Source organism: Calliphora vicina, chromosome 3, assembly GCF_958450345.1.
Source record: "Calliphora vicina chromosome 3, idCalVici1.1, whole genome shotgun sequence".
Taxonomy (NCBI): Eukaryota; Metazoa; Arthropoda; class Insecta; order Diptera; family Calliphoridae; genus Calliphora; species Calliphora vicina.
The window spans coordinates 54620928-54693016 of NC_088782.1; the positions used below are offsets into that span (position 1 = coordinate 54620928).

At 29.6% G+C, this 72089-nt stretch overlaps 2 protein-coding genes across 2 annotated transcripts; both read left to right on the top strand.

The window, feature by feature from the left end:
• Positions 1 to 4773: 4773 nt before the first annotated feature.
• Positions 4774 to 39229, top strand: ect (ectodermal). The gene is made up of 7 exons (XM_065505198.1): positions 4774 to 5001; positions 9873 to 10031; positions 12152 to 12391; positions 12896 to 12997; positions 33112 to 33376; positions 33660 to 34470; positions 38529 to 39229. Exons 1-7 carry the CDS (start codon positions 4776 to 4778, stop codon positions 38676 to 38678), a joined length of 1953 nt encoding a protein of 650 aa, XP_065361270.1. The 5' UTR covers positions 4774 to 4775; the 3' UTR covers positions 38679 to 39229.
• Positions 39230 to 45395: 6166 nt separating this feature from the next.
• Positions 45396 to 46868, top strand: LOC135955468 (uncharacterized). Its single transcript, XM_065505819.1, has one exon. It carries the CDS (start codon positions 45396 to 45398, stop codon positions 46866 to 46868), a length of 1473 nt encoding a protein of 490 aa, XP_065361891.1.
• Positions 46869 to 72089: the final 25221 nt, after the last annotated feature.

Below are 72089 nucleotides of genomic sequence, written 5' to 3' on the forward strand. Positions count from 1 at the left end.
TACGCTTTGAGTTATCGTAATGGATCCATTTTTCATCACAAGTAATGATTCGGTGCAAAAATTATTTCCTTTTATAAAGTTCAAGCATCATTTCATACATGCAAAATCGACTCTCCTCTTCAATTCTTGTGGTACCCAATTTTCCTGCTCTTGGATGACCTGCTGCACAAAAACATTTTTAAATTGATGCTTGAATAACTCCCAATGATTTTGTAAACTCTTGTGGAGTAATGCCTCCAATTCTTGGTCTTCAAACTTGTTTGGTTGGCCTGGGCTATCATTGTCTTGTCAAAATCACCACTTCTGAACCAAGCAAACGATATCTCGCTCGTTGAAACCGATTAACAACATTCACCATAATATTCGGTGAGCAATCGGTGTACTTCAGCATTACTTTTTTCAAATTAAAGAAGTAAAGCAAAACTTCCCGCATATGGCGCTTTGTTGGTACATTTTCGAAGCAAAACAAACTTTGTTGTTTACACTAACAGGTTCAATAACTAAGTGAGAGTAAATGACAGATATGTACCCTTTAAAGAGAGTTCCAAAGATACGCCATCTATTGTAAATCCAGAATTTTATTATTATTTCACCCAATAAATAAAAGTCTTACAATGAAGCCAAAGAGTTAGCCAAGGGCTGCATGAAATGAATGGCTGACATTTTTGTATTCCGAATTAAGCTTGCAATGAATTAAGCTCAAATTTTATTAATTAATTCGTAGTTTTGCCTCGAGTTCTCACTATTTAATCATGCTAATTGGAAGTTAATGACTGTATTTTCCGATTATTTTATAAAGAAACCTTATAAATAATCTCAGAAATCTTGCGTCTTCCACTTCACAAACTCGATTGCATCTCTAATGCTGACTACAATCAACGTAATCCTGTCTTTTGGCTCCATTAACTGGACTCACTGATCAACATCTCTGATAACAATCTATTCATGCCACTCTCAGCCAATATCAAACCCAACACCTTCACCTAACAGCAAACGTCTCAACGGACCTCCTGTACTCCATCGACCTATGGATAATCTGAAATGAAATAAGCAAAATTATCATGAATATAAAAGAGCAATACTGTCCCCTGAAATATTAAGAAATTAATTTATTTCGACAAATCCAAGAAACAGTTGAATTTAAAATATCTTAAAGTAAAACTGCTACTGGCAATAATACCCAATAAGAATTTTTACTGGAATGCAAGTTGAAAGCAATTGTAATTCAAGCCTTGAATTATAGTTAAGTAATTGAATTACAATTGTATTACACTTTATTTCAATAGCAATCTCCAGTAAACGGGAAACACTAATTCAAACCATATGTTATTTGTTTGAAACAATTAAATTTTATCAAATATTATTCAAGTTTAAAATATTCAAGTCAAATTCAAACAAAATGTTCAAGTGCTTGAATTTTTGGGGATCTGGTTCTTATTGGATAGGCTTAACAATGCCAGCAAATATATAAGTTTAAACTTAAATGGAGAATCAATTGACATCAAACCCTTTCAGAAGCGTATGATATTTGGCAATGACTTGAGAATTATAGCATTCTCAACTGTTGGGCATATTTTTCTCAAATAAACTTTTTTGAAGATTTGTAACAGCAAACATTCATATTTTGAATTTCTGAAGAGTTTACAAGGCTTATTTTCAACTCCAAATTTTATTTCATAAACCTTTGATAAATTTTAAATTTTATTAGAAATGATGCTATAAATGTTTCACTAAATGTTCTAAGAATTTTTTTACCAAACATTTTTCCCCTTGTGGTTTGTGGTTTATACCATCAATCTAACACACATACAATGGGTTCAATATCCCTAAAATTTTAAATAAATTTAACAAATAAAATCCTCCTTTAATAATTGAAACTGAATGCTTCACAAAACACCATCATAAACCTTTAAACAAATTTTCGTAATTAATCCAATAACGTTATTTAAAACATAAAACCAAACTGTAAATGGTTATTTTATTTATTTAACATGTACTTTTATTGCATTAAAAAAAAATTTACCATGTGCAAATTTAAAACGAAAACATACACATACAATCTACATAAAAAACATATTGATCAATTTCTTTTTCTTGTTATTTTACTGATTTTTTGTTAAATAGTTGGAAAAAAAACAAGAACAAATAAAAGTTGACATGTTTTTGTAATTTCCACGTACCCAACCATCTACTACCCACTATTACACCACCACTCTCTACTTTACTTACACAATATGCATCAATTTTACCTGTCAATACGTAATGTTACCGTAGAAAAACAAAAACAAACATATAAACCAAAAAAAAAAATCGGTGTAAAAATGAACAAAAATATATGTATGTATGGATGTAGGGAAAAAAAGTACCAAAACAAAAAACATAAATAAAAGCAAATAATACTGGAAAAATATTTATATTGACAACAACATTTTGGGGGTACAATGAAATACAGTGTCTACATCGTTTCGGTATTGATGTCAAATAATGATATTTTTTGTTTCTCGATTTTGGTGCTTTTGTGCCAATGTTACCAAGAATTTGATATGTAAATAACGGGGGGAATAAAGTTGGTAAAATATATGGAAAAAAAACAAAGCACTTTATTTTCAAAACGAACAATTTTAGTTCATGTGTTTTATTTTATATGTTTGTAGTATGTAAATGTTATTTGATGCTGTAAACGTGAGCTTATTGTTATATAAAGTTATCAATAGTGTTTGTTTGTTTATATCTAATTTTAATTTTTTTGCTATAAACAGATATTAAATTCAGTGATTAAATGAATCAGTTTGCTTGGTAATCAAAGCAATTAAAATTATGATTTTGGATCAAATATCTTTAACTAGAAGTCCTGCATTAGTGCTGTCAGGAAGCAATAATAAAATAATAATAGTTCAGGTACGCCATAAATTGTGTTAAAAATAAAGCTTTTTAAGTATTACTGTATCTGAAAAAAAGCTTAACTTGCTAATATTATTTCTGAGCTTTCCGGGACAAAGGAAGCTTCTCCATAATCAACATATTTTCGTAGTTGTATAACTCAGCTTTAATTAAAATTCAGCTTTATTTTAAGCTTACTAACATTTTACTGAAACGCAATTCATTCTGTTAAAAATAGAACTTTTTAAGTATTACTTAAATTTTCGAAAAGATAACTTGCTAATATTATTACTGTGCTTTCCGGTACAAAGGAAGCTATTCCCTAATCATAATATATTGATACTTGTATAACTCAGCTTCAATGGAAATTAAGCTTTCACAAATATAATGCTAAATGAAACTAGATTTTAAGTTTACTGACCTAGAGAATTTTAACCTTTCACAAACATAAGCTTAATAAAATTTATTTTGAGCTTTTACATCTACATTCCATCTTTTTGTGAAATTTGCTTTTACAAATATAATGCTTTATAAAAGCTCACCAAGTTATTGATTGAATAGTCATAAACGTTTTACTTTTGGGCTTCCATTAGTTGTGTGAAAATAAGCTTTCCCGGATATAAAGCTAAATAAAAGCTCTACATGTATTTGTATTCAAAAATCATGAATTTTAGTTTGAGCTTTTATTTATTTATTTATTTATTTATTTAATTTTATGTCTGGTTTATTGCCCCGAAGCTTTCATAAGTAATATATTTAATGAAAGTTAAGCTTTTTATCTAAGCTTTCAATTTTGATATTTGATTAGTTTAACTCATCTTTAAGCTTTCACAAATATAATGCATTTTTAAATACAATTATTACAATTATTTATAAATCATGACTTTAGTTTGAGCTTTTACTAAATTAACTACAATTTCTTTTGAAATAAAGTATTTAACAGAAGCTCGACTTTTATTTATTAAAAAAATCCTGAAATTCTGACATAATTGTTTTATAGTTTACTCAGATTTTAGTGAATCTAAGCTTTCCGAAATATAAATATTAATAAAAGCTCTTGAATTTCGTTAAAACTTAGTTTAAAAAAGCAAAGCTTTAAATTTTTTGAAACTGTTTTCATACATTTTGAAGACTAGTTCAGAGCTTTCATTAACAGCACTAAACTTATAATGGAACTAAGCTTAAGTTAATTGTTTTCATACATTTTGAAGTCTCATTTAGAGCTTTCATTAATATCACTAAACTTGTAATGGAACTAACCTTTCAGAAACTTTTTTCATACATCGTTTAAGGCTTTCTTTAATATCACTAAACTTTCAGTTTAAGTTTTTAGTTTAATTAAGCTTTAGATTGTATTATTTTATATAAAGCTTTTACTGTATTCATTAAAAGTTTAGTGAAACTGAGCTTTCGCAAACTTAACTAAGTTTTAAGAGAAACTAAATTTGCACAAAAGCTTAGCATATACTTGCATGGTAAATAGTTAGTTTATAGGGTAACTAGCAATTCTGCAAGTGCTAACTAATAAATTGATTTATGCTTTTTTAAGTTAAAACCAAAATAATACTCGTACCTACAAATTTTACCACAGAATTTGTATTTATTAACATTCATAGGGGAATACGAAAAAATATGCACTCAATATATAAATTTACACTGGTATAAATGTGGTTACATGCAGAAAACTAAAAAAAAATATATAAATATTTTCATTAGAGCTTTAAAGATTAAGCCTTTAATAGGTGTATTGCAATACAATTTCTTTTAAAGAAATTACAGACATGATACAATGAATTTAATTCTATAACATTCTATTAAACTAAATTTAATTGAAATATGAAGTTATAAAATAATTTATTTTTATTTTTTTTTTCATTCTTCAATTTTAGATCACAATGAAATTTGTTATTTTACTGTGTGTACTTAGTGTACTATTACTGCAACAAGCTCAAGCTTCACCCGTAAAACTAGTCGAACGTCAGGAACGTGCTTTGGCGCGCCAACAGGCTACCGGTGTCAATGAAATTGCTCCTGCCGCACAGGCCGCCGACGAAGATGATGATGATGAGGATGATGATGACGATGAACCTGATCTAGGAGATCTAATTGACGATGATGATGGTGAGGTTTTCTTTTCAATTATAAGTTTCAAGTTCTTTTTTACTTCCTACCTTTAAATGTTTTCTTTAGACATTTGAACAAAAAAAATAAGGTTTCTGGTAACATGGAAAATGAAAAAAAAACAATGATAATAATCTATCTCATTACTTTTTTGTAGCATAGTTTCACATAATGTGTATTCTTTAATTCTGTGCCTTAATAGCAACACACACAAAAAAAAAACTATCTTTTCTTTAAAAGTAGATAAAAAGCAACAGATAATATAAGTATAAAATGGACAGAGAGAAAAGTTTTGTTGAGTCTAACGAATTTGTAAGCAATCAATGAATATTTTGAAGGTGGCTACAATATTTTTTTCATACCGACAAAATTTGGATAACCCACAACAAGTTTTAAGCCATTTTTAAATTATTCGTTTGTTTACAAATTTAATTGATATAATGAAATAATTTTCTCTGTGTAGAACTTTAAACACATGCACTAGTATTACCTTTTATTTAATTAACTGTTCACACACGCAATGAAAAACTAAATTTTCATTAACTCATTAGAAGTAACTAATTAAGAATAATACAATTTTATCATCTCAATACTAAGCAGATGAAAATAACATTAAAAATACACACGAGCGGCCCTATATTCCTCATAAGTAAAAGCAACAGAAACATCATCATTCGTTGTAATTTATACCCGTTACACAATTATTTATTGAAACCAAACCCTTATTAAACAAATCCTTATTCCCATATAAATATTAAATGGATTTTCATTTAAAAACTTCCTTAAGTATCAAACACACACTAATTTGAAATATTCTGTGTACTCGATCTTAATATAACTCCAATTTCATTGGTATTTGTAAGCACTCTCTAACGCAATTTTAAATATCCTTCTTACATTACTTGTATTATTTTTGTGTGTAGAAAGAGAGGTATGCTTAATACTTATATGTATGTTTATGTATAAGTGTAATAATCTAAGGATAATGACACCATATTTGCAACAAAAAAAATTCCTTTTTCCCTTTTGGTTATGTGTGTCTAGTATCAACCAAAATCCGTTATATACATTCATTTGTAATTTTCTCATACACTTTACTCTGTACACCATTTCCTACAGGAATTATTAATAGTCAATAACAATCGGGGTAGAAAATTCAATTGCCATCAATTTTGAATTTTTTTTTAAGCAAAAGAAAATAATAAATAAAGCTTTTGCATTCAGTTCTAAATTAATACGAGGGTTAATAGTTACTTATATCCGGAGAAAAAGAAATAACCCAAAATAAAAATCATAGAAGATGACTTTAGTGTGTTTCAAAATACTCTTCATTTTGAACAACAATTTTTTTCTTTTTCAAAAAATTTTTTTCCTACTCTAATAAAGAAGCTTAATAGACGATTGCTTTTCTTAAAAAATATACGTAGATTAAAATAACATATTTCTTTCTCTGTTTTAATCTCATCAGTTAATGATTGTGATTATTGCCTCTTATTTGACAATTTCTATGAATTTCATTGTTTTCAAGATATTATCCGATCTTGTTCATCCCCCGGTGGCTCTGAGTGTGGATCACTGATCTAAATGCTTCAAAGAGCCTAGTGCAGCAACATGTTTTGTCTGATTCAGCTCCTTTTCTCAATTTTATCGATATTTATGATTTAAGATTTATTAATAATTGACAAAAGTCAATTGCTCTTGTTAAAAATAAAATGATCATGCCATCACAATTTGACCATAAAGCTTATATCGATATTCCCTAAAATTTCGCGAATTGCTTTAAAATATGATCAATAATCTGTTTCGGACTCATGGTGGCTATGAGTGCCGATCATTGTTCTAAATGTTTTCAAGTGCTTGTGCGAGAACATGTTTTGATGGCACTACGATCTCCTTAGAACAAAATACACAAGCACTTTTTGAGCGATTCTCGATTGCAATTAATGCTGCAATATTTTGTATTACAAGAACAAGTTTTCGGCATTAAAATTTGTACGCAATATTTAATGTATAAAATCAATTAGCATCATTCGAAAATTCCTCAATAAATCATATAATGATCTCTCATTATAATTTTCCGAATATGATATACGTTTCCCTCTTAACGATTTATTTCGGTGCATCTGTTTCGTTGTTTCGCTCAGAAGATAACAGGTTTTGTTGGATTTTGCATATCCCATTTGTGGTGCATTATTATTGCAAAAAATTTTTGTCTGCATATACACCCATAGTCTGTGGCGGGAATCGAACCCACAACCCCCAGATTTATAGTCCAGCATAATGTCTAATCTATTGGGGCACTCAAATATTAACATTTTACCGATATCTTTTGATCACTGTGATTTTGGACCTTTTACACAATACTTTTTGAGCGACTGACGATTGTAACCCATAGCAATAGTTTTGACAACCAAAAGTGTATGCATTTGTTGATCAATTATAACTTTCCGAATATCAACAAGTTTTCTCTACTAACAATACAAATCGGATGACTTTTTACTGCGAAATACAAGAGAACATGTTCTGTTGGATTCGGCACGTTTCGTTTCGAGAGCATTATGTCATATAACTACCCTGCATTATAATTCTCCGAATATCAACAAGTTTTCTCTCATAAAAATATGCTTTGGAGGTTGTACAACTATTTCTGCTGGATTTGGATAGCAGTATTACAGGGATCCATAATTCTTCTCTCGTTATCGCTTTACCAATGTCTTTCGATAATGGCTTTTATTCTCTTGCTCTCACGCCTTCGTAGGATATCGTATTAAAGAAAACCATATGTTTTGACAATCAAAAGTCTTCTAAATATTTAATAGACTTTTTTTACAAAAGCCCAATAGCTTTTCATAGGCTGAAGTTCCGAACAGTTGGCCAAATCGGAAAAGAAATATGAAGGCACTCTGTTTTAAGAAAGGTAAAAGCCGTTTTTGTAGACACTCCATAATATATATTTCTGTGTTTATCGTCCCTGATGTCACAATTATTGGCTTTTTATGCCACAACTGCAAGGAGCTTGCCACACAAGCAACTTATTAAAGAATTTTGTTCGTTTTTCTGTCCACTGAACCTTACCTCGTCCATCGCCACATAAAAATCTTGACCCGGAAGTTGTGAAAATAAGTTCCATCACACAACAGCTATATTTTTTATATTTTTGGATTTTTCCTCTAGTTCTTTTGCTACTAAGTTCTTTACCGTATTGCGATCTGGAACTCTTTGAACTTTATACGATTTCAAACCAGCATTATCTTTGGCTTTGCACAAAAAGGGCATTTAACGTTTTAAGCTGTTTTCTGATAAAAATGTTTGGTGCTATATGTACTGGTCACTATACTAGTGATTAACTTTCCGACTGAATTTTATATTGGAAAAATCAGAATAATCATTCCCAGATAAATGACAATTTGAAATGGTGTTTCTGATAAAAATGTTCGGTGCTTTATGTACTGGTTACTATACTAGTGATTAACTTTCCGACTGAATTTTATATTGGAAAAATCAGAATAATCATTCCCAGATAAATGACAATTTGAAATGGTGTAGAATAAGCAAAGTGTGTAACCGCAACCATAAAGTGGAAAACAAACAACGAGTACTTCAACAATGAGCTTGTATGCGTGTGTGAATATATATGAGTGCATTAGATCTGCCCTTAAAAAATGAATTTCGGCTTGGTCTTATTTTGTTCTTATTTGATTAACTAAAACTAGCTGACCGATTGAATATTGTAAAATTGCATTTTCTTAAATATTGTCCTTTTAAAACATTTTTTTTTAAACATTTGAAATACATCTTATCTCCCACAGGAATTTATTTTTCCAACAATGCATAAAACATTCAACTCAAAGCAAAAAAAAAATATCTAAATTATTAGCATTTTCCCGCGCATTTTTTGCATTGCATGCAAAAATTGTGTAAATATCAATTTCTTACACAGAAATGTGGGTAAAATTTAGCTTGAGTTAGTAGTTTTTGCATAACTTTGGTATTTTTCATTTGAAATTAATGTTTTATACCTTGTTAGAAAGACAAATTTCTCTAGAAAATAATATTTATTTGAGACTTTTAAAATCATATTATTTAAATAACAAAAAAAGACTATGGTTTACACAATTTCACAACTATCAAGCGATTGGTCGGCATGGGTTGTAGTTATTCAATCCTCCTCAAATTTTGCAGCAGTTAGTTTTAGATACTAAATAATAAAGATTGGCTAAACAAAGCAAATCATTTTTTTAAGGGCAGCTCTAGTGTACTTGGATTTGTAAGGAATCTTGGGTAGACCATTTACGCACTTCGTTCTTTTATGTATGTATATGTAATTTCTTTCTTTTTTCCACCTCTTTAGTAGTAGTATTGTATAACATAACTACGTAATGAAACGAGCGAAACCACAACTTTACAACGTAAAAAAAACTAGAAAAAAATCTGGCAGTAATATTCACTTATTGCCAACACAACCAGCACCTCTATAACGTATCTATGTATTCTACGCATCTCAGCATTTAAATCACAATTGATGTTAAGAGAGTTTTCTGCCAAATACACCATCTAACTAGATTTCTAAAACTATTTTTGTTGATTTGGTGTCTATACGTATGTATGTTTTGTATATCCGACTGACTGTCCCTCCATAAATACCTTCATATGTACATATGTATGTTTGTATTTCTGTTTTCGTCACACTTAGTCCTTCAGTCAGTTAGTTGGATAAACATAAATTGGTGTCTGTATAACTGAGAAAGTGTCTCTTGTCTGTGTGTTTTTTTCTGTGTGGCCCATAATATTTTTTTTTGCATTCTTTTTTCTTTTTCATGTGTTACTTCTATGCATGAATAACACAGTTCTCTTTATTTCGGGGCTTTCAGATGACGAGGATGACGATGATGATGAGGATGATGACGATGAGGAGGAAGAAGATAGACCACAAGGTCAAGCTGCCCCCAATTCGGGAGCCGATGATGATGATGAAGAAGATGATGATGATGATGATTACTTGGATAGATTATTCGATGATATCTTAGGTGGTAAGTTGTTGTATACATAAATATGTGAAATTGACAATTTTTATTTGGTATTGTTAGAATGAGAAAGAAACGTTTGTATGTAGACACAATTCCTGTTTAGATATTAGTTAGGCAACATTAATCGAAAATTGTAGGGGAATGTAGTGACGTTTTAATTGTTACTGGTCACTCAAATTTCAAGTTATAATTAAATACAATATTATATTAAGATAGTTGCAGCACTTGGCAATTTGTCTAGTAGTAATTAATTTAATTTCATGCCTAAGTAATTATATATATGTATATTTAATATCCCAGCAGTTTCAGAAGACTGTCCCCAACTATTGACTTTACCTATCATTTGGGGTGACAAATAGTTACATAACTAGCTATTCGACCAGTTAGTTTAAATCGTGCATGTCCTAAGAAGAGGGTCAATTGAACCTTTTCTATTACTATGAGAAGAGGGTCAATTGAACCTTTTGGATTACTATGAGAAGAGGGTCAATTGAACCTTTTGGATTACTATGAGACTGTCTGTTAGCTGCTCCAAAGTAGTCAACGCATTGAATTCACATACTGGTTAGATAGCGTCAGTTTCCTTACTAGCTACTTACTTGATTAGCTACATTACTAGTTATTTTAACATGTTTGGGTGCTAAATTACCTCAAACAGACAGTTAAAAAGACATCTCATAGGCAGTCCAATAACCGATTGTTTTTATTCAAACCTTCCTCCGACAACTCTCCAGTAGATTACTACTGATTAGTAAAATAACTACTTTCTAAATTGCAGCACAAAACTAATTTGACTAACAAAAGTGACTACACTCTAGATTACAATGAGACATTCAGATAGCTGGTCCGAAGTAGTCAACGCATTGTATTCACATACCGGTTTCATAGAGTCAGTTAAATTACCAGCTACTAAACTAGTTACTTAACCAGCTCCATAACTAGTTATTATAACATGTTTGGATGCTAAATGACCTCAAACAGACAGTAGAAAGACATCTCATGGACAGTCCAATAACCGATTGTTTTTAGAAAAACATTCCTCCGACAACTCTCCAATAGATTACTACTGATTGGTAAAATAACTACTTCCTAAAGTGCAGCACAAAACAAATGTTTAAAGTGACTACACTCTAGATTACTTAGAGACACTTAAGTGATAAACAACCTTCCTCTGACAACTCTCCAATAGATTAATACTGGTTGGTAAAATAACGACTTTTTAAAGTGCAGTACAAAATAAACGTTTAAAGTGACTACACTCTAGATTACTTAGATACACTTTAGTGACAATTGACTTCACGCTAGGTAACATGGGATGTCAGTATACTTGCTAAAAGAAAATGAACTGTATGAGAATTATATCAACACAAATTGTATAAAACCAATGTGTACAAATTAGAACCAAAAAATTGCAGCACAAATAGTGACAATTAACTTCACGCTAGACTGCCTGGGATGTATTAAGTAACCGATTGACTTCTCTCTGTACTACAAAAAGAACATAAGTGTCAAATGACCCGAATTTGGGTCAGCCAAGTGACCAGATATTAGTGACAATTTCTCTCTATAAGGGATACATTAACTACTTGCTTAACAGATTATCCAAAATATACACCCAGCAGTTAAACAAGTCAATTTATCCCTTATAGACAGTAATTGACACTAATGTCTTATCACTTGGCTGACTACAATATATATTTTGGGTCATTTGACACGTATGTGATCTTTGTAGTGCAGAGAGAAGACAATTGGTTACTTTATACATCCCAGGTAATCTAGCGTGAAAACAATTGTCACTCAAGTGTCTCTAAGTAATCTAGAGTGTAGTCACTTTAAACGCTTTTGAGTAATTCGTACAAACTGGTTTTATACAACATGTGTTGATCTAATTCTATTGCTACAGCACAATTAGATCCCTACTCAGATAGTCTAGATAATACCGTATCAGTATGAGGGTTGTGGGTTAGATTCCCGCCAAAGACTTTGGTTATTTCAGCAGACAAACCAAATATCTTCGCAGTTTCTGTTAGGTTTTTTAAACAAAGAAATATATAAAACAACATTCTTTTAACCCCAATAACTTCTAAAATTGTAATAAAAACATTTCTTTTTTCCCCTTGCAGATGAAGATGATGATGAAGACGATGATGACGAAGAACCCGCTGCCAGTGTACAAAATACTGTAGCCGCTGCTCCCGCCGCACCAATTGAAGAGCTTGCTCCAGCTGGTCAAGCCGCTTCCGCCGGTATTTCCGATGGTGTCGATTTACCCGCCGAAAGTGGCAATGCCAATGAACCCTTAGCCCAGGGTAATACAGCCGACAATGAAGTGGCACCCTCTAGCAGCAGCAACAACAACGAAGGTGAACAAAATGTTTTTTATGATGAAGATGCTAGCAATAGCATTGTAGATGGTATCAGTGGTAGTAGTAGTAGTATAATTAGTAGTGGTAGCGATATTATTAATGATAATAATGATAACAGTCACATCAGTGGTAGTAGTAGTAGTTCAGATGGTAGCATTATTAGTACAGATCAAACTCATACACAACAACAAAAAAAACATGAACAACAACAAAATGTACAACAACAGATCATAACAAACAATCAACCAGACACTGTGAAACTTACACCAAATGTCATTCAAACATCCAGTAGTAATACTAATAAAAACAATAATTTAAATCAGACTCCCAGTTTAACTCAAAGTCCAGCAACAGTATTAGCGACTGCTACAGCTGCGGTAACAGATACCAAGAAGGCAGCAGCTGTTGCTAATAAGGTGAAGGATAATGAGGAGGACGAGGATGATGATGATGATGAAGAAGATGATGATGATATTGATGATGGAGTCGATGATATTACAGGTGCCCTAACAGGCGAAGATGACGATGATGCTGACGACGATGAAGATGACGACGATGATGATATTATTGGTGACGATGTGATTGAAGCTAGACGTGAAGCACGTGAGTCTAAAACATCTAAGAAACATACAACTGCTTTAAAAACCAGCAGCAAAAAATCAACAAGTGCTTTGAAGAGTAAAAAATCGTTGAAACATTAAAGCCCCTCTACAGCAAATTCCGAAACACAAACGACCTCAAAAGGACTTTTCAAAACTCAAACTCTTTCGCTCTCTCTCTGTTACAAATTCTTACCCATTTAAAGTTAACTTAGATAATTAATAATATTTATTTGAATTCACAAGGACCTAATGATGCTTCCTGTTAAACTTTTAACGTAAAGGACTAAAAAAAGACTTTTGATTTTTTGACAAGTTTGACTTTGTTTTTTGTGATCTTTTTTTTATTTTTTGGTTTTAAATGTATAAAGAAAAGAAAGTTTATTGTAATAGTTTTTCGGGTTAAACTGAAAATAAACAAAAACTATTGTTTTCCTTTTAAAGTAGTTAACTGATTATGATAACGAGTTTGGTGCTAGTCAAACTATAAAAGAAAACTAACTTCAAACAAAAATCTGCACATTAGCAAACAAAAAAAAAAATAAAAACAAAAAATATTACTTTTTCCACCTTTTTTTTGTTTTTGTATGTAAAACACACGGACGACTATTGTCATTTGCACAAACTTGTTGAAAATTTGCAACAATACAAATTGTTGGAAAATTGTAAAAAAAAAGAAAAAATACTTGTTGTATTCGTATTTGTAAAAAGAAAGTCACGGTTAAAACAAACCAACAAACTATTCATTCACTAGTTTTTTTACTTTTAAAAGCACAAATTGTTGAAAGTATGTAACTAAATTTATATATACTATATATTTATGACTTTATTTATATATGTATTTAATTATCTATCTATCATAAAATGCCTTTATTATTACAACGGTCTTAGAACTTTGCTTAACTGTAAATTTATCTTACGGTTCAGCAATGTTAGTTGGTATCGTTAGTAAAGGCCTATTTATTGTAAAGATTTTGTAAAAAGATCTAAACAAGAAAAATCTTAAGAAAACAAAAACACATTTTTGAAAATTTCAAACAAACAATGGCTTAATTTATAGTTTAATTTATTTGTATTTATTTAATTTATTTATTTATTGATATTTATAATTTATTTATTTTTTATTTTATTTTTCACCAAAAAAAGAAAACAACATACACTTTATTCCACCTACAAAATTTTACACTCACATTTAACTATAACACTCATATACATTTATAAATTTATTGTTTTGTAAAATGTAGTTCGATTTTAAAATACAGCTAAAAACTTTGAAAAAAACATCTGTCTGTCTATCTATGTATTTCTCAATATCTATCTCTATCTGTCTTTCCAACTATCTGTCTAAATATCTATCTAACTGTCTGTCTATCAGTTAACTATTAAAAGAAAAAAAATACGAAAATAAATTTAACATGTCTATAATTCTGTTGGGTGCAAGGGATGCCATGATAAACGCTTGAAAAATTCGTGTGTAATAGCTACAGAAATGGTATCCTTATAATCTGCCCTATTCCAAAAAAGTGTACTTTTTTAATAAAAATTTAGGTATTTGTTTTTGGTCGTTTTAACTGAGAAACAGGAGTGGCATTATGCAAATGAATCCGAAAATTCAGACTGTTTTTCAATCATTAAATCCAAAGCTTAATCACAGTAGTAATTTTAGCTTGATCCTCTAATCATTTAAAATAATTAAATTTATTTTTTGCAACTTTATCTGGGACAGGGCTGTTCCATATGTTGTTGTTCTGCCCTATTCCAAACAAAGTTTACTTTTGTATTCAAAATTTTAGATTTAAATTTAAATATTTAATTAAGATCCTAATAACTAACGATTAGTAGCGGAATTTTGCAAATGAGTCCAATATAAGACCCTTTTAAAATCATTAAATTAAAATCTTAATCACAGTGACGATTTTTATTTGAACCTCTAATAGTGTTTGTATAAATATTTTAATGTCTTTACTCATTTAAATGAATAAAATTTCTTTATAAAGCTTTTGCTGGAATAGGGCTGATTATATGATGTTCAGCCTTATTCCAAACAAAGTATATTTTCATAATTTACTTTTTAGTTAAATATTTGTCTAAGATCTTTATAATGCTCGAAAAGACTCATTTCAAATAATAAAATCAAAACCTTATTCAAAGTAAAAATTTTTCCTTGATCCTTTAATAGTGTTTGTACATTTGTCTCTATTCATTTGAAATAATCAAGTTTTTCTTTCAAAAAAATAAAACGCTTTTGCTGGAATAGGCCTGATTATATATGATGTTTATGAATTTTTCTTTTGTAAACACTTTTACAAATACCCGCCGGAATTTGTTTGTTATTTTTGCATTCAAAAACAAAATTTTACACATATATCTGCACCATCCCTTCGCCATTTAAAATCAAACACAACAAAAACAACAACCACACAAACTACAACAACAAAAACAACAAAACATTTTTCAGACATTGTTTTTTTTTCACTGTATTTCCTGTAAAGCACCTTAAAACAAAACACACACAAAAAAACAAACAAACAAATAAAAGAAAAATTGTAATTGTCCTTATAAGTTTATTTTGTTGTAAATTTAAAAATGGAAAAAATCCGTTGAATATTATTCTATATATTTTTTTTTTTTTGGAAAAAATACAAAACAAACATTTGAAGAATTAAAAAAGAAAATGAAATGAATATTATAAAATGATGTGTTTTATTTATATTAATTTAAATGGAATAACAAACAAAAAAAAGTAAAGAACTGAACTGAAAAAGAAGGCGTGGTTTAGTAAAGAAACAAAGGAAGAAAATCCTTAATTGGCTGCGTGTATTTTTCAAGCGTTTGTTTGTAAAAAAAAAATTAAAACCTCATTTATTTTCCATTTTCCGTCTTTACATCTATCATCTATCATTTGTAGCTAATTCTTGTAGTTTTCATTTGTTGTTTATTTTTAAATCACTTTGTAATTGTCACTTTTACGCCTCTTTCTTTATTTTCATTTCTAAACTACGCCTATTTTCTTTCTCAAATCTTTTCCCTAAAAGTAAGTATTTATTTGGTTTATGGTAAATGGTTAAATGTTTGCTATTTGTTACAGCTTTAATTGTTTAAGTTATTTTTCTTGGGAGTCTTTTTATTTATGCTAGACTATTATTCAATTAGTTTTTTAGAAAATATTTAATTATTTTTTAAAAGCAAAAATAAATAGAAACATATTAACTAGGAATTTTTATACCCTCCACCACCATAAGTGGTGAATGAGGGTATATATAAGTTTGTCATTCCGTGTGTAACATTGAGAAATATTCATCTGAGACCCAACAAAGTATATATAATATTGATCCTTATGAAATTCTAGTCAGAGTTATGAACCAAAATGTGAGACAACCTAAAAAAAACATTATAATTTTAAAATTGTTTTTGTTATATGTGCAAATATATAGCATATAATACCATCAAATATTACACACGTTATTTTTATATTAAAAGACTAACTCTGGTAAAAGTTATAGGAATCGGTCAATGATTTCTCCTATATTTAGAAATCATACTACGGGATTTTGTGAATATCGGTCCATATTTGACCATCGGTCAAGCCCGACCATATAATACCCTACACTAAGTAAAAGAGCAAAAACATTTTTCTTTTAAAATTTCAATAATTTATATTTTTGAGTGCTTTTCGGAAGTGGGCCTTATATGGGGGCTATGACCAATTATGGACCAATCACCATGAAATTAGGTCATGTGATTTATGTCTATATTAAAGTTAAGTATGTTGAATTTTGTGTGTATACCAACATTTTTAAGCGATTTATGCACGTTAAAGTGATTTTCGGAAGCGGGTCTATATGGGAGCTATCACTAATTATGGACCGATCGTAACAAAATTTGGTGACATGAATTTTGTGTATATAAAACTTATTTGGAGCGGAATTTGTGGAGATACATATATAAATTAAACATTTATGACCGATAAAGTCCAATTTCGGGAGGACATTTGTATGGGGGCTAGGTGAAATAGTGGACCGATTTCAGGCAGTTTCAATAGGCTTGATCCTATTGAACCGAAAAAATAATATGTACCAAATTTCATCGAAATATCTTCAAAATTGCGACCTGTACTCTGCGCACAAGGTTTACATGAACAGCCAGCCAGCCAGCCGACCAGACGGACGGACGGGCGGACATCGTTTAATCGACTCAGAAAGTGATTCTAAGTCGATCGGTATACTTTAAGGTGGGTGTTAGACTAATATTTTTGGGCGTTACAAACATCTGCACAAACGCATTATACCCTCCCCACTATGGTGGTGTAGGGTATAATGAAATTACGCACAGATCAGTAATTTGTATCCAGCAATCATACTACTGTGAATATCGGTCCATATTTAACCATAGCTCCCATATAAGGTCCACTACCGAAAATCACTAAACTCCTCATAAATTTCTTACAAATATATTTATCAATTTGAAATTCGAAACAAATTTGTTTAATATATACAAAAATCGATGTACCAAATGTTACGATGATAGCCCCATAATTGGTCATAGCCTCCATATAAGAACCACTTCCGGAAAACACATTAACCTTCACAAATATCCAAAATAATCTGTACTGAACCAAAATTTTACACCGATCAGTAATTTGTATCCAAGAATCGTACTACACGATTTTTTAAATATTGGTCCATAATTCGGCATAGCTCCCATATAAGGTCCACTCTTGTTAATGGCGTTGTTTATATTAAATTGTACTTAAATAGCACTCAAATACTTAGGCCCATAATAGGTCATAGGTTCCATATATTGAACCAAAATAGTACACAGATCAGTAATTTTTAAAATCATACTACTGAATTTTGTGAATATCGGTCCATATTTGGCAACAGCTCCCATATAAATAGATTAAAAATAACTTTAAAATATTTTATGACAATCGACTCATAATAGGTCATATCTCCCATATAAGTCCCACAATTCAATATCTTGAAATTTGTCTAAATATATTTGTATACCCTTTTTTATAATCTCTTTCTTCAGTAAATAATCTTCGCTTGAGGTTAAAAAGGAAAAATGTTAATCCAAACGTATTAACTTATTATTAAGTATATAAATTGTTAAATTTCATACGTTCTAATAGGAATTTCAATTATAAATTGCTGAATTATTTCTGCGTAAACTAGTCTTACTAACAATTGTTATATTATTTCAGTTGTTATACCGTCATATTTAGGTGGAGAGTATTTAAGATTCGGCACGGCCGGATATAGTACTCTTACTTGTTTGTAATAGTTTGTGTGCATCATTATTAAGGAGTTCACTCAAAGGCTTTTAGGGCCATTGTGATAACCCTAAATTCCTTTGTAAAAAACTCAAGCTTTTTTTTCATATTTGCTGAAATTTGCATAAGTATGCATATTTCCCACTTCGTCTATAATTTCTTTAAAGACAATCTTAGTTTTGAGTTTTGTATCAAACACGATACATCGAATGTTGGTTGCAGATCCCATAACTTATATATATGTATGTATGTATATTTTGATTCCTTATGAAACTCAAAAACGATCGCCGTCGGTTTGTCTATCTTTTGAAGGCAAAAATACTTTTCGCCATGACACTAAATATTTGTATGAAATTCTTTTAATTTTCTCAAAACAAAATATTGTTCTTTTAAATTTTAAGTAACAAATAAAGATAATTTAATTTTGAAATCTGGAAACCCAAACGGAAGGAGAGAGAAATGTCAATGAAAGTCATAAAAAAATGCCTTTTTTCACAATAACAAAATGCATTGCAATAAATTCTCATGAATTAAGTTTTTGACAACAGCCTTAGGTTTATGCTCTCAGTTACCTATCTAGTTGTCATCTGTGATTGTAATCATGGTACAATGATGCTACAGAATAGCAGCACTAGGGAGATTTGTCAATTGTATGTCAAACAGAAATATCAAAACCAAAAATTGAATAATACGTATAAAAACCGTGAAGAAAAAATATGATTTTATCTCGTTTACAACCGACCACGTTTTGATTTTTAATGCGTAAAATGTAGCATGTTAAATCAAGAAATGTTTTTTGAGTTGGACACAACAATTAGCACTTCATTCGTTTATTCTTTAAATATTTTAAACAATTAATTATTTCAGTATCGAATTTTATCTCTTTCATTAAAAAAATATTTCATGTTTCTAAATTCAAAATTCATGTTTTGCTTTATTTTTTAAACATCTGATTTTCTGAACATCTTCTAGAACATTGATTAGTTCATGGTCTGTTTCTATGTTAATAGATAACTCCCATGATACAAAATCCTTTGCACTACGTGCCCAGGTACCATCAGGTTATCTTATCGGACTTTGACCCTCTTTCGGTTGCTTAATGTTATTAGTTGCTTTCCAAAGGTAGAAGTTTTTGTGCTTGGTACTGGTTAAACTTTCAATATAGTTTAGATTTCTACGATCCTCTTCCGAATGAAGGGCTCCTTTTAGTATCTTACTTGCAGATCTCTTCTACATCTCCTCTTTTCGGGGAGGAGTCTATAGAATGTTGATATCAACAATTGTATTAGAGACTTCAAGTCTCTAATCTTTTGGACCTTGGACCACTCTAAGTGTCAAACGCCTCCTAAACATAAAATGTACTATAGTTTTAATACAGAAATTAATAGGCGCCTCACACTCTATATTAAAGTTAGTGTGGATATGGCTGCTTATGTATTTTTTATATTTCAACCAATCAGTCTTAAACAGTGAAACTTTTATATGAGACGATGGATATTGACCGTAATAGTTTAGTATAACGGAAGAATGATCAGAAGATAGTACGTATGATATGTCTGCAGCAATAGAATTTCAATTTAAATTCCTTGATATGGGAAAATCTATTAGATCAGAATTTATTCTTGGATCAGAAGGCCAATAAGTAGGTTGACCAGGTGATATAAAATCTAAGACATTTTTCGATCAACTAGAGTCCTGTACAATTGTCTGCCTTTGGAATTGGACCCCTAATACTTAGCCAGAAAACGATGCCGTAGTGTGTTAAAAAATTCTTCAAAATGTTCCTGATTCTCAGAAAATCTTTGGGGCAATATATTGACCTTGGAGTCAAATCTCCAACTCCGAATTCAAAGCGAATGGATGTTGCTTGCAAATAGTCTTTGGATAATTCTTCTAGGGTATAATGTTTAATCCTATTCCTAATTAAAATGCCAGTACCACCATGTGCCCTATCAGCAGGATGATTCCTGAGATGAAATATGAAACCTGGAATATGAAAATTATGTCTATTTGTTTTCATTGATAAAATATGACAACTCTTTGTGCTGGTTCAAGCCATTTGCATTCCAGAAATAAATTTTCAAAAGACTCATTTTCTTGTTAAGAGTTGACGAACCTATTACACGTAATAAGTTTGTGCAATGCGGAAATGGTCAGGAATTTGGGTACACGAAGAACTATTGCACTTTACATTCTTCAACTGAATGTGATATTATAAACCGTTGAAGCGATCATTCTGATAATTTTCGCGGTTGCCCAGGTTATGCATTGCTGAAAAGATTAATAGAAAGAAAAAAGAGGCTAAGAGGCGAAATAGTTGAACCAATAAATCTGAACTGTAGTCCCTATCCGCTAATTTCTGGAGCTACCACTCCAAATAAAAATAATAAAGAGGTTTGAGCTCAGTCCTATGCTAGTATTTTGAAGTTTGATTATAAACAACCTAGTTTCCCCCAATTATTCGGGAGGGTTAGACAATTTATTAAATACTCTTAAGCTGCGATTCAACAAATACCGTATGGAGTATATTCGATGAATTTCATTCTCTTTTAGTTTTCTATTATCAGGCTCCAACTCAACTCTAAATAATGGTTGGGGAATTTTATCTCTCTTGAAGATATTGTCCACAATTGGTATACTATATTCTAAATCTTCAAAGGCCTCCTTGATTTTGTTAGGCTCTACACTGAACTCTATAGCCTTAATAACCACTATAAAGATTTACCTGGTTCATCGACACTTACAAGTTATGCGTTCTGCTTAAATTAGGCAACATGTTCCCAAAAACGTTCTTCAGCAAGAGCTCGGCCATAAATTGTCTGCAAAATTCTGTTCTGTCACTTTCATTGTAGGAAAATTCAAATCAAATGCCTTCAAATACTGCTCCCTTTTTTACACAAAAATTATATTTTGGAAGTTCAGAACTAAAAAAACGCAAAAAATAAGATTAGAATTTGACTTATTCATATTGAAATTGAGATACAGTAACAAGAGTACAGTTTATCGAAATCTGCAAAATTCAAATAAGAGATAGCCTTAAAAGGATCCCAAAGGGAAATTCTTAAATTTTTAGAACTTCGAATAGCTGATTTATTATATCTTATAGATATTTCAGTATAAATTACGTTTTCTTTATAATTAAATGGGAAATATAAGAATATTATTCTTTCTCTTATAAACGCATGATCAAACTTTATAGCCGAATCGGAACAGGTTAATCGATTTGGCTCTATTTTCTATATTTATAGTACTATATCACATGTTACATTATTTCGTCTCCTCAATAAAATAATAGTGTATAAGCATGTACACCATTATTGAATCAATTGAAATATTACTTTATTTCTAGATGTCTACTAACACAAAAATTTTAAACTCAATTATTTCGCCTTTTATGTTCATATTATCTGCATGGAAATTAAAACAAAAATGAACAACAAATTATACTGACCTTTATAAGAAGCTTAAGGACTCATTAAACTAATTAAATCAGTTTTCTGTGTAAAAATAAAAAGGGTTACAATTCTATTCATAGAATAGAAATGTTAAAATTAAATGTTCATACATAAAAATATATATGACATATATAGATAACAGTTACACCGAACAAGTAATATATTGATTACAAGAAATATTTATTATTATTTATTTATAGAAAGCATGAAACCAACAAAGATAGCCTTTACCAATGTTTATGTGACATTTTGTCAAATGTAAATTACAAATAACTAAAAATAGAACTTTTGTATTATTTTTGTATATTGCTGTAATCCAGAAAGTCCTTCATAAAAGTCATATATCAATGGTTCATATCTTAAACAGATTTAATACTTTTGGGTTTCAAAGTGATTTAACATTCTAATGATAATGGCAATAATTAGACTTACGAATTGGTATTCTCTTTAAATCTAAATATAATTACATAAATTATTTATACTTGTATCAAATTATTTATACTTGTTTCGCTCTTTGTTTTTATTTTAATAACATTGTCATTTATGTATAAAGATATTAACTTTTATTTTCTATAAATAGGAGTATATGAGCATTTCCCAAGTTTTTATAACTAGCATAAAAAATATGTCATTCCGATATATTCATCTGGGTACTCCAACAATTCTAAGACGATCTAGCTAAGTCAGCCCGTATGTATATCTATTGATAACACGATCGGACCCAAACGAAAGTAGCTGGCTGACATTTCCACAAACACTCTCTGGCCAATATCGTTTAATGATTTCACCTAGTCCCCATACAAATTTCCCCCGGAATACTATTTGAGCAGTCACAAATATGTTGATGCGACAGTCCTGTTAAAATGTTGCACAAATTAGTTCCAAGTACTCCCAGATTATACTGTAAAGAATGGCGAAAATGGGGCTATATTTGTGCATAGTCCTCAGAAAAAGATATTTTAATAAGATTTGAGAGATTGGCTGTAACTTGAGAAACAACTTAATTGGAACAATTTTCAGAGACTTGGTAAAGTTTTAGCCAAAACGAAGTCAATTGTTGTGGTTATATAAAATTTAGCAATTGCAAAACACAATATTCCACTATATCATTTAATAGGTGGCTCTGTCATGGTTTTATCTTTATATCCTGCTTTCTAAAATTAACTCGTCCATTTACGCCGCGAAATATCTCGAACAATAAACACAAACAACCCTTCCCATAAATTGTCCAACTTGCTTACGCTCTATAATATCCAATATAAACTCCAGGAATTTGAAATAATTTCGCACATTTCGATAAATAAATGAAAAACATTGAACGGAAAAATTAGTAACATGTTCTTCATGAAGTCTCACATCCAGCAATGGCATTCAATTCTTAAGAAAATAAGGCTTAAGAGCCTTAAATAGATAAGCCATACTAAAGTCCACTCCAAACATATTAATCCATCCAGGACAAAAACTAACAACGCTTCTCTGATTATTTATAAATCAAAAATAAACTTCAAAAGTCTCCTATATTTTGAAATGATAATTTTTAAAAACTGCTGAACCATGTTATATTTTAAAATTAAATTAATTATAATTATTATAATATATTATAATTATTATTATAAATTGATAGAGTAAATATTCATACCAAATTTTGTTAACCAAAAAACACAGAAGTTTTGAAGAAAATTAGTTTTCTCTTTAAGAGACATTTCTGGTACGTATTATTTCTGAGTATACTTGGTTCAATTGATGGTGATTTCAATATCACTCATACGTCAATACGGTTCATGCGAAAAATTAAACTGTAACTAAAGGTACAGTCAAATATGGCAACCAGTGTTGCCAGGAGCTGGCAAAAAAAGAAGCTATATTGACCTCAAAAAAAGGCCAGAAAAAGCTAAACCGCTTTTAAAAAAAGCCAAAAAAAAGCTAAATTATTATAAATTAAAAATTTAGATTTACATTTATTTTTAAATAAAAAATTATAAAATATGTTAAAAAAATTCATCGGCATTACTTACAGGAAGTACTAAAAAGTTAAATACTGATTAACCATATCAGAAAATGGACATTGTTAGTTCTATATTTGTCCCTTTATATTTTAAAATATTCTGCCTTAATCTTCGTAATTTCATTAGCAGTTTAATTTTTCACTATCAATATGACATAATATATTTTTTTGGTTTTACTATTTCAAGTGTATTATCAACGTATAAAAAATCGATTTTGAGAAGAGTTTTGATATGGTAATCTTTGTTGCAATTAATTGAAATTAATTTAATTTGCAGTATTATTTTCAATTGGATACGATAATGAATCAAATACCTTGAAAGAGAATTTGCTAGATATTTTAGCTTTCAGATATAATATACTCTATTTCATTTTGAAGCACTTGATATTGGTAATTGTTATTTGTTCTTTTAATACTGCACAATTCTTGAGTAAGTTGAAAAGATAAATGGAAAACAGTAATAAATTAAAATGAAAATGGCTTACAAATATAAATTCAGCCTTTTTATTTACTCTTTAGTCTCGAAATTTTTCCGCCTTTTTTAATTTCAAAAAGGCTATTTTGAAATTAAAAAAAGGCTAGAAAAAAGCCACGAAGCTAAAACCAAAATTTCGAGGCTAAAGTGTAAATAAAAAGGCTAAATCTAGCCTCAAAAAGGCTAAACTGGCAACACTAATGGCAACTATTGGATGAAAAACATAATGTATTTTTGAAAAATCTCACAAAACCCTGATACGAACAAACAACTCCAAATTAATAGGGGTTTTTCGTATCTTTATAAATATTGACCATGTAGAGTTTTATGTGAAAAATGTGTCCTGTTTTTGGCAGAATAAATTATTTCATGGCAGAAGGATACATCTGAAAACGGGCATCAGTTGGATTTGACCACTGCACAATTTTTTAGAAACTTTTGAATATGGAAATAATTCGGTAGTTCATGAACGAGCTGAGGTATTTTTGAGTTGATTTGTATTTATGTCGTTGGAGTGTGGGTTAGTGGGCGATCTCAAAAAGCTGCTAAGCTCGGGCCTAATGTCAATAAATTATATGCTTTCATATGAGGGTTCCTCTATTAATTCAAGATATAAGAAAAAAATTACTGCGGTTTTGTATATGTTTCTGAAAGAGGACTTAATTCAAATACGTGTAAAGTAGAAACTAACTCATTTAAGATATCAAGGGCCCACACGGTCCTCCAAAAACTCCATTTCGATAAAAATTCCGATTTATCTAAAAATTTCTAAAAATGCAGAGCACTACTTATAAAAAAATATTATATTAGAAAGGCCCTGTATTTAGCTTAAATACGCAAAAAGTTAGTGAAATATCACAAGGTAAATAATGCCAGATTTTCATCTTTTATAAAAAAAAATATATTTTTGGACACATTTTCCCGGTTTTAGGTTTTTCGTTATTTAAGTGCAGACAAATGCAAAACTTATCAACCCATTGATTAAAAGACATTTCGACCTATATAAGATCCAAACCATTTCTAATTATTTATTTATTTTATTTCACAGTGTTATAAAGCATTTTTCAAAAACGCGAATTCTTGAATATTTAGTTTTTTATTGGGTGTATGACATAAAAACGCGGGTATTTTTCAAACTTTCAGCTTTTTTTAAAACATTTGTATAATATAAATCTACTGAAAGTATTGAGTTAGATATGACCTTTTCCCATGTTTTTGGCAACATATGGATTCCGATAAAAAAGAACAGCTCATAGTTTGAGGCCAAGAACGAATCCAATATAGGATACTCTGTTCCCAGATAAAGCGTTTACAAGATAGAGCGATGTGCTTCAATGTACACGGTCTGGACTGTAAAGCGTTGAGGCAAAACTTCCCAACCACTTCCCAACTACTTTCTAACAGGTATTGGAACATGTGACCAAGCGTTGTCATGATGGAATTTATGGCCGCATATTATGGGCGTTTTTCGGCCAGTGATTTCTTCAAACGTATCAGTTTCAGTCAGTACAGGTTTCTTGAGACGGTCTGGCCAGATTTCTGCAGCTCATTATAGATAGCACCCTTTTTCCCCCACCAAATACAGAGGATTTCTTTAGCGCCATAGATAATTGATAAAATACGTTCTCTTACGCTTCTGGTTATCATAATTTTCATCGCAAGTAATGATTTGGTGCAGCAATGATTTTCTTTTATAGCGTCCAAGCAACATTTTGGTCATTCAAAGCCGTCTTTCAAGATCTCTCGGCTTCAATTCATATGATACTCAATTTTCCTGCTTTTAGATGAATCCTGCTGCACGCAAACGTTTTAAAATTTGCAAGCTCTCGTTGAGTTTTACAAAAATCTTCATGGACTAATGTCTCCTATTCTTGGTATTCAAAGTTTTTTGCCTGGCCTGGGCGATCTTTTTTCTCCTTGTCAAAATCACCACTTCTGAACAGCACAAACCATCACACACATGTTAAAACCGATAAATCACATTCACCATAATCTTTGGTGAGCAATCGGTGTGCTTCAGCTTCACCTTTTTTTCCAAATTAAAGAATTAAAGTAAAACATCCCGCATATGACTCTTTGTTGATATAAAATTCGACTTTTTCAAAGACAAAAACAAATGTTGTTGTTTACACTATAATGTTTAAAAGCTAAATGAGAATAAATGACAGACTTGTAACTTTCAAAATGACATATAAGTTATTAAAAATAAAAACCTCGTTCAAAAGATCCCGTACTTTCAAGTACTTTTTAAGGAGCCAATAAAAAATTTAATATTGAATTTAATGTCATTAAGTCATATAGCCGTGATAATACCTTTTAAGAAACCCGTTTTTTTTTGTTATTAATAATAAACACTGATTAATTAGAAATTTCTTATTGTAGAAAACAGTCATCAGAATTAAAAATAAAATATCCGTAACATAAATTTAGAATTTTCCAACATTTGTAACAAAATATGTATCTAAATGTTTGAATTTGTAATTTTCATTGATGTAAAGAAAAAATTTTGGGAAATGCTCATATGTTTGTTGCAACGTATTGTAATATTTACAACCATGCGCACACATATCCCCATATTTATGCATGTGGTCATAAAAGTGTGTAAATAATAAAACCATGAAGTATCAAAAGGTAAATACGTAAATAAATATTGTACATACAGTTTTTTTAAATAAAAATATGCATGAATATAAAAAAACTTAATTCCTTTGTTTCTGTTCATAATAAAAATGTTCTGATTTGCCTCTATTTGATGCCCTTTTTATAACCACTATAATAAAAATGTTGGGTATATTGATAATGTTATTCCGTTTGTAAGACACCGAAATATTCATAGTAGGCGCAAATGTATAAATATTTTAGGACCTTATGATCTTTCAAGACGATCTAGCTATATCCGTCCGTCTGTCTGTCTGTCCTTGGAAAACATAGGGCCCTACCGAAATACTCTCTGCTCATAAGGTTTGTTTGATATTGAAAATAGGGAATATCGTTCTATGATGTCCCATCCAAAGTTCCTTTCGGAACACTGCATTGAGTATGGAGAAATCCTGGTAAAATTTTGCTCAAATTAGTTCTAAGTTCTCTGAATTTGTACTGTAAAATATGGCAAAAATCGGGCAACAGTTGTGCATAGTCCATATATAAGGTCCCCTCAGAAATGGACATAAACATGTTTTGTATGAAGCTAAATATTTCTATCAACTTTTGTGAGAATCGGTCCATAATTAACCCAACTTTCCATATAACCTCTATATCAGAAAAATATTTTATTGTCAAATATTGATGGTGGGTGTATCAGATTCGGCACAGCCGAATAAAACACTCTTTCTTTTTCATTATAATTATGTTAATTGTTTGTGTAATTCTATATTTACTTTCATATTTATTTTCATTACAAAGTTTTATACATTTGAAACACTTGCACACATTTATTTTTGTTTTAATTTACACAACTCATTTTATGTTCTTGTCTCTTTGTAGAATAGAAATAATACTATTTTATTGTTATTTATAAATAATTATAATTAATGAAGGGGGGTGTTTTCAAATCAATCTCGCACACAATAATACTTACACTTATTTAATACTCATATATTTACAACAATTAAGGTGTTAATTGTTTAAAAAGTAATTGAATTGAAAGGATTTGATGTATTTGAATAATAATTATTTTAATATTCTGTAATATACATAAAGTGTTATAATGAACATGCATGTAATTACTTAATACGGAAGTGCTTAGAGCGTTTGGTTTGTTTCTTTTAATTATGGAAATCGATATCGGTTGTCATGCACATGAGTGTGCGAGTAACACATATTTATTGGTTTTTATAAAGTCACCTAAAGTCACGTACGAAAAATTTTTACATAAATTATTATATAGTTTAAATAAATTTAAAGGTGGAGAGTACATGTAGTAGTTAATAGGTAAATTTATTTTAAAATGTTAATTATGTTAAAAATGCCAGCAGAAAAATTTAACGTGTAACAAATTTATTTGAATAGGTTTGACTGTCCATTTCAAAACGTATTCTTCTGATAGGCACATAGCTAACTGGCGTAAAAACTCGGATGTATCATCTATATTTGAAAATACATAATTTTTCCATCTATTTAATTTTCGTTTAGTGTTGTAGTAACTAATCGTTTGATCAGCAGTATCAACGCCTCCTAAGATAGATAAAGGAAACTTTGTACAGTTATAATAAGAAACGATTGCAGGTATCTTGTTATGATTATTGATGGAGCTCATCAATATAGTTCCTTTAGTTTTATGGCCGATATATATAGCAAACAAGTGCTGCGATTTCACTAAAAGCAAATGCGGATGTATATAAAGGAATTTTTTTGGACATAAACAATTTCGGTGGAAGTTTTGTTTTCCCGAAATGTTCCCATATATGTCCGTCTCCTTTGCATCTTACTCAAAAGATGAAGTTATCACCTGTTATCAGGATGTTATAAAACATTGAAAGAAGAGTTTCCCAATTGTCCCATAACTCAAACTTGTCACTACTTTTTTGTTGTCTTCTGTTGACAACATCATCCAAGCTGAGAGCACTTGTATCAATATGCCAAAACTTGCATCAAACTAATCTTCGTTTTTGCCACTGCAATATAAAATTATTATGATAACCTAATTACGTATACACAAGACCAAAATCTTAGCAAGAATTAGAACACCAATAAATCTTTCCATTTGCTTTCAAATTTAAGTCTACCACATTTATTCGTATTATCCATGATTATTTTCACACCACAAAGCGTTAAACCTGGTGGTAATGATGTAATATTCTCCGCTGAAGCTCCAATGTGACGTGGTAAAGGAATCCATTGCATTTTGGTTTTCGCAATGTATAATGCATCTACAGCATAATCTGCTTCATTTTCTTCACCATTGTTCATTTCACATTCATCAATATGACTTTCTTTCAATATTTTCATCTAATATGGACGAAAATGAAATATCTGAATCAATTTCATTTAGAATTTCGGCAATATCACTGATAATATTTCGTCAATTTTCCATTTTTTTTAATTTTTTTTATACAAATTTATATATTCACTTTTATAAATATTTAAAATGTCTGGTCAAAGAGTTTTATGTAAAATTTTTTATGAAAAATACAAAGAGGACCAAAATGGTCCCTTACCTAAGATTCGTAAGTTTTTTTTAACCTAACAGCAGGGTTAATTTCACAAGAATTACAACACAAGTTAGTTTTTATTATTTTCTAAAGATAAAATAAATACCTTTAACTTCAAAATCCATTGAAAATAATTTAATTTTGTAGACTACAGCAATTGCAAGACCGTTTTGAAGTGCACTTTTGCTTTGAATTATTCTTCCAGCGTTCAGCTGCGCTTTGCAAATGAATATTTGCTCATGCTTTCAATTTTATTTTTAAAAAGTCCCGTTTGATTTCCAGTAAAAACCGGTTTGCCATTAAAAAGATTGGATATTTAAGAGATAATTTTTTTGTATTTTGTCTAAATATTTTGTGATCGTTTTATTTATTTTTGGCCTATGGGCGGAACCACTGTGCAATGGCCCAAAAATGGTGAAAAAAGATATAAAAAATTAAAATGTTCGACATATTAGCAATTTTGAGGCACCAGATGCAGTTTCCGAGATATAGAAGTGAGAAAAACTGCATGTTTCTCTGAAAAGTCAAGTTCCTAAATGATTTAGAGTCCACAATGGAGGATTTAGTAAAATGTTCCTTTAGATGGTACTTCTTGAATGGCACTAGCAATGAACTTTGAAATATCTATCATTTGATATCCATATTGTCTATATTAATGACTTAATAATCCAGATCCAACCGAGCAGGATGAATTCCCGATATATTGATATATGAATCAGGTATATAAGTTATTTGGGGGCTACGTACAGACGGATAGACGAATATTGATAAGGCAAAAGAAGTCGAACAACTCTGTTGAGCTGAAAAGCTGTGTGAAGGGGGAAAAGGCTGGATAAATTTGAAACTTTCAAACTCTTTGAGCCGAAACAAAATCGTTTAGATTTTGTACTCAGAATAATTGGACAAATAAATATGAAAAAAGGAAAGAAAGAAATAAAACAAAATAATTAGAATTTTTTCTAATTATTTATTCTATTATTTGGAATATGTATTCTTACCAATAAGGAACAATAGGCGAAGTGAAAAGTTCAAAGTTTGATTTGTATCTCTACGAAAAAGAAGTATTTATGACACTACGTTTAATTTAGTACTTATGACAATATATTGAGAAAAAAAGGAATTGCAGGGAAATTAGGAAAATCGCTAAGTGTTGTTTTTGGCGTAAACAAACTCTTTCAAAGAGCACCGAACACTTCTATCAGAAAAGCAGCTCGAAAAATTAAATGCTCTGATTTTTTTGTTCGTAAAGCCAAAGAAAATGAGGACTTGAAGGCGTAAAAAGTAAAAAAATTGAGGTAATATTTTATAAAAGAATTCGGACGGGGTAATTTCAGGGACAATACTGGACGAAAAAACAAACAAAATTCTCAAAGTTTCTTGTGTGGCAAGACATTTGTAGTTGTGGCAAAAGAAGCCAATCATTTGTGACATCACACACGATAAACACAGAAATGTATATTACTGAGTGTGTATAACAACGGCTTTACATTTCTTAAAACTGCACAGAGTGCATTCATATTTCTGGCCCAATTTCTTATCATGCTACTATAGAAAAATGCTCTTGAGTGGTATTCAAACAATGTACCACGGGAGGCATATCCACTCAATTGTCCAGAACTTCGGCTTGTGGAAAAGTATTGGGGTCTTGTAAAAAAGAATTAAGGAACACTTGTCCGATTTTAAGTGTAAGTGGACCACCTCGTCCAAAAAGTTTCGGGAAAAAGTGGATAAATTTATAAATACCGATTAATATGAAATTATTCGAATCTTTAATGCATTTGTACAACATTTGAATAAACTTATGTACGTATTACTGAGAATTTTTATATTGAACGGTTAATGTTTTATTTCACTTAATACAGGTTTTTTGGGCACACTCTTTTTAAAGATATAATAAACGGAACTTTTTGTGTATTTTAAATAAAATTTTGAAATTCATAAAACTGAATAAAGTATTTATACCCTACATCACCATAGTGGTGATATTGAAATTATAAAGATTGACCCAGAATCACTTTCGGAATCGATTTAAAGATGTCTGTCTGTCTTGCTGGCTGACCATGTAAACTTGTTCGCAAAGTACAGGTCACAGTTTTAAAGTTAACAGACTATACTTTCTTCCGTTGCCCTTATACGAAGTACAAGGTCCTCAGGGATCTTTAGGGAATTTTATTTGAGAACGCATTTTTTAAAATTTTTTTATTTTGATTTATTATTTACTAATTATACAAGTATAATGAATGTTAGAAAAAAAAATTTCTTTTATATATAACATTATTAATTTTTTATGAGTTTTATTTGAGAAAAGCCTAAAAAACTATTGTTGAAATTTCAGTTTCAGTCCCAGCTTTGATTTTTTTTAAACGATTCTAAATAAAATTTCCTTGGAATACATATGGAGGGCGGGTATAATTCCCATGGATCATCAAGGAGTAATTTCAGTTTGAAAATGAAAAAGCTCCCCAGGGACCTCAAGTTAATCATACTAATTATAAATCGAGCTTTTAGCAAAAATAACTTAAATGCATATCATATTTTAAAAATTAATTCTGATATAATAATTTTGAATATCCTTTACTTTACTTTACTTTATTGCTTTGTTTTCATTTATTTTATATAAAATATTTGTATACCCTTCACCATGAGTGGCAAGGGTATATATAAGTTTGTCATTCCGTTTGTAATTTCCACATTTTTCATTTGCGACCCCATAAAGTATATATATTCTGGATCGTTATAGATAGCGGAATCGATATATCCATGTCCGTCTGTCCGTCTGTGTGTTGAAATCAACTTTCCGAAGCCCCCAAATAACTTACATACACGATTCATACATTAATATCTCCGAAATTCTTCCGGCTCGGTCGCTATTTAAAATCGAGAAAATCGGTCCATAAATGGCTGAGATATAAGGAAAAAACTAGGACAACCTCGATTTTTGACCTATTTTTGACCTATATCTGGATTACTAAGTCATTAATATAGACAATATGGATATCTAATGATAGATATTTCAAAGACCTTTGCAACGACGTATATAAGACCATAGTAAGTTGGACATGGGTCAAAATCGGAAAAAAATATTTTTTAACTCGAATTCTTTTTTCATCCAAAATTTTTTTTTGTCATAAATTCTTTTTCCAAAAAAATTAATTAAAGAAATTTAAAAAAAAAATTTTTGAAAAAACTTTTTTTAAAAAAATTAAAAAACAATTCGGAAAACAAAAAATTTTTTAAAAATACTTTAAAACATTAAAAAAAAATTTGATTTTGTTTAAAAATAATTTGGTGAAGGGTATATAAGATTCGGCACAGCCGAATATAGCTCTCTTACTTGTTTTTTTTTAAAATTTAAGTCTGATATTTTATCTTTTTATATATTAAATGCTTTATAACTCAAATATTTTAAACATATTTTACTGGATTTTTGTAATAATTTTTAACTCACCAATATTGCTGGTTCACCCTTTACACAACTAAATAAATATGCAACAAATTCATTCATTACAAATTTATACAACACAAACATTTATACCCACACTATCATGCAACACAAAAAAAAGAAGCAAAATAAACACAAATACATAAATTTAATTTTAAGTAGGTATTTTATAAATGCATAGCTACAGTATCTATGTATGTATTTATTCTCTTTTCAATAATTGAAATAAATTTGCATTCGTTATTTTCTAATTACAAATTTATCTCTCTCGCATGTGAATGTCTATGCCGGGGTGTGTGTTTTTGTACACATTTAGGTTCATTGAAAAACAATATAATTGATATGTCGAGCGATGCCTTCCAGGAACGTAATAATCAGTTTGTCGATGCGATATTTGCACGTATCAATCGTATTGTATCCGATAACTATGACCCGTTTGTGGTACAATTGAATGGTCGTTCAACAGTTAAACATGATACAAAATCGGCCTCTGCCACAGCAACAACAAAAAGCCAACAACAGCAGCAGAATAAAATAAAAGCCGCAAAACCACAAACCACCAACACATCAATTAAGAAATTGTAAGTTTTTCGATAATACAAATTGAGTATATATTGTAACATAAAATTACGTACTTCATAGAAAAAAAAATACCAAAAAAAATAAAATAAAATGTTGCACTATCATCTGTGGCAATATATATACAATATAACTTTTGTACATAAACATAGAATAAAATAACTTGCAACAGACATACTTTGAGTACCATACATGCTCAAATTGGATCAATTGATTTTATATGTAATTTCTGTTTCTTTTTTTTGTTTGCTCTTTTTTTATAAATTGTTTTTCTGCTTGTTGTAGAAAAAATACAAAATCGGAACCACGTAGCAACACAAACAACGATAACAACAACGAAAATGAAAACGAAAATATCAACAGCAGCAGCAGTAGCACACTTACCAGCACTGATGAAAAAGAGTCTATGCCAAAGGACAATAAAAATGAGCCAAAACAACTAAATAAGTTGCAACAACAATTGGAACAATTGCAGGGACAGCAGAAAAAACTCAAAGCCACTGAACAAATTGGGAATGATGCTGTAACAAATGAACAACAAAAGACCGAGCAGCAACAACAACCAGAAATACATACTGACGAAATGATACCGGAAACTCGCACTGCATTTGTCAATGATGTTGTCAAATCAGGAAATCAAAAGAAAAGCTCTACAAAGGCCCACAAACAACATGGTTCGACAAAAAAAGTTCACAATGGCAGCAGTGCGACCACTACCAGCAATAGCAACAACATCAACAGCAACAACAACAAACATAAACTTAAATCTACTAACTCGAACAACAAGAACGGTGGTAGCAACAAGGATGCCACTGACTTTTTAAAGGCTGAGGGCAGTCTCTCGGGTTTGGCGTCATTGAAGCGTGTCGGTAATGTAAAATTGGCCACCGATCCGGAAGGACGCAATTCAACAATTAAGGCTAAATTTACTTTGGGTCCCTTAATACTGCGCGTTGAGAAATCATTCAAACGTGCCGGTGTGGAAAATGTTAAAAGTGCTACAGCACGTACCAACGAAATGATCGGACGTATTAAGTTTAGTGTAGTTAATGATCGTGCCACTTTAATGTCCATTAAGGTGCAACAGCCCAAACAGGTAACTATTTGGAGGGGTGTTATAATTAGAAATGTAAAAGGGAATTTTAAAAGCAAAATGGATTATTATTTGTAAGGTTGCAAAGTGGGGTAGAATCAAATTTGGAAATTTTGGAAATTAAAATGACGTTTCGAATAAAATTGGCATAAAGTTTATCAGAGGCGTAGCAAAGGAGTGTCATAAATTTAGTAGACGGGGCTCACAGTCCTCCAAGGAGCGGCTGTATGGTGTTTCAAAATAGGGCACCTCAGATACGCAAAACTTTCAAACGCTTTAAAATTGTTTGTGGTTGTCCAAAATGTAAATTTGTGCATAAAGTACAGGTCGCAATTTTGAAGATATTTCGAGAAAATTTGGTACTTACAATATTTTCAGCCAAAGAATGAAGCGTACTGACAGCGGTTGAAATCAGTCCATTATTTCACCTAGCCCCTCCCCGAATAGGTTTTTGTCGGTCATAAATAGGTATCTACACAAATTTCACTCCAAAAAAGTTGTATGGTATCCACATTAAATGCTGCAGAAATAAGTCTCATATAGACAATCACATCGACTAATCTCATGACGATCGGTCCATAATTAGTTATATCTTCCTAAAAGGCCTTCTTCCGAAAATCATTCATGATATTAATTTATTGAAATTGTAAAAGAAAAATGTTTTTGCTCATTTACTTAGAGAAGGGGCGGGCTTGAACGACCATACTTTCCACCTTGTTTTTAATGTTGAAGTTTGTATATCTAGTGCCCATTGTAACTCGAAAAATATGTAATACGGAGCTTTTTAAACATGATTTTTGAATTCAGAGAGAACCTGCTAGATTGAATTAGAAACTACAGTGAACTAAATTCTCTGAAAAAATCAAGAGACTTAAATTTATTTGAGAAGTATGAAGTATATACAAATCTCTTCATACATTTGGTAAAATGTTAAAAGGCAAACCCAATCTACGGAAACACGTAAACATCATCATTTTAGTACACATCAGTAAAAAGTTGGGGAGTATTGAGTTTGTCATTCAGTTTGTAACATATCGAAATATTTGTCGTAGAACCAAAAAGTGTATATATTTTAAGTTCTTATAAAATCCAAAGATGGTATAGCTATATCCATCTGTCTGTCTGCTTTTGTCAAGATATGGCCTCCACGAAAGGAAGTACGAGAATGCAATTTTCCCAAATTCTTTATTGATCAGAAATATTTGGTATTGAAAATGTGTTAAATTGGTCTAGCAGAACCAGAGTAATGGACCAAAATGTGCGACAACCTTCAAAAAAAGATATTTGATATTTTTCAAAAATATGGAATTTTGCTCACATAGTTCTTTTGATACAAAAAAACAAGCTATTTTGAAAATGGCAAGTATTGGTTCATGATTTCTCCCAGTCCCCATACATTTTTTTCCGCAAATGTTGATTGGGTCGGTCCATATTTACTCATAGCCCCCATATATAGTCCACTTCCTAAAATCGTTTGACTACGCAAGAATCCCTTATAAATCTGGATATTCCCTTATAAATCAATGCATTTTTTGATTATAGGTTCCATATAAGAATCGCTTTCGAAAAATACATTAACATAAATAAAAATCTTATAAATATCCAAATCGAACCACAATTTTACTCAGATCTATTGTTTTTTTTTGACGATCGGATGTGCCGAATCCTATATACCCTTCAACAAATTATACTTCAAAATAAAAATTTAAAATATTTTTATAGTTTATGATCATAAGCTACTTTCATAAACTATACCGTTTACATCTGGATTTTAGTTAGTTAAGTGGTTTATTTTTGACAAGTCATAAAACAGCTGACTTCAATATAAAAAAAAATTAATAAAAATATGGACGTTGTTAAGAAAAAATGTTGCTGTACATATAAACATACCTTTCATTTTCGTTGTCCATATTATATAAAAAAAAAATTTTTAATAAATTTTTTAAACTTTTTCTTACAGTTTGGCTATTTTTATACCCTTCACCTTCGTGACAAGGGCATATATAACTTGGTCATTCCGTTTGTAATTTCTACATTTTCATTTCCGACCCTATAAAGTATATATATTCTTGATCCTTATAGATAGCGGAGTCGATTAAGCCGTCCGTCTGTCTGTTGAAATCAATTTTCTGAAGACCCCAGATATCTTCGGGATCCAAATCTTCAATAATTCTGTCAGACATGCTTTCGAGAATTTTGCTATATAAAATCAGCAAAATCGGTCCACAAATGGCTGAGATATGAGGAAAAAACCAAGACAACCTCGATTTTTGACCTATATCTGGATTACTAAGACATTAATATAGACAATATGGATATCTAATGATAGATATTTCAAAGACATTTGCAACGACGTATATAAGACCATAATAAGATGGACCTACAATGGGTCAAAATCGGAAAAACAAATTTTTAACCCGAATTTTTTTTTTCACAAAAAAAAAATTGAAAACACACAAAAAAAATTTTAAAATTTAAAAAAAAAAAAATTTAAAATAAAAATCGAAAATTTTTTTTTTCAAAAATTTAAAAAAACAACTGAAAAAAAATTAAATTTTTTTTACCTAAAAATATTAAAAATTTTGAAGTATAATTTGGTGAAGGGTATATAAGATTCGGCACAGCCGAATATAGCACTCTTACTTGTTTAAAAGAAAACTGTTTTTATATTTTGGAGCAAATGTCAAATGTTACCAGCGTTGGCAGAAAAATGTTGAAAAACAGAGTTGCATTAGCAAAAACTCGTTGTTTGTAACTAGTTTATCTCAAAAGCTAGTTACAAACCTGCTTTTGTTTTGTATGGATAAACAAGTTTTTCAAACTAGTTTATCACCATAAACAACTTATAACATGTTTATGGCGTAGGTGTAGGTGCACTATTAGGTTAAAAAAAAAGTTTTTTTAAAATTTTTTTTTTTAATATTATGGCAAAAATTATTTTTTTCAAATTTTTTTTTTAATTTTTTAGTTTAAAAAAAATTGTGACAAAAAATAATGTTGGTGAAAAAAAATTCGAGATAAAAATATTATTTTCCGATTTTGACCCATTGTAGGTCCGACTCACTATGACGTTAAATACTTCGATGTCTATATTAATGACTTAGTTATACATATATAGATCAAATATAACTAAGTCAAAAATCTAGGTTGTCCTGGCTTTTTCCTTATATCTCAGCCATTTGTGTGCCGATTTTCTCGTTTTAAAATAGCAACCGAACCGGGTCTACATTGGTGTATGAATTTTTGATTTCAACACACAGACGTCCATGACTATATCGACTCCACTATCTGTAATGATCCAGTTACAGATTTGTGGGGTCGCAAATGAAAAATGTAGAAATTACAAACGGAATGACAAACTTAAAGGGTATAATACAAATTTGAACAGAAATGTATTTCAAGTTTGCTAATGGGTTTTGTGACGATCGATCCATAATTATAGATAACTCCATAATAAGGCCCTCATCCTGAAAATACATTATCCTCTAGCAATAGTAATGGAAAATATAAAACGAACCAAATTGGGTGCTCGTATTATATTGTTATATAAGATTCGGCATAGCCGAAGATAACACTCTTACTTGTTTTCATTAAATTTAAAAAAAAAATTGTGAAATATCCTCTGATTTAAAAGTAAAATCAGATATATTTAGCGTATGTGTATTGAAATTTTTTATAATACCAAACAACTTTAATTTGATTAACACTTAAAAACGATAAATTGATTGGATTAATTTTCTCTTAAATACAAAAAGCCCCCACCCTATTTAATGCTGTGTCTTTTGTCGATGTGCAAATGTGAATGTAACAAGCAACCCAATACCCAAGGGCTTGGTATGGTTTGGCAATTCATTTATTTTACATTTGCATGAACATGGCACACGGAACACGAAATAAACATTATAAAAATTGTCTACATTTTTTAAATAATTGAACGTTTAATTAAAAATTGCTTATTGTAAGTGAAAGGCAAATTTAATTATAAATCCTTTTAATTTTTCTTTGTGTTTTCGTTTTCATTTTCATTTTTCTCATCTTTTCATTTTCTCTTACAACTCTAGGTCGAAGTTGAAAGCAAAGACAACCATGACCGCACCAGAGAATTTGTCTGGCGTCGTACACCGAAAATTGCTAAATTGGTCAATGAAAAACTTAAATTGGCAGCTGAAACTCTATTTGCCCCACAGGGCGTTGAAGTGGTGAGACTTTAAGTCAAACCAAATAACAATGGAATCGTGCTCAAACTCAAAATCAACACACATCAGCCAACATACATTTGAAATTTATACTTTACTCAACACTAAGAATATTTATTGAAATTTTGTAAAAGATTTTTCGCCAGTAATTGTTGAAGTTAAACAAAAAATCCTGCATATGATTTAAATGAAATATTTATATCTATTTATTTATTTTATTTACATGAACACCTACATATTTTACTTATTTAAAATATGCCTAGATAATTCTAATTACTTAAACAATTTAATTTTAGTTAATTTTAATTTATTTATTTTTTGCAATAAGCTTTATTTATTATCTATTTATTATTATGCTATATTTTCTATTTAAGTCTTCTTTTCATTAACACATTCATACAAAAATTCAACAATTGTATTTAAAGTTATGCAAAACATAAATTGAATTTAATTAATTAAACACAGAAACTAATGATAATAAATTTACAGAATATTATTTACTTAAACCGTATGAAATTTTAATTTATTTGAAAATAAAGAATTATTATAATTTAAAAAAATAAAAATGTGTGAAAATGTTGAAATTTTATTACAAATATTTGCATTTAGCTTAAAAACAAATCATCAAACATGTGTCATCTTTCACACCACAAAACCCAAAGGGTCCTTATGAGCAGACTTTATTCATTAAAATAATGCGTATATATGTATGTGGGTGTATGGATTTGTTTATATACTCACTTACCTATACAAAAATATATACATACATGCAGACATACATCCTTGCCAATGATGGATTTCTAAAGATTGCCCTTATGTATTATGAATAGACACCTTAAGTAAGTTTCTATACTGAAATGCTTTTACATATAATGTCTACTTTTTATTTGTTGTGACGTATAGCTAAACAGATACTTCAGTTTACAGTAGATGTCTCTGTCATTAGAAAGATTTGAAAGTAGTCTAATATTAAATTATGACTTGAATTATCTACGGTCTAAACAAATCTTTATTCAATTTACCAATGGGGGCCAGTGCGTAGTCCCTCAAATTTGGTCACCTCGGGTCTCAATTTTTTTTTTAAAAATCGCCAAAAATTCATTTATGATCCGAATGAGCTGAAATTTTAAATATAAATATTCCTTGAGAAAATATGCTTATATGTGTAGGTTATCTCTATTAGTTGCAGAGATATTGAGGTTTATTGAATTATTTTTTTAATTTTGCTCACTTAAGCGGTCATAACATCCCCAGATCTATCCAAACTTGTCTAATCTTTAAAAAAAAAATCGGTTTTAGTAAAAAAATCTAAAAAGACAAAGCACTGATTCTCCAAAAGGCTCCATATTTGTATAACCCTATATGTCCCCTAAACACTAACAAATTTTTTACTATCACACGGTAAATGACATCACAGTAGGCACTTTTCTAAAGAAACTCAGTTATTACATTTTCCCCGTTTCAGGAATTTCGGTATTTGAAAATAAAAAATTCTAACGCCATTGATTTAATGACATTTGAGTCTATATTTTTTCCAAATTTTGATATGATATCTTTAATCGTTAAAATTTTAAATTAATTCTAATTTTATATTTTTCTTCGTGGAAAATCACCATATTATTATTTAATTTTACTAAAAGATCAATCTTTAAGTCCTAGGGTTTTCACCAATATCAAATACTTATATAAAAAGCCTTTAGTTACTCCTCAAAAGTTCTACAAACCTTTCCCCCTTTGACAAATTTGTACGTTTTTTTCATAGATTTCATGCAAAATGTGAGATAATGTGAGATAGATCTTCTCAAATTTCAGCTCATTCGGATCATAAATGGATTTTTGGCGATTTTTTTTAAAAATTACAGACCAAAAGTGACCAACTTTGAGGGGCTACGCACTGGTCTCCTTTAGAGCTAGAAGGCTGAACCAACGTAAGTCAACTCAAAAATACCTCAGCTCCAACAATGTGAAATTCGTGATAAAGAACTCAAATAGTTCCCGAGATAGCGAATTATTTCCAAAAAAAAGAAAATGTTTCTAAACCACTGTGTATTGGACGAAACAAAAACAATCGATAATAAAATTAATTTTTGAACCTACACTCTTTTGAATTCGATATAATTGTGTTACACATGTTTTTATGTACATTAGGGTGGCCCTTAATAAACGAATGTTGGATTTTGGCCATTCTCACCCCCAGTTTGGTGAACATTAGTAAAAAAATCATCCTGAAAAAATTTTAGGTCAATTGGTTGGGGTTAAGACGCACGCCCTCTGAAGTTTTGAGATGCATTTATAAGGGGAAAAAATGAAATTTTTTTCAGTTTTTGTAAAAATTTTGCAATTAAAAACATACTTTTGCAATTTAATATAAAAGAATTGAAATGTGTACGTAATTGTAGTTCTAATGAGATATAAAAAACAGAAATTAGTCAAAAAATGTTAAAGTTATTAAAAAATCGCCTGGCCATTAACGTGTCTCAGGCAACTAAAACAAGAAATGTAGCAACAAAATTAACATATTTTGATAAATATTAAAATAAAAGCTCATATTTACTTAAAATATATCCATATTTACTTGTATATGAGTTTTTGTCTTCGTAGGATACCGTTAACCTATTCTTAGGTATGAACAAAAAAATAAAATTTTTTTAAAGGCAGTTTCAAAACTCCATTTTCAAATTTTTACAAATTTTGTTAAACAAATTTCCGAATTTTTCGATCATCTCATTGGGATTTATTGAGAATATAATAGGAAATAAAAATGTGAAACAATTATGAAAATATCTCCTACAGTTTTTCCTTACCTGCGATTTAAATTTTGAAATTTTCGAGAAATTATTAATTATTAATTACTATTATTAATTTTAAGTAAACTCTGTTCAGAATATTATAGTCCATGTAATTTTAAATATAGTCTGAAAGTTTTCATAAAATCGGAGAACGTTAACCCTTAAATCGTGAAGGTCAAAAGTCAAATTTTTCAATATTTGGCACAAATATATAGCACTAAACTTCTAAAACCATAAAAAAAATTATGATTTTAAAAGTTTGGGGTCATTTTAACCCCAAGTGCTCTTATGGGTTAATTTCCATTTTGTGCTGTTATTGTAAATACTAGGCTTTGTGCTATATTTTTGTCAAGTTTCATCAAAATCGGCCCAAAAATATACAACATTTCGCTATATTTCCATTAGAAATTCCAAATATTGAAAAATTTGACTTTAGACCTTCACGATTTAAGGGTTAACGTTCTCCGATTTTAGGAAAACTTTCAGACTATATTTAGAATTACCTGGACTATAATATTCTGAACAGATTTTACTTAAAATTAATAAGAGTAAGGAAATTGGGCTCATTCGCCAAAATATGGCCAAAAAAATTGTTTTTCTCGAAAATTTCAAAATTTAAATCGCAGGTACGGAAAAACTGTAAGAGATATTTTCATAATTGTTTCACATTTTTATTCCCTATTATATTCTCAATAAATCCCAATAAGATGATCAAAAAATTCGGAAATTTGTTTAACAAAATTTGTAAAAATTTGAAAATGGAGTTTTGAAACTGCCGTTAAAAAAATTTTATTTTTTTGGTCATACCTGCGAATAGGTTAACGGTATCCTACGAAGACAAAAACTCATAGGCAAGTAAATATGGATGTATTTTAAGTAAATATGAGCTTTTATTTTAATAAGGTTTTATAAAGCTTCAAAGTTCATGGTTTTCAATAGATGAGTGCAAAATATGTGGAATAAACCTGTTAATATAAAAGCTAATTAATCATAGTTTTTTAATTTTTTTTATTCCCAGATATCCGTTTCTCATAGAAAGGATATCTCAAAAAAGTATCTTCTATTTGTCAAAGATTTTCCTTAAATATGAGGCATTGCACGATTAAAAACATATATAAAATTCAAAATGGGTCATGAGAGGTTATCGAGATAACTGAAATTTAGAGATCTTGATCATTCCATCTGTCCATCTGTAGTTGGCACAATAGCGCCTCGCAGTAAGGATATAGTGGAATGAAATTGTATCCAAATATTTATTGGAAAATCAGTTCTGTAATACCGGACCCAAATGTGAGAAAGTCTTGATAATATTTTGCACTAAATTTTACATATGTTCTGATATGATGAGGGATGGCCCGCATGGTTCGATAGTATTTGTGTATAACATAAAAATGCGGGATATTTAGCTTTTATTTTCAAACATTTGTACAATATAAATTTATTTAAAGTATTGGCAATATATTCTGGCAATATATGAATTCTGCGCCAAAAGAAATGCTTATATTTTGAGGCCAAGAACGAATCAGAAGTAACGAATCACAGAGAGAGCAGTCTGCTTCGATCAAAACAAATAGTAGTCGGACGAGCCAAGGCCTGGAATATAATGCAGGTGAGGAAAAACTTCCAAACCACTTCATGATGGAATATTACGGTTTCATGCCTGATTGCATATTCTGGGCGTTTTTATGCTCGCTTCAAACGAATCAGTTGTATTCGGTACAGATTCCCTGTGATGGTCGGATTTGAGCAGGTCATAATTGATAGGACCCTTTTGCTCCCACCAAATATAGAACATTACCCTAGCGCCATGGATATTTGGCTTTTGAGTCGATTCGGACGATTGGCCGGGCTTCACATACGATCTCTTAGGGCACTGCTACACGTTCAATATATATTGACGGCGATCCAGTATCGCGATATTTATTGAACGTGTAGCATGGAACACATTTACCATAAGTTTTGGTGAGCAATTCCTTTTTTTAATTAAAGAAGTAAAGTAAAACTTTCCGCATGTGACACATTGTTGGCACAAAATTCGACATTTTCAAAGCAATAACAATATTTTTGTTTACAATGTCGTTTATTCTCACTTAGTTACTGAATGTTATTCAGTTACTAAGTGAGAATAAACGACATATATGTACCCTTCAAACAGATACGCCATCCATGTAAATCCCGCATTTTACATCATACACCCATACAAAAATCTCAGCAATCGATTCCCATATTATATTGGTGGTGGGTATATAAGATTCGGTATAGCCGAATATAATATATTGTTTGTTACGTTAGACCACTATTTACTGACCTATTGACCAAAATTTATGTTTGCTTGCAAATATAAGTGATCATCCTTTTTCCAATTAGGTATTATTTACCTATTTCTAGTAGCCACGTTTATATTTTATCTAATTTTCATTTAAAAATAGATTTTGATAGTCCTTAAAATAAAAGTGATCGCAGGCTTTTATCTTTTTTCAATTTGGACCACTATTTATGCACTTATATGTTTCAGTTAATTTTTGTATGAAAAATCGATTTTTGCTAATATCACCATCAACAAAGATGGGGATATTGATTTTGTCATACCGTTTGTAGCACATCAAAATATTTATCGCAGACTCACATAAGTATATATTCTGGATCCTCATAAGATTCTAAAATGATCTAGCTATGTCCGTCTGTCTGTCCATCTGACTATCTGTTGGAAATATTGGTCCATGATTTCACCTAGGCCCTATACAAATGTCCCCCCGGAATACTGTTTGAGCAGTCATAAATATGTTTATTATGCGACAATACTCAGCTGATAATATTTAGATAAACCTTAACTGGTATCTTATTTACAATGTCTGATACTGGACCCAATTATTGTGACAGGAGATCCTAAAAATATACGAATTTTTCAATAAATTGAAAGATTGCACAAAACAGTACTTCGAGCAATTATCAATAATTTCCAAGTTTAATCAATAATATAATTTTTATTCTCACTGTCCCAACATCTTAAACCGATACTGTTACTAACAACAAAAAAACACAGTACCTTAACTCCCTAAACACCTGCACGTAAATTCATTAGATTCTTACCACAATGATTCACACTTACTTACAAGTGAAATGGTACAAACCTACCAACCAACATGCAGACTTGGATTTTTCAACAACAAACTCAATTTTAAAGAAAATCAACAATGCAATAAAAGCAAATTTGTAATGTTGACAAGACTTTTCCAGACTTTAATACAACAGCAGTCATACATGATGAAGATGATTTTACGCATCAGATGCCATTATTCTCTTTGTGCTGCTGATAACAGAACATACTTCAACTACTTACTTATTTTGCCATTTTGAAAAGTGGTAACAAACATTTGTTGCCATTGCTAGCTACATTTTGCTAGCATTATGTTTGCAATTTGTTAGCTTTGTTAAGTTCGAAAGGTGTGGGTGAAAGCAATAATACTTAAACAAACAGCAAACTTCTCTTATGAATGTGGCAGACTAAATATATTTCCAAAATGTTTTGTATTGTCTGCTGTAAATTCTTGAAATATAAAATAATAAAACACCTGTAAAATTTGTGTAACTTAGTTACCGAATTTAATAAAAACTTATAAAAATAGCGAACAGAATTGCATACTTCAAAAGGAATCTTAGGAATACGGAGAAAGATAAATTTATACTGAGTATATACGAGGTCACCAGGAACTTCATTAAGAAACACGAGAAGGACATAATTATAACTACGGCAGACAAGGGGAATAAAACTGTGATATTATATAGGAGAGATTATATGGAGAAAATGTACCAATTATTAGATGACAAGAGCACATACAGGAAAATTGAAATTGACCCAACAACTAGTCTTCAGAAAAGGAACAATAACTTAATTACACAATTGGGAAAAGATGGGTACATTACCAGATACGAGAAATTCAACATGACGACACAAGCGGCAGCAGCACCTGAGTTATATGGACTGCCAAAGATACACAAAGACGGAATACCACTTCGACCGATATCTGCATCCATGAAGGTACCGTGTTACAGTCTTTCGAAGTATATTGGAACAATTTTGAGGAATATTGTGTCGCCCAAATACAATATACAAAATTCAGTAGAATTAAAACGAAAACTGGAAAGCGTCTCATTGGAAAATGACGATATTATGGTCTCTTTCGACGTGGTATCATTATTCACTAATATACCGATTCACTTGGCTATAAGGAATATACTTGACAAATGGAAAACACTTAAGGAACACACGGCAATACCAAGGCAAACATTTTTGAAAATTCTTCAGTTTTGTTTAACTGATAATAACTATCTCACTTTTGACAATAAATTTTACCATCAAACATATGGTATGCCAATGGGAAACCCCCTATCGCCAACAATTGCAAATATTGTACTTGACACACTACTGGACGATGTAATTGACGAATTAAGGGCTAATAATATAGAGATTAAGTTTATCACTAAGTATGTGGATGACTTGTTTGCGATTATAAGGAAATCGGACGAAGAGAAGATATTAAAAACAATGAACGTTTATCACAATAAGATACAATTTACAATAGAACGCGAGAAGAATATGTCAATACCGTATCTGGACATCAATATCATCAAGGATAATGGAAGAATAATGACAAATTGGTACACGAAACCCACATCTTCAGGTAGAATGGTTAACTTCAACTCTACACAACCATTGAAAATGAAGATAAGTACAGCGACGAATTTAATAAGGAAAGTATTACAGATAAGTGATGTTGAATACAGGAAAACCAATATTAATAGAATAAGAAAAATACTTACAAAGAATAGTTACCCAACATATATGACGAACAATTTAATCAACAAAGTACTAAAATATGAAAAACAGCAGAAAAATCCAAACACTGAGGAGGAAAAAGTTTTTTACAGTGTACCATTTATTCCCAAACTAACGGAGACAAAAACAATGAAGAGAATGATCACAGAGAAAACAACAACAATAGCTTACAAATCAAATATGACACTGAGGCATCTATTTACAAACAACAAAACAAAAATTGACAAACTTAAGAGTGATAATGTGGTCTATGAGATAAAATGTGACGGTAATGAAAGGGAGAGATGTAACTTGGTTTACATTGGTACGACAAAGAGAATGTTGGGGACGAGAGTTAATGAACACAAAACAGATATTGAAAAAGGAAAAATAACGACGGCATTATCTCTGCACGTAAAGGAGTGCAATCATAAGATGGATTTTGACAATATTAAGATATTGGACAGAGAACAAAAAGAGAACAAACGATACACTCTTGAAAGCTTAAGAATACAACAAAAAATACACAATACAATGAACACGAAAGAGGACAAGGATAACACAAAACTGCAATATTCCGCTGCAATATTTAATTATTAAATCAGTTGAAGTTCTGTGATATTAGTATTAAGTTTGACTTATAGTATATGTTTGTGTTGTAATGATTATTTATTTATTTATTAATTCTGTGTCGTGAAGTCCAGTTTTTTAAATAATAAGTTAATTGACAATGTAAACAATAGAATTTCGTAAGTTGAACTGTGATATCTTAAGTTTTTCAATGATTTATAATAAAATATTTATATGTTTTTGTCGCTAGAATTCAACAATAAAAGAAAACCCCTGAAGAAGTTTGAAACAAACAAACGAAACGTTGGGTAAATAATAATAAAAATGAAAATACTTTGATTTTTATTTACACATTTGGTAACAAATGATTGACCATAAATAGCCCGTAAGATTGGAATCTTAAAAACTAAAAAAAAAAAACTTATTAAATTTAGGTAAAAAAACATCGAATATTCATTATAAGGCCAGTCCATTGTGTCTGGCATTAAAGACTAATTTGTCATTTTACTCATTTACATTAAATATTTAAGTAAAGTTTAAAGAACTTAACATCCATTATTGGCAAACAAATTTAAATTGTTTATAATTAGTTTATTTCGTAATAAGCTAAACATTAGCAATTGCTGCAAAACTTTATACAAATATATTATAAGAAGGTAGCAATAACACTGAACAATGTTTAACGACTATTAATTATCGTAATTCGTTTACAAACTAATCTTTCAAGTGACAAAAATGCTAATGTTTTTTGAAACTGATTTAGAAAATAGTAAAATTTTTGGTAAATTTTAAAGCTATAGTTATGTCAGTATTAAATCATTCCGTTCATTAATTTCATACTAAATATGGTAATATTTATAACAAGTGCAATATAGTTTAATGACTTTTTGTGTAATTTACTTCTGTGAAGAGGGTACATAAGTATTATAAATATTCATTTCCCTATTGGCCACTATTTATACAAATTCAACAACTAAAATAATATGCAAAAGTTGTTATGTTTTAATGAATAAAGTAGTGAAAAAAAATCCACGAAATGAAGTTAAAATGCAGCAACAATCTAATTTGTTTATGCATTGTTATTTTTTACTGCAACTGATTTGCATGTATACCCTACAGAAAATTTGGCCAAATATTTAGAATAATGAAAATGATATGATATTTTCTATCCTTAATATTACAATGGGGCAAATATTCATCCTGTACCGCCACACTTAGAGGTTTCGTTTATAATTCAGACCCTTGTATTTATGTCTGCATGTAGCCTCATTTACTGCTGGGTGTGCAACACAAGCTACTAACCCGTTCACTTAAGAACAATTCAACGTTTAGTTACTCGTTTTTATGGCAAAGTTTCTAAATATTTTGAAAATCAGTGAACTTTCATTATGAACTGTGAAGAATAGCTATAACACTCCATTTATGCAGTTTAGTGTGAAATGAAGCAAAAATAAATGCAAACTACTTTATTATGCAATTCATACTTCCAATTATGGAAAACATAAACAAATGCAAAATAGTTTAAATTCAAATATTTATTTTTGCGAATAAAAAAACATACTTTTTTATCAATAAATTGTGGATAAATACTGGTATTTACATAAGTATCTTAAGCATCAAAATGGTCATAACTCCTAACATTACATTTTGAACTCTGTATTAGATTTGTTGAGATATTGTCTGTGACCTGAATACAAATAATTCCTGTTAATCGCTTAAAGGTCATACTTTGGTATAACAAATTTTAACACCATGTTGTCGCCGTCACATCTCACCGTGAAAAACAAGCCAGTTGCTGTTAATTCTTTTGTCGTGATGATAATGAAATTTTTAAAAATGTTTGTTTTATAAAACATGATGTTAATATCTACAAAATAACTAGAAACTATTTTAACCCGGCAATTCCCAGTGTCACCTACAGGTGACAAAGATTAACGGTAGTTTTAAACATAGAAACAGATATCATTGATAAATAATAATATTATTTATATACAGACAAGATCCTGTTTTATATCTGATTTTATTTTGGCAACGCTAGAATTTTATTAACTATGGGATTTTTAAAAATCTTTAAGCAGTGTTTCTGATTTTAACATACTGATGTGTGTTTTATGATAAATAAGTTGTTATAAAAATGCCAAACGGTAAAGTATCACAATAATTTTTTTTAATAAATACTGCTAGATATTCAGGCTAACAATATCAGCAAGTATTTTTAGAAAATTATTTTTTCTCTGCCCAGTGTCACCTATTGGTGACCCCCGCTATCAAATCGCAACTAGCTATATTTTTTTTCATTTTAAACTTATTTATAGTGTAAACTAGACGTATTTTTACTATTTATAATAAAAACAAATTGTTTCTCCCTTTGGCGAGGTTATGGGAATTGCCGGGTTAATGAAGTTTTGTTTGAAATTTTTACTTCAATCTTATTCAGATCTAAGATTATGTAAAAGTAGTTAATTGACTTCTCCGCCAATTTTGGATTTTTAACTTTAAAAATCCATATCTTGAGTTTTAACCAAATTATTTAAATGTTGCTTTCGTTTATTAATATCTTTCACTAGAGCTACTATTTGCAAATAAAAAAAACCTTTTAATTTTTTTTCCAATAAATTTTTTCCAAAAATCATTTTTATTTTAAAAATTTTTTTTTTTTATAAAACATGATTTTAGTTTCTACAAAACATCTAGAAACAATTTTAATGCAGTTTTGTTTGAAATTTCTGCTTTAATGTTATTCAGATCTAAGATTATGTAAATATAGTTAATTACTTCCCAGCCAATTTTGTGTTTTTAAATTTAAAAATTAACATCTTAGTTTTTAACCAACATTTTTAAAGTGGTGTTTTCGTTTATTAATGTCTTGGAATAGAGCTATTATTTGCAAATAAAAAAAATTAATATTTTTTCCCAATAAATTTTTCCAAAAAATTTTTTTTTTAAAAAATAATTTTTGTTTTATAAAACATGATTTCAATTTCTACAAAACAACTAGAAACAACTTTATTGAAATTTTTGTTTGAAATTTCTGCTTTAATCTTATTCAGATCTAAGATTATGTAAAAATAATTAATTGACTACCCCGCCAATTTTGGTTTTTTAAATTTAAAAATCCATATCTTGGCTTTTAACCGGAAGTTTTAGACTGTTGTTTTCGATTATTAATATCTCGAATAGAGCTATTATTTGCAAATAAAAAAAAACTTTATATTTTTTTTTTCAATAAATTTTTTCAAAAAAATATTTTTTTTAAAAAAAAAATTTTTGTTTCATAAAACTTTCTACAAAACAACTAGAAACAATTTTAATGAAGTTTTGTTTCAAATTACTGCTTTAATCTTATTCAGATCTAAGATTATGTAAAAATCGTTAATTGACTTCCCCGCCAATTTTGCTTTTTTAACTTTATAAATCCAAATCTTGGGTTTTTAACCACAATTTTAAAAATGTTATTTCGATTATTAATATCTTGCAATAGAGCTATTATTTGCAAATAAAAAAAACTTTTCAAATTTTTTTATCCAATAAATTTTTTCCAAAAAAATATTTTTTTTTGTTTTGTAAAATGATTTCAGTTTCTACAAAACAACTAGAAACAATTTTAATGAAGTTTTATTGAAATTTCTGCTTTAATCCTCTTCATATCTAAGATTATGTAAAAATAGTCAATTGACTTCCCCGCCAATTTTGGTTTTTTAAATTTAAAAATCCATATCTTGGGTTTTAAGCAAAATTTTTAAAATGTTATTTTCGATTATTAATATTTTGCAATATCGCTATTATTTGTAAATAAAAAAAAACTTTTCAATTTTTTTTGGTTTTTCCAATAAATTTTTTTTATAAAAGATGATTTTAATTTCTACAAACAACTAGACACAATTTTGATGCAGTTTTGTTTGTAATTTCTGCTTTAATCTTATTCAGATCTATGATTATATTATATACTAATTAATTGACTTCCCCGCCAAATTTGGTTTTATACTTCAAAAATTGTTCTTCGGCCAAAATTTTTAAAATGTTGTTTTCGATTATTAATATATTAAAATAGAGCTATTATTTGCATATAAAAAAAAACTTTTAATTTTTTTTCCAATAATTTTTTTCAAAAAAATATTAAAAAAAAAATTGTGTTATAAAACATGATTTTAATTTCTACAAAACAACTACAAACTATTTTAATGAAGGTTTGTTTGAAATTTCTGCTTTTATCTTTTTCAGATCTAAGATTATGTAAAAATATTTAATTGACTTCCCCGCCAATTTTGGTTTTTCTCAAAAAAAAATCTGCATCTTGTATACAATGTTAAATTTTTTAAAAATGTTTTCTTACAATAGACTCCACTTAATAAACTGCATATTTATTATCACTGATATTGTTACTTTAAATAGTGTTTAAAGTTTTTGATGCTTTTTTATAAAATTAAGATTTAGGTAATTTCATTTATATTCTCTTTGTCATTTCATTTTTGACAACTTTCGAAGAGATTGCAGATTTTATTTAAGGTTCATGAAAATTAAGTTAAAAATTTTTACATATTTTTAAAAAAAAAATTGCGTTAAATTTAATTTAACCGGAAAGAACTATTTGTTGTTGCTGTATTACTGCCACGTGGCAGGAATACATATAATAAAACCCTAATATGCATATAGACTATATTTATAAAGTAAATTTAATATCCATATTGTCCATAAACCATTTATTGCATTTAAAAATATTTTTGTTGTTTTTTACGCTTTTAGATAAAAGCGCCAGTACACAGCCACACTTGTGGTGTAAGCATAATTTAATTTTTATGAAAAAGGATTTTTTTTGTTATTAATATTCTACTCGATGCTTTCAACTTTTTTATTTATTGTTCGTTTTTTTTCCATTTTGGCATAAAATGCAACAAAATACGCATTTGAAAGGAAGTCACATTTGGCAGAACGGAAATAAATCACAAAATAATATTAACAATAATAAAAATATAAAAAAAGTGAATCCTGTATGTATCATTTTCACATTTTATTAACGAAAAGGTTACACTTTCGATAACCTTGACTCATTTTTTGCAAATTAATATGATGGCAAAAGGACAACAGATTTATTTATTCATTTAGCTTGAAGGTTGTGATTTTGTGCACACATTTGTTTGAGTTGTTTTTTTGTTACAAAATCTATTTTTAAGTATCAAATGTTTTTAGAAAATTTCTAAATTAATGTTTTAGTAGTAGATATTATTATTTTTTTTAACACAATAGTATGAGGTAATTAAGTTTTGATGAAGGAAAAAAAAAGGAAAATGTTGAAAATGATATTGTGAAAATAATATCACATTCATTTAGAGATTTATTTTCAAATGATTTATATAAATTATATATGATTTTGTTTATACTTTTTATACTGATATAATATTGTATGGCTTTATAAAGCCATAATAAAAAAAAGAAATATGTGGCAGATATAAGTACATTAGGGTGGCTGGTTTAAATTTTTTGGATTTTCTAAAACCCAAATGCAGAAAATTTTATTAAAATTGGAAAACGTTTAGAGGTTGGTACATTTCCTATAAATATCGCATTATTTGGATTCCTTACTAATAATGTTTTCCTCTAGTTTTCACTTCGTTTTACTCATCAGTTCATTCGCATATTTGTTTTTATATTTAAACAATTTTTAATGGAATTATGTTACAGTTCATTTTCCAAAACATATGTAATTAATTTTAAAATAATAACGTCTGCAATTGTGATGAGTTTCATATGACTGTGAAACAGTTTTCTAACAACATATCAAATAAACAATGTACGAACAAATTTACAATTTTATTTTCACTAATAAAGTTTTGTTTTCCCCAGAGGGAGAAACATTTCCTGTTTACACAAACCGACACAAAAACACAACCAGGTATAAACAGTTTAGCTAATTCCGCCCCAATATTATGTGAAATGTTGGGTAGATTTGTGTAAATTATTTATGTAGTGTACTTGAGTTATTATAATGGTATACATTTTGTTGAATTGCAAACATTAAATATTTTAAAATAAAAATTTGTAGCAAAAGTTTAATTAAATTAAATTTTAAATTAATTAAAATATTTCTATTTTTATTGGCTAATTTTAATACTTAATGAATTTGTTTGGCAGAAATGAATCTGGTATTTTTGAAAAATCATAAATGGTATGATAATCATCGTTCTGGTAACTCTACAAACAATATTTGTTGCGCCTGCAGATATGCTATAAAATATTTGATTTAAAACCAGAAATAATAAATAAACCAAATATTAGCTTTGTTCATTAACGCAATAGATTTAAAAATAAAAACATTTATTTTATTTAAATTTCTAAAAATATTTGTTGAAATATAATATTTTAATAATACACTGGCACATATTCCTATAAACGCACACTACTTTTTTTTAAAAAAATTTAAAAATTAAACAAGAACTTATTTAGGAGGCTAAAAATTTGTTTATTAAATTAGTTAAGACTTCTCTTAAAATATTGTTTACAAAACAAATTCATTTGTACCTTATTTATTTTTTTTTACTTAATTTTCGAGATTAACAGCCATTTTCAAGGGTATTTTCCTATAAACACACTTTAATTTATGGGCCACTGTAGCATTATTAATAATGTGTGGATGATCCTTTGTTATGGATTGTTTCAAAAATACGGTCTGACATTGATACCACTTTTAAGCGGATCGGAATCAATTTCCTCCCAGACTTGTTTAATTTTTAGTTTCAGCCTATCAGTCATTATGCTTTCATTCTGGGCATTATTTTCATAAACTTTACGGTTCACAAGTTCTCCATTGGGTTTAAGTCCGGACTACAAGCCGGCCAGTCCAATAGAGGAATGCTATATTCATTAAACCAAGATTTTGATTGCTTAGAAACATGGATTGCAGCATTATCTTGTTGGAATGCAATCTTCATCCATTTTTTGATACATAAATGAGAGAAGAGCATCTTCCAACAGTTCATTATAAATCGCACTATTAATTTTTGTCGGAACAAAACATATTTTCGACTTGCCAACTGCAGAAAACGCTGCCCACACCATAACACTGCCACCACCGAAATTACGTTTTGACATCCTAACATCCTTTGATCTCAAATCGTGCCAATAGCATGAGTATGAGTCAGGACCGTCTAAATTAATTTTTTTTTTCGTCAGAGAAAATTACTTTTTTCCACTCATCTGTCCATTTCATATATTTTCTTGCGAATTTTAGACGATTTTCTTTATGGTGTTTTTTTAGCATTGATTTACATTTCGACTTTTTCCATTTTATGTTTTCATCGTTTCGTAAAATGCAATTTATTCTTTATTTGTGTGTGGAATTCGATTTGTTGCGGGTTGCTTCTTGTTTTATTAGGTTAAGTTGTCTTCGTGTTATTTTATTTTTGGTAACTTTTTTAAAAACAAATTTCACGTCTGCGTTTATACGAATCTTCCGCTTAAAATAGCACCAAGAACACTTGATTGCATAATTAAGGCAAACAACAAGAATAAGAAAAAAAACTTGTTTACTTTCAAAAAGTACCGTTAAGTTGTCTCTCATTAAAAAAGTTAAATTTTGCTTTTGGATGAGAGCAACAAAGATATAACAAAAATACAGAAAAAGATTAAGTGCGTTTTTAGGAATATGCACCAGTGTACATATTTCTTGACACATATTTTGTACACTCCTTGAAAAAGTAAAACAACGATTTTAGCATATTTCTTGAAAACGATTTTTTTTTATCTGATTTTGATTCTACATTAAATTAACTTACAAATCGATGCCAAAATACTAATATTTTTACGAGCTTTCTTTGAACATAAATCTATAAAATAAATCAAATTAAATAATTTGTAAAATTAAACGCTATTTGCATTTAAAGTCAATTTTATATTTCATACGAAGTCAAAAAACCCACAAATATTTTCGGTCCGAGTTCTTACCTACAGTCTGCACAAGTTGCCGATTTCGTATCCGATATCGCTATGACATTGTACCGAAATTTGTATGAGTGGTTGACAAGCACTCATCCGTAAATTTCTTCAGACTTGACGGATATTATTCCGTATGAGTTCTGAGGTAAATTCCCAGGGAAATTCTGAATAAATTTTAGATATGTCTGATTGATATTGAACAATAGTCTGATAAAAGTTCCAATATTTTTACGACATTTATAATGGAAGTCTAAACAAACATGATTATCATAACACAGCAATATAAGGTACACTCAGTAGAAAATAAATTCTCAATTATAGAATTCTTGTAACGTCAAACAAAAGAAAATATAAAAAAATATGAAAAAAATCAAAATCAAAGTTTGATGTTATAGGGCTAAATATTGAAAACTCTCCCTAGTGATTCTACCTTCTACAGTTATTGTATCATGATGATTATTAGATTTCTCTAAATGTAAAATAAGCATTAAAATTCAGATTTTTATTTTTTATTTCTTAATATTTTAAGGAATAATTTGTATCTTAAAATTACTTATGCAAGCTTCAATTTCAAGTCCTATGTGTAGTGTATTTTATCTGCGTATTAAAATTTGTTAAAAATTATAATTTAATTATTTTATTTATAAAACAAGAAATTAGTAACTTACATTTAGAGATCAATATTTTATAATACAATTTGACTTTTTGTCAAAAGTCTAACTGAAAAGGTGAAACAAAGTAAAAAATAAATTCTGTTTTTAAAGTACAGCTAGAGAATTTTCAAAGAAAACTAGTTTTTTTCATGGTTGTTAAAAAATTAATAAAAAACAAAATGTTCCCTCACAAAAATGTGCAGTATTTTTGCATAATTTTCTTAATATGTAACAGAAAATGTGCAGAAAAGTCTGAAACAAACATTGCAGACAATTCTGTCAATGTTCATTGTTCATTTTTGAGGAAATGCAAATTCTAGAAATAATTTCCAATGTCGATTGTTGCTTTTTGTTTAATGAGTAACTATGTACATATTTTTATTTGAATAGATTTTCTTCGGAAGTTTAAAAAAACTCAATGTAAGAGCATGAAATCAAACAAAAATTCTAGTTTTTGCATGACATTGAAAATTCAAATATACTTTTCACAGAATATTTTGGAAAAAAAACATTAGCGGTATTCACAATAAATTAGAAATATAACTATTTGTCAATAAATAGCTCTTCTACTTATTTCCACATCATGAATACCACTATTAATTTTCTTTAAAAAAATTTACTAGACAAGTTCTATAAATAACTAGAATTATATAGATATTAAGGTGGATCTTATTTTTTATTTTCGATTTTTCAGAAACGAAGGACAGTTTTGTGTGAGGTAAGCATAAAACAATATACAAAATTTGAGCTCGATCGTTTAAAAATTGGCGAAATAACGAAATTGGGGGAAAATGGATAGAAAAAAGTTCGTAACTTCTCAGATAAAATATATGGGCAATACCCATTATTTTTGTATCCCCAATTCTCTAGAACAAACTTACCCTCTATCACCAACACTTCAGGCGGTCTCCATACAAAAATAAAATAATTTTCACAAAAATTTATCTAAATAAAAAACAATGGAAAATTAAAAATAACACTGTTTTTTTAAAGTGTGTTATTCAAAAGTATATTGTGAGAGTGAATACTTCTTCTTTAAAAGTTAAAACTAATAGTAGCCCAGGAAAAACAAGGGAAATAAAACACTTAAAACTGAACCCTAAAAACTACTATCATTTATGACAAACAATTTATTTTAGATAGCAACAGCACAACATTTATTTGAACTCTGACTCGAGATAAGTCTTCGATGATAAAGAAAATTGACAAATTGTACCAGGAGTAGAGCAAATTGAACATGAGCACAACAAGAGGAGGACCGTCGAATAAAGAGGAAAATTTTGTCGAACAATTAGACGATCTCTTCGATATTACCCATGTTAATGCACTCACCACGATTACAATAGAGGAAGATAGAGAGTTTTTGCTTGCGCAGCGAATTGGCATTAACATGACTCTTGTAGCCATTGGAAACAGAAAATTTGAACAAGAAGAACAACGGCGATATTGAAAATGAAAAAAAATATTATCAGCCCAATTATGAATAAAAATTCCGCTGGAGTTTTTCCTCTTTTCTAATTTTTCCTATTCAAATTCAATGGGGAAAAAACTCCCGGGGAACAAACTCCCGCGGAATTTTTTTTTGGTTACATTTGCAGAATTAAATGAATCAACTTTGTTGAATGACTTCACCGCTTTCGTAACTGTGAAAACTAGACACTTTACTCAACGCTTGAACTTGCCGAATTTATACGATATTACAAAACTTATTTTGTTAAGGTCACACCCAAAAACAAATATGTTTTTTTAACACTGAAATTGCCTATATAATTGCGGTTACCATATATGTGAAGTATTACATCATAAAAATCGTTGTGATAAACATATACTTAATTACTACAATCATATATATGATTGCTACAATCATGTGAAGTGTAATTTAAACATATTATGGTTACCGCAATCAACTTGTGAAAATGTTTATGGTAAACATGTACAACTATATTTTTTCTTTGAGTACAGATCTAACATCCATGTACCCTTATACACCCATCCTTATACCCCCATCTTTTTGATGGTGGCGAGTCTAAGTATTTATAGTTCTTATATGTTTTAATAGAAACTATAAAGTTTCTTCACCATTAAATTTAAGTTCTTATTCAAGCCTTGTTATGTTGCATATAGCGTAGTTAAAATACCTTTAAACATAATGTGTAATAATATTTACTAGAAAACCTTTATGCTAAAAGTAATAAATTTGTTGCGATAATAAGTTTGTAATTTCTTTTAATTGTATTCCAAAAAAATTAAAAAAGGTAAATGTGCACGCTAGCGTGTTTAAATCCATCCGTAGCATAAATTGTAGTGAATTTTTTATTTATATTTGTACATAAAAAAATACCATTTCGTTTGACACATTGGCCCACTATTTTAAGAATACACTCGTAAAACTCTTTTTATACGTTGGAGTGCATAATAAATAACGGAATATTAATTTGAAACAGGTGCTAAACATACGATTATTTATTTATGTTAATTTGTTAGTTTATAATAAATATTCGTCTGGATATGACCAATAGATGTCCTATTTACATTATTTTAGTTTCACATATATTTTGTTACGTATTGGTATAAAATTAATTACAGTTTTTTTTAAAATTGAGTTTACATTATACATAAATTGTTTTTTATTAAGCGCTTCATATCTTTAAATTTAAATAAAACAAAGTATATGTGAGATATCATCGAAAGTTTTGATTTGTTAGGAATGTCTATAGATGCCATTATGTATAAAATATATTGATTACACTATACAACAAAATCAAATTTTTTCCAAAATTACAAGGTCCGACCAATAAATTTTGATAGAGGAGACAAGAAAAGACACGTGTATCGGCATTTTGAAAGTTTACATCTGAATTTCATTTGAGGGCGGGTTAAAGTTTCCCAACTCTGGCACATTCTTATTGTTAATCTTCATAAGAAACCATATGATCCTTACATTTTAGATATAAAATGTGTTCCTCAAAGTTATGTAAAATGTTACGGAGAATATTTTTGTAGAATATGTTAACCCTCTAAATCCTCAAGGCATGGGTCTTTTTTGACCTTCTTTTAAAAAAATGCAAAAACCACCATTAAAACATGGATTTAAGGGGTTAAACTGTTCCGCAAAAATATTATCCGTAAAATTTTACTATAAGTCCCTAAATACACCAAAGCGGAAAATTAAACCAGAAAGTCAGAAATAAGACATAACCAAAGAGAGCCGAGTGTTAATTTCGCATTTATTAAAAATTTTATATTAAAGAACATTTTAGGTATAAAATATATTCAGCAAATTTATGCAAAATGTTACGGAGAACATTTTTGTAGAATATGTTAACCCTCTAACTCCTTAAGAGTCTTTTTGTCTTTCTTTTAAAAAAGAGCAACAAACTTTCCGCAAAAATATTGTCCGTGTAATTTTACTATAAGTCCCTGAATACACCAAAACGGAAAATTCAACCAGAAAGTCAGAAATAAGACCCAACAAAAGAAAGCTTAGGGTTAATTTCGCATTTATTAAGAATTTTATTTTAAAGTACCCCAAAAATTTAATATGCGCACGCATTGAAGAACGCTTATAGCTGAAATATGCGTATGGTAATAAAGTGGAATTGCCTAGAGCTAAATGTAATTAATGAAGACTTTCTATCCAAATTTTGCAGGATGCAAAATACATAAATAAAACCAATATTTCATTACAATACGAACAGAACTTCTGTGAATATGAATCTACAACGAAGATCAGGCATTCCCCTCGCACTCATTTTGGACCATATATATATGCTTATCCTTCTAATGTCAATTTCTAAAAAATGGCTAAAAACGTTGGTATTAATTTTTTTATGGTAAGTTTGGGAATCTGATTTCAAAAACAACTAAATGGGTGCCTTAAGGCACCATTGGGTCTTTAGAGATTTAATTCGTCAATTTTTATTGAAAACAACTTTTCTAACTGTTCAACACTCAAATCAGATAATTTAAAAACGTTTGTTCAATCGACCATCCATTTCTTAAAATTTCAAATCAAATCAAAGCAAAGAAAAGAAAACAACATTTTGCTATATGAAGGAAAAACTGAGGCAGCAAAACTATGCAATGCCCAAGAGTGCCTAAAGGCACTCATCAATAAATCACGTCTCTAAAGAGTAGCTTACCTTTTTTAAAAAATGCATTTATTGGCATTTTTGCGATGAGTGCCTTGAGGCATACTTCAGATTTTATTTCATGTTTCTAGGCCCATTGTAAAAAGTACCATTATTATCAAGAAAAAGTACCATAAAGCCACCGTATTCAATTCTCACTCACTTATGACAATATATGCTTAATATCATGTTTCTAGGACCATCATGTATGGATGCCATTCGGATTCATATAAGCTTTATTTCTAGTTTCATTAGAATAAAAAAACCATTATTATAGAAAATTTAAAAAGTTGTGTTAAGTATACACCTTTTGAGGATTCTAAATCAAAATGTACCTAAAGTTCAGTTTTCACATTTTGGTACCTAAATAATATCACTCAGCTACATGTCAGCTAACTTTAATGTCAATTAGTTTAAAATTAAAATTTAAAATTAAAAAAGTGCCATTGCGAGAAAATTACCAATTTCACTTTTGCTTCTTGAACACTTCTCAAGTTGGAAATTTAAAAAAATTCATTTTGCGAGAAAATTTTTGTGCTACATATGCCTAAGAAAAAATATTTTTTAAAAAAAGTAACTAACTGTTTACCCGGATTTGGTTAGTTAATTTTTGTATGAATCTAGGAACCAGTGTTAAACATTTTATAAAATTGGCTTTCCCCTATTTGGTACTTTTTTTTTGTACCTTTTCTGTGGTAAAATTTTATTCAATTAAATTTCTGTATCGTCGTGGGGGCTCATAAAAAATAAACACAATTTTTGTCCCTTAACGGATCGAATTTCCAAAAGTACCAAATTCATATTTGTTATTATTTAATAAGTAAAGAATATGATCTAAAATTTGTTTCTATGTTTATTGGTTAAAAGGGTACATAGGGTGTCAAAAAGGTACCAAAATACAGTTTTTACCGGTTTTCTCCCTTATTTTTTGTAAATTTTAATTTTAATGCTTTTTGAAAACTTATTTATTTCGCAACAACAGGTATTGAAAATTCGTTGTTCCTATTTCTTTTACGATCTTAGACTTTCATTTGTATTCTCTAAACTGTCAATTAACAAATTATACGAGTATTTTATGACTAGTTTAACCAATAAAGTCATTAAACAAGAATGTCTACTAAAGTTTGCGTGTTCTAATTATACAAACACATTTTAACCAGAATTAAAATATGTATTTTCTAGGACTCAGTTCTCTTTGAATACCCTACAAAAATAAGCACTTAAGTTTTTGCACAGCTCTGCAACAACATAGATCTACGATACCGTATAAAGCATGATTATGACCTTTAACCTTGTTTTTATAATCAAGAAAATATTGTTGAATTTCAAAGTTTAACACTTATTTGGCTGTTCTAGTTTAACAAATTGAAAACTTCTGCAATAAGCAGGGTATCATGTAGTCATTAGACATTCTCTTAATTAGTTGTGTGCTTATTTCATTCCTAATTTAAAATTGATTTTCTAATTTTTAGTCTTTGACACAGAAGTAGTTTAAGTGGTTTTTGCTGGCGAGTGCTTAATTTATATTTATGAGTCTGACAGTAGGAAAGGAAAACAAAAAACAAAAAACTGAAAATTAAAATAGAAATAAAAATAAAATATAAACAAACAAAATAAAAATAATGGCAAAATTTCGAAAACAAACAATCAGCCGGATGTAGTGTTTATAACCAGCAAAGCTTTAACACCATTTACGAGTTAGCACGAGCCTTGGCAGGACATTTAAAATAGAGAATATACAATACGTAGTATATAAAAAAATTAGCATTACAAAGTAGCAGACCGCCATACAAACAGCCAGCCATAGAACGAATGTTAGAAACACATATACAAATATTCATCGGTATGTAGCAGTGTTAGTACAAAACACTTACAGAAATAGAAACATATAGAAGAGAAAAGTGGCTGTTACAAGATTTTATATTGCAAAAGCTGTTTTATTTCGTCATCAACTAGTTTTTGTGGTCAATGTATTTTTTATACACTCACTTTGCTTCTTTTTGTATTTTTATTTGCCACCACAAAAACTAAAAGGAGTAGAGAAATCAAAATAATTAAATTGCCACTACTAGGACACTGGGACTATACGACCACAACGAAACAACAGCAACAAAAATAACAAATTTTAGCAGCTAAAGAAATACTTTGGTATTTTGGTAAATGTAGGTTATTGTATTGCTCATTTTTTACAAAATTCACCAAATTCGCCGTATGCTCCCGGAAACAGTTTTCAACATGCAGAACATATTCTCTATTAGCAAAGAAGGCGCATGCTCTTGTCTTCTACACTCTTAATTTAAAAGTATATTTTCTCTTTGGTGCATAACACTGACCTATGTTTTTAAATATTTTGATAAATTTATTCGTATCAGTACATGTATATGAGTTTGTGTATGTTACATCAAAAAAACACTAGTGTTGAATTTCAGTTTGATTTTTTTTTATTAGTTTATAAAGAGCAAATACACTTAAGAACATTTACAACAATTTGGAGCATATATTTTTTAAGGATGTTCAATTCAAAGTTCAATTCCTTTAAATTATTTAGTAGCCATTGTGTAGCGAAGACGCAAACATTCGAATGCTCTAGGTTCTTTAAGTACAAACGTTACAACTTCATATGTACATTTGTAACCATGTATGGATTCCAGCAGTTAAGCATGTAGTCAATGTATCCTTTATAGACAGTAATTGTCAATGTCTGAACACTTGGCTGAATCCAATTTATATTTTTTGACTCATTTGACACATATGTTACATCCCATGTAAACTAGCGTGACGATAATTGACACTTTTGTATCTCTAAGTAATCTAGAATGTAGTCACTTTAGATGTTTATTTTGTACAGTACTTTAAAAAGTTGTTATTATACTCACCTTAACTAATATAATGGAAAGTTTTCGGAACAAGACTTGTTTACAAGCAATCGGTTATCGGATTGCCTATGAAATGGCCTTCTAACAAACTACTTGAAGTGAAAAATAACTAGTTATGTAGATGATTAAGTAATCAGTTAGGTAGCTAGTAAGGTAACTCACTCTATATAACCGGTATGTGAATTCAATGCGTTGACTACTTTGGGCTAGCTATCAGACAGTCTCACTGTCATCCAAAAAAATTGGCCCCTGCTTAGGACATGCACGTGTTAAAGTAACTAGTCTACGTGGCTAGCTAATTATTGAACCAGTTGTCACCCTAAATGCTAGGTAAAATAACTAGTTCGGTAGAGTCTCCAAGAACTGTTGGGATGTTCAACATGCCACTTCATTTACAGTTTTTGTATAGAGCAGTGTGTGTGTTCTTATATATACGATTTATAGTTTTGTATCAAACATCCTTAAATTGATATTGGGTTTTTACCCTACATTACCGAATTTAAGATTCATGGTATGATTGTGCAGCATAAGGGAAATTTACCTAGAAAAAACATTTTTTTTTTAATTTATTGATGGATTTTTAAAGATGTGTGTTAAAGACATAAGGCATTATTCATAAACAATTTTTAAATATAAACAACGATTTAAAATCAAATTGTTTATAAATTTGAAGGGGAAACTCATTAAATCGCATTCGCAGCTTTATCCATTAACGTCAGATGTCGTAAGTCAGCTGAAGTCAAAAATATTTCTCGTAGTATTTTTTAATAAAGTATAATTTCATTTTGGGAACTGTTTTTAATTTTTTTCTTATTTATCTTTAATTTGTTTATGCATATTAAAACATGCACTCACAGGAAAAACTATATTTCAATTCAAACATTTATTAATTATTTAATTTTGACAATTGAATATACAATTTTCGTTATTGGTTGAATTTTAAATACAAAAATTATTGAATAGATAAATTTCCTAATACGAAAATTATCTATTCAATAATTTTTGTATTTAAAATTCAACCAATAACGAAAATTGTATATTCAATTGTCAAAATTATCAAATTCAAAACACAAAATTCAATAGAAAATATCAGAACATTTTGTTTTTGAGCACATGAATACTTGATTCAATTATGAAATAATTGAAACCAGTTCAATATGTGACAAATATTTGAATTGAAACGGTTTAAGAAATAGTTTTTTTTTGTGCTGATAAAAGCCTTTATATATTCCTGCAAAGTTTTAATTTATAAATAATGTGTGAAGCTAGATTTCATATGAAAAATTTAATAACAAAGTAAGCGAATAAGACTGTGTGTATTTTAAACCACTGCACAGTGATTTTGTTTTCGGATACAATCATGTACAGTTGTGAGCACAAATGTGTATATGTTGGTACTTTGTGCTCAATTTTGCACCCACAAACACTTTAGGGAAGAATTTCATTTTTTAATATTTTTTTCAAAATCCGTTATTACGTAAATAAATTTTTACATGCTTTGACATATTTTGTACCAATTTTTCATTTACTTCATTTAAAATACTCTCTCATTTTCAATCCGCAGCTAAAGCTAGTACAAATTGAAAGGAGTTAATCGGCATTGTTCCAACGGGCATTTCACGATTCAGCAAAAAAAAAAACAGCATTGAAAAATTACCTCTTCTGCAGGATTGCTTCTTTTATATACAAATCGTGTCAAACCTGTCGAAGAAGTTATTCTTCAGAAGGACTGCGAATTAAAGCATTCATAAAAAACCGTTAAAAGTGGTTTAGCGAGCAAAATTTCCTACCAGTTCGAAGTCCCGACCTCAATACGTAATCTTCTCTATATTTCTCAGATTCAAGCTTATCCTGGGGAAGAAGTAATTTCACTGCGATATAGCGACCTGTAACACACATCAAAAGAATGGTCTTCTGACCGTAATTTCTTATTGATGTAGTGTCCAGATCAATGTCCCGAGCTCAAACCCTATTATATTTTCAAAATTGTTTGAGTTTCAAAACATTTCTTTTGATAGATATCGAACTCGCATTCCACTAAGCGACCAAATGGGTTTTCAAGGAAAATATCTAAGCTTTCTTTTAAGAAAAAAACGGCCCATTTTGAAAAAAAAAGTCAAAAAATGTTTTGATTTGTTTTTTTTTTTGGAAAAACCATATTTAATTTTTTTTTAATTTTTGTTTAAATATTGAAGAAATAGCTATTTAAATTATTTGGGAAACATTTTACTAAGAACAATATGTACATGGATGAGAAAAAACACATATTTGGCCATAATGTCTAATTTTGACCCCCTCTAACTCAGAGAGTTCTTGTTGAAAAATTATGTCTGAATTACTATCAAATAGGTCTAATATTGCTGCAATGTTAGTTGGTTCACTTGACATGAAATCCCCCATATATAAATAATTTGTATTGAATTTTTTTTGAATACGAAAATTTTTATGAGATTTATGATGGTTAAAGTGATTTTCGGAAGTGGGCCAATATGGGAGATATGACTAATTATGGACCAATTGTCACAAAATTTTGTGAGGCGAGTTCGGCTTATACAGAACTTATTTTTGCTGAATTTAGTTTGAACTAAGATATTTATAAGAGCTTAACTATTTTCAGATATGGCTTTGTTTTTGGTGCAATAGAAGAGATTTTACCAAATTTTTTCTAATCGACTCAGAAAGTGATCCTGAGCTGACTGGTATACTTTAAGGTGGGTGTTGGGATTATATTTTTGCACATTACAAACATCAGTACTAACCCAATACACTCTCCCCACTATTGTGGTGTAGGGTATACAAATTAGACAAAATTAAGTATATTTATCTTGTTTTTTCTTATAAAATTCCTGTGAACTAATATATTTGGCACAAGAGTATCTGAATATAAAATTTTGCATATTTGAAAAATAATTCTGGTTAATTAGCATAAATTAGTAATCAAATATCAAGCAAAAACATTTAGTTGCTTAGGGATGATAAATTTCAAAACCAATTGCTCAGGTTTAACACACATTAATCAATGAAATATTTCGCAACCACGAGTATGGCTCGCGGATTTTGGCAACAAGCTAGTTGACAGATTACTTGCGCACATATTTTGCCATCAACAATAATCAATCAAGCAGAAAATATTCACGTAAATTAAAATGTTTAACTAATTAAGTATTAATATGTTAAATGATAAATTTTACTGGAAACTGAAATGAAGACTATGTCGAGAATTATTTAGAGCAACAAAATGTTCATATTAGCTTAACTTATTTTAAGTTATAAACTGTATATGTATTTTAAATATGAACGTATTCTATTTCAAGGACGTTCAATACCTTATCTATAACTATTATATCTAAACAAGCCAGTTTCCATCTCCGTTTATTCGTTTCTTTTTCAGAAAATAAAAAAAACTTAAAAAACTTAAATATACGTGTATAAAAACGTATTTACAAATGTACTCACATACATACTTATGTATATATATAACTGAACATAGGACTTTACATTCATTTCAACGAAAATGGACAGTGAATTTATGAGTTGCATTTAATGGAGGGACGGACAGGATACAGCATGGACGCAGGGACTGCACTAGACTTAAACAATTCAACGACTACAAATGAATGTTAAATAGGGTAGTGTGTTAATTCTTTTGGGACAAATTTCATTATACTCTTAACAGTTGTTCCATTTGTATGAAGTTAAAATATACAATTGGAATAATATATATAAGTACACATAAGAACGATTGTGTTTTAACTACAGAGGGAAAAGAAAGCATAAAAAGAATGAAGATACTCGTATAATGTGATGCCTGAAAACAGGTGATACTGATTACATATTAATGAATTTTAATCAATGACAGCTTAATTTGTTTTCAAAGGTGTTGCGATCTTAATTTGATGAATATTAAGTACTTATTGTTTGTATTTGAAGGGAAAATATATTCAACAGAAACAACAGAAATGAAATTGAACAGTTTTTGGTAGAATTTAAACATTAGTTTAACAATTTATTAAATTTGTTTTAATTTCAAATTGACGGACCAGAATTATAATATACTATTTAGAAGGACAATATTTTATAATAATATAATGAAAAACGATTCAGTATAATCAACATTTCATAAAATTATTTGATAGGATTATTTTTTTCGATTTTATGATGATTAACTAACAAAACAAACCCCCCCCCCCCCTCAAATGGTTGATGTGGATAAGCGCCTGCCTAGCTATCATATATATGGTGAAACGTTGAGACCACATATATCACCAGTTGTGTTCCTTTAACCATTTACCATCAATATATCTACATAAGTCTGGCTTGATAAAAAATATTGTTACATTTTTTGATAGAGTAAAAGAAATTCAATAATAAGTCGGTAAAATTGACAAAGTTCTAAAATTTATCGGAAATTCTTCAACATTTTAAAGTTTTAACAGTTGTTGGCTAACAATTTTAAATGGATGAGGAAAATAATGATAACCACAGATAAGGTTGATACTTTTAGAAAATATTATAATGTCATATAAAATTCAAATAATTAATGAAAAGACTGGTAAGTCTGAGATGGAGTGTATTTATAAGATCTAAAGTTTTTATCTTGACGTTGAAAATAATGGAAATATTGGTCTCCATAATAGAAGAGAAAGTCACTATATAGATCACGAATGCAGAATAAGTTGTCCATTTGCAATCGACTAAATGTAGCTACTGTCTCCAAAGAGTCAATTGACTTCCTCCTAGGACAAGCCTACTACTTATGTGGCTATTGGTAACCTGAAAGTAGATTAGATTGGTAGTTTCGGACTGCCACCACGAACTGTGGGGTCTAAAAACCCCTACACACACATAACTACCATTTTTTTTACATAAGATTATTGTGGTAAGCATAAAAGAACAGGTTTATCATCATTATTTCATGGTCGAAAAAATTTTAATTAGGTTGTGTCAACCTTTCACCATATATATATTTTATATAGTCATGTATTCTCATTACTTTAAATGTTTTTATTATGATTTTCTAAAAACAACTAAATTTTTACTTGAAAAATTAAATTCATATTTCATATGTTTTAGAACCTACTTATGCCGAAGTAGGTATTTTTATACCCAATCCACAAAATCGTACTTGTAGCTTAGGAAACTGGGTCTAATCACTTGGTTATTTTGTTTACTGATAGATGACATCTGAGAATACTAGACACATGGAGGGCATGGTGAACTTCCACTCCCCCCGTTTTCTAGAGCCGTTTATTTTCGAATTTTGTGATTTTGTAAAATTGATCAACTTTGGCCCACTAGTTCCCCACCAAGGAATGACCTAACATTACCTGAAAAATTATTTTAAGTAGTTCGATTCTTGCTTTATATATTCAAAAAAAAAAATTTTTGATATCGCTCTCATAGAATTTTCTAGAATTTTTCTAAAATTGCTCTATTTTTGGGTATTTTTCGCGTTTCAAAAATAAAATACACTCGTACTTTCAATCTCCGATCGAGCAACACGATATAGATATGTAGATGTAGGATGTAGATACCTCAACTGGACGTCCTGAACGTTCGACTTCAGTGCTAGTACAGCCATTCAGTAAGCTACTTTTCTACCAATTGATGGTGAAGAGTCCCCATATTATTTATAAAGCTTAGCCTTGGTTTGAGTGATGCTTTTTTCCGCAAAAAGTAATACTTAATGAGCAGACGAAATTCACTTTTTCCATTTGCTCCTTAAGTCACGTGGTAATCTGCTATCAATGGCTGTATAACACATACTAAATGACGTAGCTTGTTCAAATTTGGCATGAGTAAACTGACACATGCCTGTTGACAAGAGTAGTGTTTCCCTGAAATTCAAAAAGTCTTATTAACTCACACTCGTATTTACAATCATTTGGACACTTCTCTTGTATCTTTTTTTAGTTTCGAAAAACTCGCTGTTTTTTGAGGTGTTTAAATATAGGGGACATTTCATGTCAAGTGAACCAACTTTTGAAATCGATGTCTTCCGATCGGGATGGTTGGTTCCAAGGTTAGTTCTATTGGATAGTAATTCAGACATAATTTTTCAACAAGATCGGTCGAGAACTCTCCAAGTTTTACATTTTGGTCAAGCAGGTGTTTTTTTTTATCCATGTAACTTATTACCTATTGTTCTTAGCAAAATGTGTCACAAATAGTTTAGATAGCTCTTTCTTCAATCTTTCGAAAAAAAAATATTAAAAAAAAATTAAAAAATTTGTAATATTTTTTTTCCGAAATCAATAACTTTTTTGACTTTTTTTGTAAAATGGGCTCTTTTTTTTTCTTAAAATAAAGCTTAGATATTTTCCTTGAACACCTATTTGGTCGCTTAGTAATATGCTAGTGGGATATCTATCAAAATAAATATTTTGTATCTCAAAACATACAATTTTTGACTTATTTTCGCAAAATCAAAAACTTTTTTGACTTTTTTTTAGCTCCAACAAAAGCTTAGATATTTTCCTTGAAGACCCTTTTGTTCGCTTAGTGGGATGCGAGTGGGATATCTATCAAAATAAATATTTTTTAACTCAAGACTTACAATTCTTGACTTTTTTTTTGCAAAATCGATTTTTTTTCCAATACTGGCCCTTTTTTTTTAATTTTTTTTTTGCTCAAAAGAAAGCCTAGGTTTTTATCTAGGCCGATGTCTTTACGATCGGAAGACATCGATTTCAAAGGTGGTTCACTTGACATGAAATGCTCCATAGATATATTGAGCTTTATATGGATTTTATTGATTCAAGATTCCTAAAAAAACTGCATTATCTTATCATTATTCAAAAATAAATCACTTCCAAACTTTGGAAATAACTACAAACTTCATTGTATGTTAGAAATGTTACAATTAATTAATACACCAACAACACATAGAATTAACTTCAAATCAGATAATGAAAATTTATGAATTAACCGAATATGGTTAAAATTGGAAGTCCCAAAGTCAAAAACTTGGGTTTTTCCAGTGCTCTTTGTGGAATTCGAGATATATGTAAACAATTCGATCCAAAAATAGATACCAAATAAAATCTTAATAATTCAGCAGTCTCAGATTCGCCGTCCATACACATCTATTTTCTGATTCGTGCAACTGAGTTATTTGTGGAATATTTCATTGAAGCTTTAAAGACCGAATTTTACAGTTTTGGCTGAAAAATATTAGAAGAGGTAACAAAAGTTTGGTTGCTTCAACTGAAATTCTTCTTTATTAACTGATTTTCTGTTACTAGAACCGAAAAAGTCTATATGTGCAGCAGAATCATTCGATTGGCAAGAAATTCGGTTGCCAATACGAATCTGTATTCTTTGTGTAGGGATGTTATCTATTGGGTAACAAAGTAAAATCAGATTTGACCAAAATTCTCAATTCCTAATAATACCATAGCCGAAACCATCAGTAAGCCGACCTATTTGGATTATATCCATAATTGTCATTAGCTGAATTTTATAGCTTCTCATAAAAGTTTTTTTTCATCTCATACAAAGTGTAAAAAAATCATAGACGTCTACATTAGATCTTCTCTCAGACCATGTACACTATCCAAGATTAAATCAACGGCAACTACTCTACATTCAAATGGAAGTTAACTAAGTGGCCAAAAACTCTTTCATATTGTTAAGAATTTGCATTAGCGATTTGAATTTAACGGTCTGTAGCAACTGCCAGCACCATTTATCATATTTATAAACATTTCCATCTGTAGAAGGTTATACTTATCAACAATGTTGATTGCATGCGATTGATTAGCATTGTTTATAAGTATGGCAACACTAAATGTTTAAGCTACTAACATTAATACCAAAAGCTCTACAATTCGAATATACGAGTTTTGACCGTTAAGAACAATCTAGGCTACTCAGATGCAGATGGCACTGAACTAGTCTAATTTGAAGCATCGTTAAGTAAAGACATCAACTGCATTGCCAGTGTATAATTATACGTTATAAATTGTGTGTGTATTTCAGCGAAGTTATAAACGTGTACAACAGCACTATTTAAAGTGCTATTGTATAAATTTTAAATCAATAAAGAGTTGTTAACAAATTTAAACTACTAAACTGCTTTTATTTGCAAACAAAAGTATCCGGTTTATTTACAGATACAAAACTACGTTTTTAAAAGGTAAAAACGTAACCATTATTCGCATCCATTACAACATTTTGTGTTGTTTATAAAAACCTAACTTGTTATAATTCGTTTGTATTCAATTCGTTCATTCATAATTTCATTTAGTTTATAAGAACAGGATGTAGATCTACTAGGAATATTGAATATTTCCAAAGTGTTTCGGGATGTACCAATTTCTTGGAATCTTAATATCAACACCCTGCTTAAAGTCATTGAATGATGAATATGGCTTGCGTGAAAATGTGACCATAGGTTATTGCTGTTTTTATTTTTACATAATATGTCATTTACATTACATTGTTCTGATGTCGCTATCAGTAAAAGACATATTAAATTTTTTTATTCATTCTCCACTTTAAATTTCTATTTACAACAATTTCCTACAATTGCAATCAATTAAAATAACTTTTAAACCAGCTAATAATAATTTTCCTTTATTTCTTTTATTTCTCTGCCACAAATAAACATAACTTTCACTGATAAGAAAACTTTAAGATCATATACTTTCACCCTGGTGTAAAACTTCATAATTTTTATGTCCCCAGATAAGAAAACAACAGTACGAATAAAATAAAATAAAAATAATAATGAAGAAAGAAAGGAAAAAAATGGCAAAAGGAAATTATTACACTTTCATTTAAGGTTTATCTTGGTTCTCTTCTTGAGAATCGGAATAAAAATTAAGAGAGTTTAGGTAAAATGAAATAATTGTTGTTGTGATAAATAACCAAATATTTATGCGGCGAATTCAGCTACATACAAATAAATAGATGGTATAACGGTAAAAAAAAGAAAATTGAGCAAATGTACAGCTGTTTGGGAAAAACAGCATAAAATTTATATGATAAGTGGTGAGATAGAGAGCTATATAGAAAGAAATATTTGGAGAATTATGCTCTTTGGGAGAGCCTTTTAATTAAGGAGCATACTCGTGTAAATAAACATGGAGCTAAAGAGAGCATTCTTTTTGGTTATGTTAGTTTTGTGTTTCATTGCATGTGTTGTTGTTGTGGTGGAGCTCAATATCCCCATAGTTGTGCCGTTTTTAGACCAAACGCCAAGACAACACAACACACCACCAGCACAAGTGCAAGGCCTAAACATAAAATCAGTATTAGCGTGACAATGATTATGAAAACATCGTTCATGTGATAAGATACGCGCATTACGACACCAACGATACAACGTGCAACATATGTGCTGCGTGTTCATTATTTGTGTTATTGGTGTTGCAAAGATGAAAATAAAGTGTGCGAAGGAAATTGTTAATGAAAATTTAATGAATTAAAAAAAAAATCCAATTGAAAGGAAAAAATATTTATGAAATATAAAAGATTTATAACGAAAAATTCTAAATACATTTAGTGCCTCGATTTGTAAAAAAAAATTGTGTGCAAATTTGGAAAAGTGTTAATGGTGTTATGAGGGGTGTAAAGAAGGCATGAACGTAGAAATATAACAACAAAGTGCGTGTTTAAAATTTATAATTAAATCATTCATCATCATAATCTTCCCTATAA

Excerpts from the sequence above, each read along its gene's own strand:
- LOC135955468 (XM_065505819.1), top strand. The coding sequence starts at position 45,396 with ATGACGACACAAGCGGCAGCAGCACCTGAGTTATATGGACTGCCAAAG.
- ect (XM_065505198.1), top strand. The coding sequence starts at position 4,776 with ATGAAATTTGTTATTTTACTGTGTGTACTTAGTGTACTATTACTGCAA. Across the intron at positions 33,377-33,659 it reads AACACATCAATTAAGAAATT|AAAAAATACAAAATCGGAAC; the intron begins GTAAGTTTTTCG and ends TGCTTGTTGTAG. Across the intron at positions 34,471-38,528 it reads AGGTGCAACAGCCCAAACAG|GTCGAAGTTGAAAGCAAAGA; the intron begins GTAACTATTTGG and ends TTACAACTCTAG.